Source organism: Quercus lobata, chromosome 6 (genome assembly GCF_001633185.2).
Source record: "Quercus lobata isolate SW786 chromosome 6, ValleyOak3.0 Primary Assembly, whole genome shotgun sequence".
NCBI lineage: Eukaryota > Viridiplantae > Streptophyta > Magnoliopsida > Fagales > Fagaceae > Quercus > Quercus lobata.
In genome coordinates this window covers 12,233,040-12,300,234 of record NC_044909.1, presented here as the reverse complement: position 1 = coordinate 12,300,234, position 67,195 = coordinate 12,233,040, and the positions used below count along the sequence as shown (strand labels likewise).

Below are 67,195 nucleotides of genomic sequence, written 5' to 3'. Positions count from 1 at the left end.
AAATATGAGTTCATATTTTTAAACATGAATTTTCTTATATTTCTAAAAGCGAATTTTCTATTCAAACTCATATTTCTAAACGTGAATATTTCAAAGAAAAAATATGAGTTCTATTTGAACTCAAATTACTTTTTGTTATTTTCTTTTTCAACAAAATATTTAGTTGAACACTAACTTAGAGTTAAAAAAAAAAAAAAAAAAAAAAACCTTATTCTTTTATGTAATTTAGAGTTTGAAAGAAAAAAAAAATCTTTTAACTCCCACGAAAATACTATGTATAAAATATGACCACACTTTTTTTTTTTAATCCTTTCTTTTATTTGGTTAGTTTGGTAATTGTTTAATATTTTCTCTAATTAATGACTCTTTTTTAAAGAGTGGGAATGCTATTTATTTTTGTCTTTTTTTTTTTTTGGGTGGTTATTGGGTTTGATTAATTATTTTATTGTATGTGTTTTAAGTGGTGCTTTGTCTTCCTCCTATTGTTTTTGTTTGTTGTTTTTCTTACATTTAAGCCTTACTCTCTATTTTTTTTTTTGTATTTTTTTAGGGTGATATATCAACAATTTTGTTAAATTGCATGGCAAGCACATTGGATGAATTCAAAGGAGCGAAGTGGTAGTCAATCTATCAAGTAGTTGTTAATGAACATTTTTTGTAAATATCCTATTATATGAAATTTAATATTGTCATTTTTTTAATGTGAAAAGTTTATGTCTTAGCATAATGATAAAAGAATAACTAGCCTCAGAGGCTTTTCAATTTTTTGGTAAAAGTTAATAATTTGCATTCATTATAATTTAGAGCATTTATTGTAATTTGGGATTACTTCATTTTTCAATCACAGAAAAAAAAACCTAGGGGTGTGATGAGTATTATGTGCGGTGAAATAATTTTTTCATCACACCCCTAGGTTTTTTTTTTTTTTTTTTTAATTGGAAAATGTAATAATCCCAAATTATAATTGTGGGGCCAGAGAATTTCTGATCCCGACCCACTTTACATTGAGGCCCAAGGCCCGCGCCGAGGAGAGACGTTGTTGAGGACATGCAATGAAAGTCCCAATGGCCTAGAGATGTAGACGAAGACGATCCTGTCCTCGGCATCCCAAAACTTAGAAGGAAAGAATGGCACGCCATCAAAGGCAGCCCCCAGCGCGCTCCCAAAAGAAAGGGCGAGTATAGTGTAGGAGTGGTTTAAGGAAAAGATGTCACCTCCGTATTGAATGCGCCAACAAACGTTCTGGCCGCATTAATGGGGAAAGGCCCCTGAACAGTGTGGCGACAAAGAACAAGGTAAAGGCTGCCATTACTACAATTAAGTACTCTGCGCCTGACAGAGCCATGCTCTTCAGCTTTTACAACCACCCCCAATCACTTTGGGTATGGGCTGATAAGACAAGTATCAGCCCTATAAAGCTGAACCTACACATAGACGTTCAAGAGGGGGGAAAAGGTAGTATAAAAGGAGAGAAGGGGAGGAGCATGGGAGAGAGGTCTCCAGGACCATTGAAACCTAGCGTAAAAGGAATGAGAAGAACATTAAGCTCCTCGAACGAGATTTAAGGACCGGAGCCACCTAGGCCGTGCCGAGGAGCAAGTCTTCTTAGATACACTCAGTTCATCTCTATGCGATCATCATGAACACCATGACTAATGACTGTCCGTTCACCAAGACCTAGCCTTTTGGCCCACTCTCTACAAATTTATTGTTTGGGTCTTAACGTTCGAACCCAATACCAATTTGGGATTGTTACAAATTGAGTCCTTACAATAATAAATGCTCTAAATTACATGTTCTAAATTATAATTTACCAACTATTTGTTCCAAAATTTTAGTTCCAACTCTCTAATATATATCACTTTTTATTCTTTTAACTCTATACCAGCTCATCAGTTATCATTCAAATTAAAACCTCCCACTAAATTCACATTCTTAACCGTTTACAATCTCCTCATCTCTTATATTAGAGAGTTCAGTTTTTTCAAGGAAAAAAAGTACATTTTTTAATCGCAAAACACAATGGATGGACCATACACCGTAGGTATGATCTACTACTTGGATTACGTATATATAACAAGCAAAAGAATTGAATCTTAGTTTTGGAAGTGTTGTGTTTAGGAACTGTCTTTGGATTCTTTATAAACGTATCAATTCCTTCTATTTCTTTGTCCAAGGTACATTGCCCTGGATCCATTTCTTCCTTCTTCTTCTTCTTCTTCTTCTTCTTATTATTATTATTATTATTATTATTATTATTTTGATAAACACACTGAAAACTATTATTATAACAACATTACAATCCAAATACATCCTGGATAAGAGATTGCTGAATACAGCAAGGAATCTCTTCAATCCAAATTACATCATTGACAAGGTTTTGAGCTTGTCTTGCTAGAATGTGGGCTGGCTTATTGCCAGTCCTACGCACATGAGAAAAATTAACAACACCAATTCCAGCTTCTAACTCATGAATGCCTTCCATAAAAGTAGCAACAAAAGTGGGTAGCTATGTAAGTCGCCTGAGAGCATTAGAAATTGTCAAGGAGTCACCTTCCAACACCCCATCTCGCAGCCCCAAATGTCTTGCTAGCAACATACCAGCTTCATAGGCCTTAGCTTCAACTTCAAGTGCCGTCAAAGGGGCTTTGATTTTTTTGCATAAAGTTGCCAGTAATCTGCCTTCACCATCTCTTATTACAACACCAATGCTTGCCTGCTTCCGTGATGTAAAAAGAGCCCCATCTACATTAATTTTACATAAACCCACTGAAGGAGGCAACCAAGCAGAGAACAAGGGCTGTTGTTGTGCGTTAGGTAAGTGCAGAACTGAATCTAATGCAGCTTCAACACATGAATCCATTGCAAACTAGTACTCTTGAAGATAACTTGCTGCCCAAAGAGCCAAAGCTGGACCTAATTTGCCTTCACCTCCATGATAAATTTCGTTCTTGTTATCCCAGAATGCCCAAGCAATCGTTACAAGTTGTGAACACTTCTCCTCTACAGCTGCATTAATCATCATGACCAACCATAATAGTTCCTGAAAAGAATCAAAATGAACTTCCAAAGGCAGTAGCTGTAATTTTGAAGCAGCCCAAGTTTCTTGTGCTTTCGGACATCCCCAAAAAATGTGACCATTCGCCTCAGCCTTTTCATGACAACAAACACACATGTCTTCAGTAATTACATTACGCCTCCTTAACTTGACTTTGGTCGGTAAAGCGTCACGACAAGCACGCCAACAAAAATGTTGTACCTTATTAGGAATGGGCAAAGACCAAATTTTCTTCCAAAACTTCCTCAATAAACTACCATCAGAAGTAGTTTCATAGGTTGTATATTTGAACAAACTAACCTGCAATTTATAAGCACTCCTAACCGTGAAGTTTCCATTGGTAGTTTCAGGCCAAACAATTTTATCTGCTGGTAGAGTAGAACTCAAAGGAATGCTCTTGATTAATTCGGCTTCATGAGGAATAAAGAGACTGTCAATCACCTTAGTTTTCCACTTGGCTGTTCCTGAGTCTATCAAATCAACAACACTCATATCAACACTCAAAAACATCCTTGGCGAAAGTACTCTATGAGATGAAACCCCTGGCAGTCACTTCTCTTGCCAAATTTTGATATTTGCTCCATTACAAACTCTCTAACGCATACCTTTAATGACTAAGCTTTGGGCGGAAATTAAACTCCTCCATGTATAAGAAGGGTTGCGTCCAATCGAAGTATGAACAAAATGACCCATTGGGAAATATTTAGCCTTAAGGACCCTATAAACAAGAGAATCACCTCCCATTTAAAGATGCCACCCCTACTTCACAAGCAAAGCCATATTAAACCATTTTAAATTCTTGAACCCCAATCCTCCATCACACTTAGGCTCACACATTTTTTGCCAACTAAGCCATGCAATTTTCCTTTCCTCCTTTTTTTGACCCCACCAAAATTCTGAATCATCCCCATCATTTCATCACAAAGCGAGTCTGGTAGTTTGAAAAAACTCATAGTGTAAGTCGGAATTGCTTGAGCCACAGCTTTTATTAGAACTTTTTTCCTCGCCTTGGACAGCAATTTTTCTTTCCAACCCGCCAACACTTTCCCCAATTTCTCCTTGATGGCATTGAAAGTAATTCTTTATTTTTTCCCTACCGAAGAAGGTAAGCCAAGATATTTCTCATGTTGCTTAATTATTTGGGCACCAAACCGATTTTTTATCTCCTCTTGAACATCTCTTGAGGTATTGCTACTGAAGAACAAAGATGTTTTTGCATGGTTTAATTGTTGACCGGAAGCTTTCTCATACACAGCTAGCAATCGTTGTAGTTCATCACACTCCTTTAACGTTGCCTTGCAAAAAATCAAACTATCATCTGCAAAAAACAAATGAGACAATCTCGGACCGCCCCTACAAATTTTCACACCCTCCATATGACCCCTATCCACTACTAACTGAATCAAAGCAGACAAGCCTTCTGCACACAAAAGGAAGAGGTAAGATGACAAAGGGTCTCCTTGACGGATCCCCCTAGATGGAATAATGTGCCCCCTCAGAGTCCCATTAATTTTAATTGAATAAGTAACTATAGAAACACATCTCATGATCAAATCCCTTATCCGGTCAACAAAGCCTAATTTCTCCATAACTTTTTCAAGCCAAACCCACTCTACCCTATCATAAGCTTTACTCATGTCTAATTTAAGAGTCATTTCCCCAATATTACCCCCTTTTTTTGGGCTAATATGATGCATAGTTTCAAAAGCCACCAACACATTATCAGTAATCAACCTTTCATGGACAAAAGCACTCTGTGTATCACTAATAATTAAAGGTAAGATCTGCTTCAACCTATTTGCAATAGCTTTTGAAGCAATTTTGTAAACAACATTGCATAAGCTAATAGGCCTATAATCCGTTATCTTCTTTGGCTCTTTAATTTTTGGGATAAGAGTTATGTGAGTTTCATTAAAATTGGGTGGAAAAATACTAGAGTTTAGAAAATCAAGTACCATTTTGGTGGCCATTGCCCCACTAGTGCTCCAAAAATGTTGAAAAAATAGATGAGGCATCACATCAGGAACTGGTGCCTTAAGAGGGTACATTTGTTTCAAAGCACTACTCACTTCACACTCCACGAAAGGCCTAACTAGCCACTCATTCATTGCTTAAGTCACCTTAGGTTGCACGGCCAAAAGCAAATCATAAAATTCTAGTGGGTTGCTAGTAGAGAAAAGATCCCCAAAATACCCAATTGCTATCTTCTCCATTTTATCCTCTTCAATTTGCCATACCCCATCATCATCTAGCAAACCCTCCATGAAATTCTTTTTATGTCTAGCTGAAGCCTTGGCATGAAAGAAACTTGTATTCCTATCACCATTTTGGAACCAATTAATCCTTGATTGTTGTCTCCACATGTCATCTTCTCTATCCAACCAACAATTCGATTCAATTCATGTATGTCTCAATGCTTCCACTACTTCCTTTGACGTGGGCTGCAACTCTAGCCACTCTAGTTTTGCTTGAAGCTTCTTTATATTTTTTCCCACATGACCAAATTCAATAGCATTCCAAGTAGACAACTCAGCCTTACACCTCTTTAAACAGTTTTGAAGAACCCAATCTGATTCAACGAGTTGACCACTCACCCATGCATCCTTGACAACCTTTTCACACCTCAAATCCTTCAACCACATTGATTCAAACCTAAAAGTTTTTTGAAGTCTTTTTTTCTTTTGTTGTTGAAACAAGTGAAGGGATAGTGGAGAGTGATCTAAAACCGAAGAAGACAAATGGTGAAGCTTAGCTGTTGGATAAAGAGACATCCATTCCAAAGTAGCCAAAGCTCTATCCAATCTTTCTCTTATTTGAACCCCACTAGTTATTTGATAAATCCAAGTGAACTTAGAGCCAATGAAACCCAAATCACACAAACCACAATGATCAATAGTAGACACAAAAGCTACCATTTGCTTTTTAGGATGTATACATCCACCCTCCTTCTCTGAGAGACCTATAATCTCATTAAAATCACCCATAACCAGCCATGGTAAAGAAGATGTGAGTTTCAAATGTTTCAATTTTGCCCAAGATTCATGCCTCTTAGCTGTATCCGGATGACCATAGAAACCCGTAAAATGCCACCAACCAATTTCCCCACCATTTACCCATGCATCAATATGATTTTGCGAAAATGTCTTAACATCTACCCTTAACTCTTCTTTCCACAACAACATAAGACCACCACTATTCCCAATACTAGGAACAACAAAACAATTTTTCATGTTACATTTCTCCTTAATCAAATCTATCCAATCTTTTTTCAGCTTTGTCTATATAAGGAAAACAATAATGGGCTCTTCTTTATGAACTACCTTTGCTAAGGCATTAACTGTTCAGAGGTTCCCAAGCCCCCGATAGTTCCAACTTAAAAGACTCATTGTGCTCGGAGGGGTTTTTGAGCAACCTCCGCCGTTAGAATAGTTGAACATACCTCCATTTTCTTCCTCTTCTCCCCTTCAAAAGAATGAACTTCCTTTCTACTTGTATTAGCAGCCTTTCTCTTTTCACTAGGGTCGGGACCTGCCACTTTCTCCTCTGTAGAAATATTTCTGGTATCAACATTTCGTTTCCATGTCTATTTGGGAGTACGAGTTTCCTGAGAAGAGCAACCAGAGAATGATGGACTTGTGTTTTCATTAGAAGATAAGACTCCCTTGAATGATTTCCTAGGCCTTCCACATACACCTTTCTTTTCCTTAGGAGTAGTATTTCGGCCCATATTAAATTGTTCAATCTGGATCACCTCCAAAGAGTCCACATTAAATTGCATTAACATATATTTTACACTCATTTGATAGGGCTTTTTTTATGGTATTTTTTTTAAAATTTTTTAATACCAATTTCAAGGTTCATAAATTCTTTAGCCAATTGAGGTACGTAGCAAAAACCTGGCTTTCATAATTCAAAGGGAATTTTCAACTGATGCTAAATTAATCTTCAGCACGGCTGCAATTTCTTGCATTGTCCGATCATAACCAGATGTCAGGTCTAGCTTTCTTTTATGGATTTAATAAATGGATAGATGAAGACATGAAATTTGAAATTTTTTGGTTTTTTTTTTTTTTTCCTTTCTTTTATCTATGCCACTTGAAAACATGAATATGATATGTTTTGAAATTTTATTTTCTATCTTTAATTTTTTAATATTTTTTCTACTTTGTAAATTAATTGGTAAATGGAACTAATATCTTGTTTACGAAGCAAGGACTATCCAGTGCAGGCATCCTCAAGAACTCTCAATTCTCTTTACTTTAAAAATTCATCAGTGTATTCAAAGCTGCAATCTCAAACTGGTAAGAAAAGGATCAAAAGGCTGAGAAAAACAACAAACCAGTGAAGTTAGGAGTGGAATTTTTTTTTTTTTTTTTGTAAAGGTAAGATGTGGTTTAGTTTTTCAAAAATGTAATTTTTTTTTTTTGGTTTTGGGGTTGTTGGCCTAATTTATTGATCAATTAATGAATGTAAATGTTAGTAGAATGGAAGTATGGTAAATGGTTTTGGAATAAGCAGGTTGTATTTTTTTTTTTTTTTTTTTTTTGAGAAAAAAAATGATGCATTTGTCAAGTTGTGGTACCACACTTGGTTTGACTTTTCTATTCTCTCATATGATCGTGAGCTATTTTGATTGATTAATCTATTTGGTCAAGTAATCTTATTCCATGTGTACCATTAGGCTTTGATTGGGCTAACATTGTCGGCACAACACATTTGTTAAATCGTCACTACTCTAATTGCTTAATTCTTGCCAAACATTATGTAAAACGATACGAGAACTCCTACCATCAAGCCACACCCCATGTTGGTGGACATTTGACTTCTTGATATTGACCAAAATGGTTAATACTACTGTTTTTGAAAATATTTTGCAATCTACCACTATTTCTGAAATATGTAGAAATCTACCACTAATTGAGAACTCGAGCTTTTTTCATGGTACTCGAGTTCATGGAACTCAAGTACCATGAAAAAATAGCACGGAAAATTTGAAGACTATTTTTATAAAGAACTCAAATTTCAAAAATGTGGTAGATTGCTAAATATTTCGCAAACAGTGGTAGATCCATACATATTTTCCCAAACAGTGTTATTTGACCATTTTGCCCTCTTGATATTAATGTTGTCAAATCTGGATATTATGGAGGGATAGTGTAGAGCGTTGACAGTGTTTATAATGGATGTTGATATAATGCATGGTGTTGAGACAGTGAGTGAGTCAGTGATAGTTTGTAGTATGTTACTCAAATTAATTCTTGGACCTGTCTTTTTCATTTGAAATTTCAAATATAAAACTTTTTTTTTTATAAAAGGTTAGAAATAAAATAAAATACATCTTAAACTTTATAAGAAACTGTAATGAATTTTTTACACACCTATAAAGACTCTTAAATAAAAACATTTTCCTATAATCTTATGAAATGCGTTTGTGGGTTTTTTTTTTTTTTTTTTTGGGTACTACATCTCATCACAAGCCTAGATATTTATAACTTCATTATACATTTTCACATAGGGGTGTTCGCGGTGCGGTGCGGTTTTGGGCTATTTTTAGCACAGCACTCTGCGGTGCGGTTTAGCTAAAACCATAACTACACCGCACCTTATTTTGCGATCACATGTGCGGTGCAGTGCAGTGCGGTGTGGTTTGGTTTAAAGTTTAGCCAAAATCATAACCGCACCGCACCTCATTTTTACAGTCACATATGTGGTGCGATGTATAAGATGCAGTTTGAATGATTTGAAGTTGGTATATTTTTCAAAGTTTGGGTTTTTTCTACCCAGCCCAAAACTTATTTTTCCCTATGTTTTGGTCCAAATTTTAAACTATTGAGCTAGTTTTTCTTTATTTTGGGCTGCCTTTCCTAATCAACACTTGCTAGAATTATGAACCTTTTTTTTTTTTTTTTTGAAAACTAGGGTTATTAAACTAATAATATATTTAATATTAAAAATAATTAAATATATTAATATATAGAGAGGGTGTGGTGCGGTGCAGTTTGTGTAGTTTTCTTATTATAAAACCGCAAACCGTACTGCACCATGCGGTGTGGTGTGGTGCGGTGCACTATTACTTGCAGTGTGGAACGGTTATGCCATTTTGCAGGCGGTTTTGGTGCGGTTTGTGCGGTTTGGTGAACACCCTTATTTTCACATATGTAAATTTATAAGATTTGCTTAGAGGATTTTTTATTTTTATTTTTTATCCCCTAAATGTTAATATTGAATTATAGCATTATCTTCCTATCATTGAAAACTGATTAGAACATTAATAGAATTGCCAAAAAACGGATGATAATTGCGGAATACTAGCCTCTAAGCATGCACTCACTCGTGTGCTCAAAGACTCCTTTTTTTTTTTTTTTTTGGTAAATGTTAATAATTTTCATCCATTATAATTTGGAATTACTACATTTTCAATCACCAAAAAAAAAAAAAAAACCTAGGGGTGTGATGAGTATTATGCATTTGCAAGTGAAATAATTTTTCATTATACCCCTAGGTTTTTTCTATGATTAGAAAATGTAGTAATCTCAAAATTATAATAGATGCAAATTAATGATTTTTACCTAAAAATTTAGAAGAGTCTCTGAGCATGCACATGAGCACGTGCTTTGAGTGATGCATGTGGTAGGAGGTTATTTTACTCAACCACACGTCCCACCTACATAATCTCCCATTTTTTTAAAATGGGTAATTGTGTGAGCGTTTGGATTGGGTTTAAAGTGGCTGAAAGTGGCGTTGTGTTTTCAAGTTTTTTTTTTTTTTTCCCTTGTGCATGAACAGTAAAATCACATGATTTTACTGTGCAGGGGACAAAAAACACTGTTCATGCATTGTTCACGCACTGTTCATACACTGTTCACGGGTCCCACGATACTATTCACACATTTAAAAATTATTTTGTTACAATATTTTCAGTTTTCAGTTTCAGCGACAATAAGTTCAATCCAAACAGACCCTGTATAAAGCTTGGCTGCCATGCCATAAATATAATTAGACAACCCCACCTCTTTTGCACGTGATGTGAGTGTGCGGTTTGTTTAATATTCCTTTTTTTTAATATCATATTTATATTTTTGTTTGCACTGTTTGTTTTATAATTAACTTTGTTAATTCTGGAGGGCATTCATTTTTTGGTCCTACTAACTTGTCCGATAAATCTTGCTTGGACATTTTTTTTTTAATGTAACAACTTTTTTTTATTTTTAATTTCACATTTTAACAAACCAATAAAACACAAACAAAGATATTTTCTCCAATAACAATTTAAAAAAAGTAGGAAAAAAGATGCGATAAAATTACTAGTATTGAATGTTTTAAAAAGTCCCATTTTCTTTAATCTGTCAACTGTGTGAGCATTGGTGCCACCCGCCAATTGAAGAAAACCTACCATTTGAAAATGGTAAAGAGCGCACCATACCAAAAGACAATACAAACTTAACACATTCTCTATGAACTAAGGGAATCCATATACAAACCAGGAGGCCTGTCTTTTATAGCAGCCAATCGAACAGCGAAGGCAATTGATTCTCTTGTGGCAACTCATCCAATAAGTCCACTATTGGGGGCCTGGGGCAGCCATCCAACTTCATTTGAACTACATAGATAGATGGATTGTCTGTTTGAAAGAAATACTAAATTTTGGATTGATGATTATATCATTTGAAACTTATTTAAACAATTTAAATGGGTTTAAGGTAAGAGAAGACAGACCAGCCATAGATTGCAGCAATGTAGATTAGGTTTCAAAAAAGAGTACATTGAGGTTATAGTTGAATCCCCAACATCAGGTAAGCTAACTTGGATCCAGAATGTATTAATTCACAATCCTCAAGACACTCAACAGGAAACTGCTTTACAGCTTAATTAGCGTCAAACATTCACACACATAAATTAAGACAACAGGGGACAGGTCCCATGCTTACTGCTATTAGTCTCAGATGTGCAATTGAAATCTCCCAAGCCATCCCAAAGTTCCTTAAAGAAAGCAGTCTGCCTACAGAAGGGTTTAGTTCATGCGTTGCGTCAATGGCTAGATTTGGATGAAACTCAATTAGATAGTCACATTTTGATATTTCCTAAGGATTTGAGGTGAAAGAAAAAGTTATTTGTCTCTTATAAGGTATGGCAGTGATGTATATTCATTTCTCATAGCATTTGAGACGAGACAACTGCAAGAACAAGAGAAAAGGGGAATGGGTTTGCTTCCATATAGCTATACCCATTCCTTCGCAACTTAGCCACTTACCCAAAAGGGTTTTTTTTTTTAATGAAGGAAAAGAGGGGCTGGAAATTTTGAGAGAGAGAGAGAGAGAGAGAGAGAGAGAGAGAGAGAGAATTTTTGTAGGAAATTTTGTGTCTTGTAGCGTGTATTTCCAAGAGGAGGGGGGATATTTATAGGGATAAGAGAGGGACAAACGGTTCTCATTCTGCTAAGCACTAGCTGTCACCTCTAGAAGATTCTCCATTATTATTTTCCAATTTTTGCATTTATTTACTTGTTCATCCCCCCCCCCCGCCCCCCCCCTTTTTTTTTTTATTGCAGTCGATAATGTCTCATATATATATTTATATTATTATGTTCTTCTCTCTCTCATCACCTAAAAATATTTTTTATCCATTTTTCCTAAATGGATTCTAAATGTTGTTTTAAGCACAATATGAGTATGTTGCCTAAGAGAATGGTGATGGCTTGTTTGAAGAAACCGAAGCTCGGAAAGGCCTCTAAACAGCAGCACGAAAATCGGATCAGAAATCGAGAAAAAGATGAAATAGCAATAGCCACAGCCATAACAGCTTTCAGTTATAACTTCGCCCTGCACAGTAATTTAAATTACAAATGGTAAATGTGATCCACCATGATGAACAATAGGGTGTGCAGTCAGAGTCAGAAACCTTATCAAGTTGAATCAGGTACACAAACCTTTAAAACTCTAGATGTATTGGTACCATCCGAAAGCTTCTAAATGTGAAGTCTCCTTCATTGAGTGATATTGCACTAGCAGGACAAACAATCTCACAATGCCTTGAACAGTCAAGTGGACAACCCTCTCGATCAAACTCTATAAAGTGGCCAGAATCAGTTTAAACAATTGCAGAAGACTTCATATAATACATATTTTTTTGCTACTTTTATGTGGTAAATGTAGCACCTAAGAGGCTAAGACCTGCCCAAATGTCCAACCTCATACATTAGGCTTTCCCCTTATTCAAACTGAGTTGCTTACACCAAAAGTATACTATGGTCCATCTAATCTGTACATGTTTGAACACACGACATCAACTGCTTCATTGACCCTAATGTTTGCTACTTTGCTTGTTTAACTAAATCAAGAAACAAATTTCTTTAATTATCAAACCAAGTTTTTGACTTTATAAAATAATTTGATAATGTGCATATATTGTAAAACCAACACGTGCAAATCTTTTTCATTTGATAGCACACTCTATATTACACAAGCTTCTGAATTCGATGATGCTGATAAAATAAAATACTACAAGTTAAACCAAAGCAAGGAGGCTTGTATACCAGCCTTTCGGAAGTGAAGATCTTCGTCATCATTGACACTGTTCAGTACCCAAGGCCTCATCAGCAGCACAGTCAATGCAATTAACTGTAAATCCATTTGTCCAAAACACATGGTTCACCTTCACTTACGTAACACCCACACACACACACACACACACACACACACAAAAACACTAGTTTTTAAGAGTTTTCACCTCCAGAAAAAGTGTAAACCAGTGAGCTTCCTGTTATCAACAACATCTAATGGAGAGAGGGAAGTTAGTGCTACTGCAGGTGATACTGTTAAGTACGTGTAGGCCTGACTTCCCCTTAATAAGTGAAATTCAACTAGTGGAATTTTTAATTGAGTAACGCTAGAGATACAACTTTTTTCCATAACCGATAATGTGATAAACTGTGATTGGTGCAACATCACTTTTGCATGAGTGATTACTAACACTACTTTTATTAACATCAATCAATCACACCATTTCACCTTAAAATTGCCAAAAGGGTTGTGAAAATTGTTTGTTCATAAGCTTATTTATTTATTTTTTAGAGTAAAGACAGTGTTCTAACTCAGAAATGCTTGCTACAAATTATCCCAAAAGCTTAAGGTAGGGAGCAAATTTAATCATTATTTTGACATATTAGTAGGTGGTTGTGGTATATGGGGTTTGAGCTTTTTGTAGATACCTCGAAGCTTGCACCGCATATGAGCTTAATGAAGGAATCCCAATTGTCTTGTCGAGGTTTTCAACATTGTCAAGGTTTTTACTGCTTTTAAGATTTACTCTCACTGAAATGCAAAACGTAGAAATTTTCATTAAGGGAATGATGAATGAATGCAGAAGAAGAAGCGACCTACCTTGATGTTGAGGGAAGCTTGTAGAATTGCATGAAAAGTTCAAAGCCATCCCAGAGTGCAACTCAGAAAAACTCAGAAACACAGAGAGAGATATTTACCCGTTTTAACGGATAATTTTTAAACAGAATTCCGCAGTTTGGGAACTGGGCTTACTGCATGACCCAGGGAAAGTGGGCCTTTTTTCCCTATGGGCTGAAAGCCTACAGGTGCTTGATACTTATATTAGATTGTGACCTTATGTTCCTTCAAATTAAAATAAAAAAAGATTGTGACCTTGTGAGGTGACTGGATATTTGTGAGTTTTTTGTTTTGTTTTTTTTTAAGATAGTTACAATATTCTGCTAATCTCACGTCTTGAACTCTTTCTCCCCACTAAAACCCCTATGCTTTGTGTATTGAGATGTACCAATTAAGTTATTAGATTCTTGACATATTTGTAAGTACTTAAAAGCTCTTGGATTGAAAATTTTTATATTATAAACGGATATCGGAAGATAAAAATATAATTAGTTCATCAAAATTTATCATTTCCAAAAGATATATGAGTAAATTACATCAATTTTGCTTTTAGGTTCTTACAAATGCAATGGCTAAGTTTTTTATTACCATAATATTCCATTTCTAAAATAAATTCCTATAATTGTTATATACCTTAAGGACCACAAAACTTAACCGAGAAGAGTGTCATTTCATCCATAACTTGGATTATAATTTTTTTATAAAATAGAATATTTTTTTTGTGAAATCATAGTTTGAAAGGGTATGGATTTAACTATCACATTTATACGAGCCTAAATAAGAAATGTCATTTTATAAAACGCTTGGAATAAATGTTTTTTTTTTTTTTTAATTGGATGTCATTTTGAAAAATATCATAAAGTTAGTGTAATTTATAAAAAATAATATAAGGACCTGATTTAGATTTCTAGTCCAATAGGTATATGGACTTAAGCCCAAAATAGTCCGGAATAATAAATATGTAGAGAATGGGTTGGAAAACTGGGTTCTAGTGAATAACAGAAGTTTATTAAGGAATAATGTTCTCGGATTGGTCCGAGAACGTTGATTCTTAAATATTTACTTTTAAAGCTTTGTTACGGATCTATTTTATAGTTTTCTCTGATTCACTAGAACCCAATTTTCCAACCCATTCTCTACAAATTTATTATTCCGAGCTGTTTTGGGCTTAAGTCCATATACCCGTTGGGCTAGAAGCCTAATCAGGTCCTTACAAATAAGATTATAACTCGTATATGCTTAAGAGCTCAAAGTATAGGGAGAAATTGTTGGAGATGATACAGCAGCAAAAGCTTTGGTTTCAAAACTTTTAGTATTTGTTATGAATTTTCAATAAACTAATACAAATGTTAATTTTTGGAGTTGATATTCTAGATAAATATATAGGATATGTGTTTTTATTTTAGCAATTTGGTCATCGATGGTCGTTACGATTACGTGATAAATTATGATTGAAATAATATCACTTTCTCTTGAAATGTAATAGAGTTATGATAAAATTTGGCTACAAATTTTGTTGTAGCCTGATACTATAACCCCTACTAAAAAAAGTTAACATAAATACATATTTTTAAAAATCTAACCGCTAGATTGCATATTTTTTGATATTCTTAATACACATGTCGTATTTCGTGTCAATCATATGTTATTTGATATCCAACCCATAAACTTATTTTTTAAACATAATTTTAAACTACAAAAACTAGATTTTTTTTTTTAACATATTATTGATGATATAGTTATTAATATTTGATTTTTGGAAAATTTTGCAAGCAAATAGGATATAAGAAGAAAAAGTAAGGATAAAATTTAGTTACAAAATTTGTTGTATTTTATTCAATATCTTTTTGTTGAAAGTGAATTTTGACAAATAAACCATTGGATTACATTTTCTTCCTATATCCTTCATACTTGCAAAATTTCTAGAAAATTAAATATCAATAGCTATGTCATCAAAGAATTGTTTAAATTGCAAGTTTTTGTAATTTAAAATTATGCGTAAAATATAATCTTATAGATCATACGGTAAATAATATTCGATTGACACAAAATTTGACATATGTATTAAGAACGTAAAGAATATGCAATCTAATGGTTAGCTTTTCGAAATATGTAGTAATGTTAATGATATTGAAATATGTAGTAATGTTAATGATATGAAGTAAGGTTGTAGTCTTATGTTCTGTTTGTTTCAGCATTAAAGTTTTTCTGAAATGGTTCATGTGGGGCCCGATAATTTGTGGTCCTGGCCCATTTTTACATTGGGGTCCAAGGCCCGAGTCGAGGAAGGGTATGGCCGAGGATGTGTAATTAAAGTCCAAATAATTTTGAGACATAGCCGAGGATGATTCTGTCCTCGGCATATCTGAGGTCCTCCTGGAAGAAAGGGCAAAAATGGTATAGGAACAGTTTGAGAAAAAAATCTAAAATATTTATGACAATAGAGAAGGAGACGCTGGATAGTATAACGACCAAGGACAAAGGGAAAGCTGCTATTACTGCCATTCAATACTCTGCACCTGGTAGAGCCATGCTCTTCAGCTTTTACAACCACCCCCAACCACTTTGGGTATGGGCTGATGGGATAAGTATCAGCCTTGGAAAGTCAATCCTACACATGGACGAAGGATAAGGAATACAGGTTAATATAAAAAGAGGAACAAGCGATTCGGAAAAGAGGGCTGGGAAAAATGGCCAAAAACCAGAGCCTCCTAGTCCGCCTCTAGGAGAAAGACTCCTCGAGCGAACACGATTTAATTCTATATGAACACCACGACAAACCACTGTTTAGTGACCAAGACCTAACTTTTCAAACCCATGCTCTACAAATGATATTGTTTGGGCCTTTCATATGTGCGAACCCAACATCATTTTGGGTCGTTATAAATTGTGTCCTTACAATTGGCGCTGTCTGTGGAAAAGGCTTGTGTCTTGGTACAGGTGGTGGGTTGAGACAATTCCTCACATCATTTCCAACAGCCGGATGTAGTGTTCTAGCGTAAAGTTCCACTAGGGGCTACGTTTCTTCACTAGGGGTTGCGCTTCGTAGCGTCAACAGCACGGATGGTTCTAGGAGCTTGGCCGAGGAGCTAATCCCTCTAAACCAAGGTCCCACGCCATAGCTGAGGGGTTAATTCCCCCAACTACTTTAAAATCAAGTTTTGGACAGAACCAAGGTATTGCATGGTCCTCGAACTCAAACCTATGGGGAAACCAACTACTTAAAAATCAAGTTTTGGACAGAACCAAGGTATTGCATGGTCCTTGGACTCAAACCTATGGGGAAACCAACTACTTAAAAAATCAAGTTTTGGACAAAACCAATGTATTGCATGGTCCTCGGAGTCAAACCTATGGGGAAACCAACTACTTAAAAATCAAGTTTTGGACAAAACCAAGGTATTGCATGGTCCTCTGATTCAAACCTATGGGGAAACCAACTACCTAAAAATCAAGTTTTAGACAGAACTAAGGTATTGCATAGTCCTCGGACTCAAACCTATGGGGAAACCAACTACTTAAAAAACTGAGTTTTGGACAGAACTAAGGTATTGCATGGTCCTCGGACTCAAACCTCTGGGGAAACCAACTACTTAAAAAACTGAGTTTTGGACAGAATCAAGGTATTGCATGGTCCTCGAACTCAAACCTATGGGGAAACCAACTACTTAAAAATAACCAACTACTTAAAAATCAAGTTTTGGACAGAACCAAGGTATTGCATGGTCCTCGGACTCAAACCTATGGGGAAACCAACTACTTAAAAAACTGAGTTTTGGACAGAACCAAGGTATTGCATGGTCTTCGGACTCAAACCTATGGGGAAACTAACTACTTAAAAATCAAGTTTTTGACAGAACCAAGGTATTGCATGGTCCTCGGACTCAAACTTACGGGGAAACCAACTACTTAAAAATCAAGTTTTAGACAGAACCAAGGTATTGCATGGTCCTCGGACTTAAACCTATGGGGAAACCAACTATTTAAAAATCAAGTTTTGGACAGAACTAAGGTATTGCATGGTCCTCGGACTCAAACCTATGGGGAAACCAACTACTTAAAAAATCAAGTTTTGGACAAAACCAAGGTATTGCATGGTTTTCGGACTCAAACCTGTGTTATAGAGGGCAAGAGAAACATGGAGAAAAGAGAGAAGAGAGACAGATAGAGAGAGAGATCTATGGGAAGAGGAGAGACCAGAATTAGTGACAGTGGGGGTGTGAGGAAAAAAAAAAAGTAAAGGGAAGAGAAAAAGTGAGAGAGCTTATCATGAGAGAGAGAGAGAGAGAGATTGTTTTCCAATTTTTTTTTTTTGGAAAACAACTTATAAAAAATAAGTCTTATTTTTATTAAGGTTTTTCGTTAACTAAAGATAGTTTTCCGTTGACCAATTTTTTTGTGTGCTACCAAATACTAAAAAATGTGGAAACCTATTTTTACAAAAAGTTTTCCAACGAAACAAACAAAGCATTAGATTATAACCAATTTTGTGACAAAACTTTGTTCAAAATGTAATCCAATGGTGGATTTGTCAAAAATTTATGTCAAATAAATAAATATGTAGTTGAGTTATAGTTTTAGGGTACAACCGAGTATGTTGTCAAATTTTATCCTTATAAAGACACTAAACTCTTACTAGTATTGCAAAAGAGAATCGAGAGGTCATTATTTGGTTTGAAAAAAGGCTTCATTTCTCTCTTTCACGGTACAATTTGGTATTAAATTTGATATTATTAATATATTAGTTTAATGAGAAATGTTAATAGATGTCTTAAGGATATTGGTTTAGGATATATATATATATATATATATATATATTAAATTTTATGGGAAAAGAAAAGAAAAGTTAAAAATTTTGGCGACTTTTTATATTTCTTATAAAAATAGTGTTAAAACTTTTCTTAAATAGTTTGTTAGCCATTTTATTTATTTATTTTTATAATTCAATAGTTTCAGTGAAGGAGACAGAATTTAAATACCAAAAGCATCAGGGACGGAGCCATGACTTGAAGTTAGGGAGGGTAGCTTTGCTGTTAGTTATGCGCGGTGGCTCTAGCTTCCAGCTCAGTTGTTTAGCAGCTAATGGTTTTTTTTTTTTTTCTTTTTTATGTGTGCATCCAGATAAGGACAAAATTATTTTGTTTAAATTTATTTAAAGAGTCAGGTTGTTTGTTTTGGGTAAAATTGATTGATTGAGTTTAACTGTTTTTAGCTTTACTATTGGTAATTTTTATTGTTGAATAATTTTTTTGGCTTGTTTATTTTGCTTTAAATTTTAGACCTGGCCTTTAAAAAGAGGGAAATTCTAAAATTACAAACTTTTTTATAAATTATTAATGTTGTGAATGGTTATTAGTAAGTAAAAATGTGAGATAAGTGATAGCCTAAATATAAACCAATAAAATTTTACTATCTCAACAGTTTATAAAAATGTTATAGAAAAGTTTTTGGCGAGGGTAGTATTTAAAAAAAAATCAATGATAATGTTACAGGTAAAGTGTAATTTTATAGTATAAAATTACTAAAATTGATACTATGTATATATTAATAAAATTAAAAAAAAATAAAATAAAAATAGGGGGTCCATTTCCCCGAGTCCAAGTCTCCCTCCTTCCCTGGAAAGCATCCACTGCAGTTGCAAAGAAATTGCCAATTCAACTTCTCTACCGTCCTCCCTCGTTTTCAATTGGTTTAACAGCATCACTAGGCTTAGCCCATAAGGCTTTAGCACTATATAAATGGAGTATAAATAAAATGTTCTTTTATAACAAGTTCGTTACTTAGTTATATCTCATTGCTTCTTAGAGAAACTGACACGCATATTTCGTGACTTTCACGCGCCTCTCTCTTTGATAGCCATTTCTGCTATTCTCTCGCCCTCTCTCTCTCTGTCTGTCTCTCTCTCTCTCTCTCTCTCTTTGTGCGCATCACACTCACAGGTTCTCTCTCTCTCTCTCTCTGCAATTACTTTGCCCTTCCTGTTTGGTTACTGAGAAAACCGTATTGAATGAAAGAGAAAACTTAGGGCTAAGTTTTCACTTACTATTTCTCTATTATTTTATCGGCAACCAAACAGAGTTTTGGACTCAGTTTAATCTCTGTTTCTAACGATTCGTTCGATTTAAATCTCTGTTTTGTAGGTCCTCGCAAATATCTTCGCCATCGAATCGAGTTCGCTCCTTCTTCAGATTCACCGAACTGGTACTATTACATCCAGATCTTCTATGAATACGTAGTTTCCAAATCCAAGCCCTAATTCGATTATTTCTTTCTCTCATTTCAATTCGAATATTACTCTTTTGTGGTGCAGTGAACCCTAGGCTTACCTGAATCATCGAAAAAATGGTTTCCTTTGAGATGAATGACCGAAAGAGTGAGTGCAATTTTTTTTTGATATATTAGTTATGTTTTTGGAGAAAGAGATTAAAAACTTTGAAGTTACAGTGTTTATTTTGTGTGCTTTGATTGAATATGGAAATGATATGTATTGCTGAGAATAGAGTTGGAATAAGCTTATTATAAGTACATTTGAGAAAGATTAGCTTACAAATTTTGGTTATGTAGATAAAACTGACCTAACCTAAGTTCATCGAGGTTGTATATGTGCTTTGCTTAAGAAGATTTATAATTATAATCTTGCAATTATCTTCCTTTAAGTTTTGCTTTCAGCATTGAGTTAGTGCTTGTATGAAATACTCTGATGCTTTGGGTCTTTAATTTATAGTTATGACACTGAATATTTAGTTTTGGTAACCGGCTTTATGATGTTTCTATGGTTGAGAAGTATATACATGTTTCTTTGGTAATTCGATAGTTGCGGGCGGGGGAATTGAACCTTGAACGTCCCTGTTGGAAACACTAGGAAGTGTCAATTGAGAAATATATACATGTTTATGTATCAGTTAAAAAGGTGACATAATGTGTTAAATGAATAGGGTTTTTTTCCCCCATGATAGGTAGATTGTGGGGTAGGTGGGTGTTTGAATCACAGACATGGGACATCACAAAGGATGCCATTATCGTTTGGCTATCACCCCCCAGTGGGTCTTGAATTCACGACCTTACCCTCCTTCCCATAATAATTGGAGAAGGAAATACTAGTTAACTATAGCTCAATGAATTTTTTTTTAATGGATAAGTTACACACATAGTCACATACCCATGGGATTTGAACCAGCAACTTTCCCTCCACCCACACTTGTGAGAGGAGGAGTGCCATTTGCACAAGGGCTGATTGTCTTAAAATATTGCATGCTTTCTTGAGTTTTGAGCAGTAGCTACTACAGCTTTGCCAAACCTCCTTTGTGGTGATTCTCTTCAGGTCTTTCTTGAAGGTGGCAGACCTTGCATTTCAGTCATAGAAGAAAGTTGAGTGATTACTATGGGGAGTTTAGGCCCTTGTATGCAGATTTGTGTATAAGCATTTTAGTACCCTGAGATGGTTTTAAATCTGAGTCAATCTTAAGTTTTATATAGTTCAGCTCCCCACACCAAAACTAGAATGATGATTCTGTGTACTGTAGTAGGAATAGGATTCAAGTGACTTGACTTTGGATTAGGTGATAAAGTCATATTCCTTTCTAGTACTGCTGGACCTATTGCTTGGGGGCTTAAAAAATTTCTTAGGTTTATGTTCTTCTATCTGAGACATTCAATACACATGAACATAGCCTTGATTCTTGAATCATGTCGAGTTTGTCTATCTCTGCTTCATGTTGGGGCCAATTAGATGTAAATGTGGTACTTTCATGTGAATTAGCTTGTCTTGTATCTGTGTTCTTTAAAACATTGTAGTAGTGCCTGGTGCTTTCATATTTAGTCTATTTGAATTCGTTTGCCCCTAATACTTGCAATTGTGAAATGAAACAGAGATTGGATTAGGACTGACAGGATTTGGCGTATTTTTCTCATTCCTGGGGATTATCTTCTTCTTTGACAAGGGATTGCTTGCCATGGGAAACGTAAGTGCCTCAGTCTTAGCATTTGCTTGCTTGGGTTCCTTTTCTTTTTTAATAAATATATATCTTTTGCTTCTTGTTGACATGAAACTTATTTAACAGTCTTACTTTTGTGTGTACTTAATCAGATACTCTTCTTCTCAGGGGTGACTCTGACCATTGGACCGAAGTCTACCATGCAGTTCTTCATGAAGCGTCAAAATTTTAAGGTTTAATCACTTTACTCTCTCTCTCTCTCTCTCTCTCACACACACACACACACACACACACACACACACACACAACACTTTCATACACATGCATGCATGGCTTCGTGTCTTTTTCACTATTTATTTTTCCCCCCTTCTGCTTGTACAGGGAACAATTTCATTTGGTGTTGGCTTCTTCTTTGTTGTCATTGGATGGCCAATTGTGGGCATGATTTTGGAGTCATACGGGTTCATTGTACTCTTCAGGTCTGTATAATTCTTACTTCCATGTATTTCACATTAATCTGTCATTATGCAATTTTAAAGTTGATTATGGAATATACTTTGCAGTGGCTTCTGGCCAACACTGGCAGTTTTCTTGCAAAGGATACCTATTCTCGGTTGGTTGATCCAACAGCCATATATCAGATCGGTATGTTTATTTTGGAACTCAAATGTTTTGTTATAGTATTTTTGTTTCAAATTCAAACTGTAATATCTTATCTTATTTTTTTAACTGAATGTTTGCTAGACTTTAGTATTCATAAAAGACCATATAGGCAAAGACTGAAGCAATTAGTCTCGTGGAAGTTCATTTAGACAAAAGAAAGAAAAATTATTCTTCTTTGTGGTGCTGTGCTTTATTTATCCAATTAAAAAATTAAAAAAAATCTTTGTGGTGCAGTGCTTTATAGATTAACATTTGGACTTTGCTTGTGGTGCAGTGCTTTATAGATTAATATGAAAATATATTGATCCTCCTAAATTGTCATTTACTTCATATAAGAGGTTCTGCGACTTTTAATAAGAATTTTTTGTTTGCTCAAAAAAGGTGAGGGCAACATAGGAAATTGGTAACTATTTTCCACTTTAGTGGACATGTATTTTGGGATGTCTTAAAAAGGAAAAAAATACATTTAATTTAGGATGAAGGGAGTATTTGATAGGGCCAGGAGCACTTATAAAAAAAAAAGAAAGGTATTTGATAGGGCCAGGAGCAGTTTTCATATAAATTATTTTTTAACCCTTGTTGGGTCTGGGTGAGCTTGGCTTTAGTTACCCAAGGCTAGTTACAATGCCACCAATTATAAAGTAGCAAGTGATTATCTATATGGCAAAGTATGGAAATACAAGAGAAAGGAATTAATTTTTTGAAAAATCAAGAGAAAGGAACTAATTGGACATTTGTCAATGTATTCTAAGTAGTGAGAGTGTTTGCTCAGAATTGAGCAAAAGGAGAGAAAAAAAACCAGAAGAGGGGTGGGGGGGTGGGGAGTTCTGCTAATTGTATTTGACTTCGATTCCAGGTTTAGATGCAATTAAGCTGTTAAATATCATTGTGGATCAGATGCATCAACAAATCTCATTAATTCTTGATGTGATTGGTAATTTATTGTAGTAATTAAATAAAAGAAAAGTATAGGTAACCTCTAACTGATGATCTATGATAATACATCTTGTGGGCATAATTCTTTACAAGCATGTGCATTGCAATCGCATTTACGGCAGAAGTTCTAAATTTCACAGCTCTGTGTATCATTGATATGCCATAATCATATAATGAGGTTCTTGTCACCTACAAGCTACATTGTTCATTGTTCTTTTTATTTTTTGGGTGGTGGGTTGGGGGGGTGGGGGGGAGTGGTTTTCACATTGGTGCAACACTGACTTCAGAATATTCAATCTTCCCTCCACCCCCAACCCATAGTACCTTCCAAAATGATGGAAAATTATTGGAGAATTGCTACATTTAACATCCATATAGAAAATAGTGCCAGTTCAATGAAGGGGATGTATTGCTGTGTAAATATTTGCACTCACTTTAGTTGGTGTAAAAGCATTACTTTTAGTTCTATGTGGTTCTAATCTCTCCGTAGTCCATACTCTTCACTCATGCAGCAAAGTGTGATTTTTATAAGTAAGCTTGCTTGCTTTTTCCATGTGCAGTTCTTTGACCGGTATCGGGGTAAGCGGGTGCCTGTATAAGCCAGGAAAAGATTCCAGAAAAGTTGCAGAGAGGCCCAGTCGTAAGTTCTTGTAATATACAGTCAAATCGAGACCCATAATTTTTTCATTTGGTTGACGTGGTGGCTGTAGAAAAGAATACTCATTTGATGATGAGATTTATCTTTTATCAAAAGAAAGTTAATCTGGGCTATAATATGTACTATTCCAGGGTTTATGTTACTGGATCAGAAGTTGTTTCAGACTTAACCTCTCTGGTGCATGTTCCAATATTCAAGTTACCATTGATTGTGTGTAGTTCTGACTTGTGATTCTTCTTACCTTTATGAATAAATGGAGTGCATTGGGGAATTTCACTTCATTTATTTGTATTTTTGCCAGATCCCACTGGAAATGACTACCCAAACCCAAAAAAAGAAAAAAGAAAATGAAGAAGATAGACTAGCTGATCTAATATTGTTGCTATCATTGACTTATTGTTGCTCATGATTATGAAGACGAAGATCTTGATCTTTTTATGCAATCCCAATCTCAGTCAATGGTAGGAAATGCCTGGTTCTTTCAAAGGTATTATGATAATGGTTTCTTTTTGGTATTGCTTTCAGTTGGTACCATTTATTCGAGCTGTGCCCCCAATGTTTCTCTGATCGTGTAACAGATAATCCAATAGGTAGGTGGTGATTAGAGTCATTAGACCAAAATAAATGAGTGATTTTAGGCAGTTTGATTAAAGATCTTCTGTTGGATTGTAACTATTTTGGACAATATACTGCTGATTGTTTGTTTGGTCAACTTGAATGTAATAGACATCAAATGATCTATATACTTAAAATTAATTTTAAAAGGGGAAATCTTTTTTTCCCCTGAAATATTTAAAGTGACAGTTAAAACAAAAAAAATAAAATTTCACGGTAGTAAGCGAGCACTCTGCTGCAGGCTTAAACTACCCTGATGTTAAAAAAATAGCTATATATTATCTAAAGATTCGCAATGAACAGTACCACGTTACTTGTGGTGGGGTACTGTTCATCACTGATGTTAAAATATATATATATATATATATTTTTTTTAAGAAATGATATGTCTACAACATTTTTACAACAAATCTTAAGTGGTCAGTTGTTACTGATTGTTATTGTTGGAGCAAAAAAGTAATCTTAGTGATAGGTTCAAATTTGAACCAATAATAACTAACCATCTGTGATTTGTTGTAAAAATGTTATAGACATAGTATATCTCTTTTTTATTTTTATTTTATTTTTTATTCCTCTCTCTCTCTCTCATCGATCCACCACCAAGGTAGTAACCCACATCAGATCTACAACCCACCATCTGATCCGCTCCACCCACTTTGAATCAGACAACCAACAAACCAAAAAAACCGTTAACCTCAAATATTGCAACACTAAACCCTTCGCCCAAAATCAACCTCAAGCTTTCAGAAACACAACAAATAGCCATCAAAAGCCCCAACTCAAAGACCCAGTGAACCCAACCCCATGAGCCGTCCATCATGGCCATCAATACCACCATGCACCCCTGCCAATCCACCCACAGCAAGATCGACGATGGGCTCACTGGCCATGGAGGAAGAGAGGAAGTGAGAGGAAGAGAGAGAGGCTTGGTGGTCATTGAGGAAGAGATAAAGCTTCGGTGATCATGGAGGAAGAGTGAGAAATAAAGAAAGAGACACAATAGGATTTGGTGAGGAAGACTGGAAGAGAGTGTGAGAAATAGAGAGAGAAAGAAATAATGAATAATGAATAATGAATAAAATAAGTATTTAATATAAAATTGGAGGTAGAGTATTGAGTTTGATGTAGGAGTATCTACAAATTAGTAAATTAAAATAGCTTTATAGACCAAATTTGACTAAAAATACTTCTAGGCTGATGCGAATGTTCTTATTGGATGAAATCCCTAGCTTCTCTCACTTTTTTGCTATCTAATATCTATCAAATACAGGCCAAATTGTTGTCTTGATTTCATTCAAATTTAAACTTGGATCCCCTAATCCACCTTTGGATGCCACGCCATAAGTATTCTGAAAGCCAAACCCACCATCACACCATTTTGTTATTCAACCTTGCAATTATGTCCCTAATGGTGTCCAAAAGAAAAGAATGAAGGTCCAAATTTGGGGGACAAGATAATGCTATTGGAGATATAAAGAGCATCTCCAATAGATTAGCTAAATTTATTTTTTTGGAGAACATACCCCAAAAATCAGTTCCAATAGATTCTCCAAATGCAAAACTTTTCCAATTTTTTTTTGAAGCTGCTACAGTGCTTTTCTAGATATAGAAAACACTATAGCAACTCCAAATGAATTTTTCTACTTAAAAAAAATCATACAACTCAGTAAACAACAATTTTTTCTCTCTCCTCTCACAACGGCTACAAACACAACAATCCTTTCTCTTAAACATTTCTAAACTCAAGCATAATCAAAATAGAAACTCAAAAACACAATCTTAAAATTTGATCAAATCATAGCAATAAAAGAAAAAAAAAAAGACAGAAGCCATCTAACCCATCTGGGTTGCGTTGGGGAGGAAGACGAGCAACGGTAGAGCGGAAGGCGTGGCTTGACACAGTGAACATTGATTCTGCGCCTGCCTGTGTCCTTCGATCAATGGTGGAGAAAGCAAGATATCTCTCACTTGTTCTTTCTCTGTTTCTTATCACATAGAGAGCTAGAGAATGTTCTAGAATCAAGTACAAAAAGGAAAAGGAGAGAGAGAGAGAGAGAGAGAGTGATCTGGAATCAAGTAGAAAAAGAAAAAGAAGGGAGGATAGAGATAGGAGTGGGATACGTGTGTGGTGGGGAAAAAACAAGAGAATAAAAAAAGAAAAAAAAGAAAAGAAATGTATAGATGAAATTAAGAAAGGACAGATAATATAAAGAATAAGAAATGTTACCACAATATTTTCACAATAAATCTTAAGTAATAGATTATTATTAGCTAATATTGGTGAGTAAAAAAATAATTTTAGTGGTGGGTTCAAATTAGAACTAATAATAATTTTCTACATAAGATTTTGTTGTGATTCTTGTGAAAGTATTGCAAAAAATATTATGGATATAATACTTCTCATTGAAAAATTTAGTTGTTGGGAATGAACGTAGGAATAATAAATGATGATTAAAAAAAAATAAAAAACAAATGAAGAAATAATATTTAAATGAGATAGAGAAAATGATAGAGAATTTTTTGAAAAGTGTATTTGAAAAAGTAAATAGATAAAAGATAAATGTTACTGTTCACTGTCCAAACAATACAAAAATTTAGATAAACTGATAGAAATGCTCTAAAAGCTTTTATATTCAGATTTCTATAATTCAGTTAGATTTTACCTCTTCAAAAACTTCTTTTCTACTTTAATGATTCATTTTTATAATACACCCTCCGTATCACTCTTTATTATTTTATAATACATCTTATTAAAACCAAGTACTATAACATTTTGCAAATTTTTTAACCAAAAAAAAAAAAAAAAAAAGCTTTTTGCAAAATTTTAAATAATGATGTACAACCTACATAAGTTCTGTAAATAAAGAGTTAAACATAAGTTGTACTTTGATTTGAGGATCTAATCTAGGGATATGGGGAACAATTACAGATACAAATTTAAATAACTAAAATTGAGCTTCACACTCATTGTTTCATAAATAAGTTAGCATACATACACTTAATTTTTTTTTTTTTTTAAATCGTTATACAATACTCTGATAATACAATAATGTTGTATTCTCTCATCTCATATAATAGTAAATTACAGAGCAGTCTATGAAACTCAGTCATGGATAGAGTATGCTAGTTCCCTGAGGCTGCCACAAACGGGATACATACAATTGGGCTCATAGAGATTTTCCTATCTCCACAGATGCAAGGCTTGTTATTCTTGTTTTGGTACTTGGTATTTGGAAGGCTTATTAAAGGCTTGAGAGATCAAGAAGTGCCCAACTGTTGGAGGAGTTCAACAACATTGCTAGGAGCAGAAGAATAACAAACAGTTTCGAATTAAGTCCCACATCCAACAGGCACAATAAAATAGAAGCATCGGACTTAATATAAAACAGCCAGCTTAACAAGTTCAAAATCATACCTTTCTCGGCCTTTTGGCTAAGATCAAGTGTAGTATCTGTTCTTATCAGTTTAATATCTGATACGTGGGTTATAAGCTCACATGATATTAAATTAATTTTTCATGGGGAAGGACTCACCACAGTAGCTTGCTGCTAGAGTTCTTGAGTGTAGCCTTTGCGTTGCACTAAAGCTTGGGCTTGGCACACCCCACTAAATCTAGTGTTAAAGTGATTCAAGGATCTATGGCCTAAATGGATCTGTTTCAAGGATCATAGGGAAATTTTTTTTTTGTGATAGTGTACTGCATAAGCACAATTCTAAGTGATATAAAAAACCTGTTCATGGCTCCCACTGAAAGGTCCATGAACCAACAAGCCCATAAATCAAAAATTAATAAAAGGTATTCAGACTGAATGAATATTACGTTACCTAAAAAATTGGATATAACATATACATTCTTTTGGTGAAAGCTTGGTTTGTTTGATAGTTGACTAGGGGTATACAATGAAAAAGAAAGGGAAAAAAAAAGGATTATTATTTAATACTACTACTGACATGTTTAAAATGGATCATAGGATTTGACTGTTCCAACTAAAGCAAGGGCTTCTCTAAGTGCCTCCAAGAGATGTTCTGGATAATCCTCAATGCGAGCAACACCATACTGTGATTGCATAGAACTCAAGACCCTTCCAACAATCTGAATATGGAATTGCATAAGTTAAAGCATATATATAATTGAGGAAAACTTATAAAATGGAATCACCGTGAATATAACTCTGGCCAACCTTCCTTGCATAGCCACCATAAGCTATGCCACCAATTAAAGCATGCAATGAGTTAGGCAAACTGGCTGTAAGTATTTCATCCTTTGGGTTCTCTGGTAACAAATAACAGAAGGGAAACATCAAAAGAATACAATAGAAATCAGAAAGACAGATAAATAGGGGGGGAAAAGGGTGATAAAATTACTAGTAATGGATGTTGTTTGAAAAAGTCCCATTTTCTTTAATCCATCAACCGTGTGAGCATTGGTGCCACCCGCCAATTGAAGAAAACCTACCATTTGAAAGGAGTAAAGAACTGACACCTTACCAAAAGCAAAATCGAAACTTAACACATTTTCTATGAACTTAGGGAATCCAAATACAAACCAGGGGGCCTGTCTTTCACAGCAGCCAATCGAACAGCGAAGGCAATTGATTCCCTTGTGGCACCTCGTCCAATATCTCCACTCATGGGGCGGCCATCCAACTTCATTTCATGAATTATATTAGATAGATGGATTGTTTGAAAGGAAAAGTAAAATTTGGATTGATGATATCATTTGAAACTTATTTAAACAGTTCAAATGGATTTCAGTTAAGATAGGACAGACCTGCCATAAATTGAAGCAAGGTAGATTAGGTTCCATAATAGAGTACATCGTGTTCATTGAGGATATGGTTGAATCCCCAACATTAGGTAAGCTAACCTGGAGCCAGAAAGTATTAATTCATAATGTTCAAGATCCTCACCGGGAAACTGCTTTACAGCTTAGTGTCAAACATACACACACACACACACACACATTAAGACAACAGAGGACATATCCCATGCTTACTGCTATTAGTCGCAGATGTGAAATTGAATCTCCCAAGCCATCCCAAAGTTTTTCAAAGAAAGCACTCTGCCTACAGAAGGGATCAGTTCATGCAGTGCATCAGTGCCTAGATTTGGATGAAACTCAATAAGATATAGTCACATTTGGTTATTTCCTAAGAATTTGAGGGCAAAGAAAAAGTTATTTGTCCTTCATAAGGTATTGCAGTGAAGCATATTAATTTCTCTAGCATTTGAGATGAGACAACTACAATCATATGCATAGTTTTAGATTTGGCACAGGCTCCTTTTGAGGAGATATTTTTCAGTCTTTTTACCTGTGTCATTAAAGAGGATAAAGTTCAGTTGCAAATGTAATCAAAACAAAATAATAGATCCCATGGCCCTTCTCCCCTCACCTATATAAATTATATACCATCTATTTTGTATTATAAAATGTTTAATATAATCGAAGTAGTACCTTCCACTTGTATGTATCTCCACAGCATCAATACCATTTCTTTTTATAAGATCAGCCGTAGCAGTAGTATCTCTTATATATGTAACTGCCCCTAAACAAGTTTGTGAGATTAAATGTGAAAATAATGAAAGAGATCTAAATTAAAACACCAAAAGAGGGAGAATACACAAGTTTATAATTTCAAATGTGATTAAGATTGGAGTCTTAACCAAGGCTTCAAAAAGAAATAAAAAAGAGGCTATATAGCCTACATTAAGGAAAAGCAGCAGCACGACAAAGGAAAGTAACACCCACTTATATTATCATAGGGGCAAATTGGAAAGCAACGGCCACAGCCATAACAGCGTTCAGTTATAACTCCACCCTGCACATTATATTAAGTACAAATAGCAAATGTGTCCCATTATGAACAATAGGGTGTGCAGTTAGAAATCATATCAAAATGAATCAAGAACACAAACCTTTAAAACTCTAGATGCATCGGTACCATCTGAAACTTCTAATGTAGAGTTTCCTTCATTGAGTGATATTGCACTAGCAGGACAAACAATCTCACAAGGCCTTGAGCAGTCAAGTGGGCAATCCTCTGGATCAAACTCTATTAAAGTGGCCAGAAGTCAGATTAAACAAATTGCAAAAGAATTCATATATGAGCCTGTTTTTAAGTGGCCAGTGTAGCACCCAAGACCTACCTAAATTTCCAACCTGATACATTAGGCTTTCCCTTATTCATACTGCATTGGATAAACCAAAAATATACTATGACCTATCTAATTTGTACAATTTTTAAATCCATGACATTAAATGCTTCATTGACCCTAATGCTTTGCTTGTCTAACAATACCAAGAAAATATTTGTCTTCATGATTGAGCTGAATTAAATATTGACTTACTCCTGACAAACCTGCTAATTCATTAGTGATAAGTGTGTATCAAGCCAAAGTCTGATTTACATAAATAACATGATAATTTGTATCTATGGTATAAAAAGTAAAAACACTTGCAAATCTTATTCAATTCAATTGATAACGCACATTATATTACATGCGCTTCTGCACTAGCTGGTGCTGATAAAATAAGATACTACTAATTAAACCAATGCAAGGAGGCATGTATACCAGCCTTTCGGAAGTGAAGATCTTCGTCATCATTGACGCTGATCATTACCCAAGGCCTTCTAAGGCCCACTATGTCTCTAGCCGATTCAATTCCATCATTTACTGCGCTCACAACCGCCAAATCAGCAGCACAGTCAATGCAATCAACTGCACAACCATTCATCAAAAACACATAATTCACATTCACCTACATCACACACACACAAAAATACAAACACTAGTTTTCAAGAGTTTTCACCTCCAGCAAGAGTGTAAACAAGTGAGAGATTCCTGATATCAACAACATCCTATAAAAAGAGGCAGGTTAGTGTTACTGCAAGCGATGCGACAATAATAACTACACAATTGGGCCAAAAATACCCTTAATAAGTAAAGTCCAACCAATGGTTTTTAATTGAGAACGCTAGAGAAACAAATTTTTCCCAGACTGGTTGACATGACAAGTTATGACTGGAGCAACATCCATTTCACATGAGCCATTACTGACACTTTTATTAACACCAATCACACTGTTTTAGCTAGCAGGTGTGAAAAATTTTGTCTCTACGCTTGTTATTTTTAATGTTGTATACTTGTATATATGAGTATACATATGTAGGTTGTAACTTGTAATATGTAAGTGATCCTACTTTAGTGGTAGAACAATGACTAAAAGAAATAAAATTGTGTTTTAGAATCTTGCTTGAGCAAGATACAAGCAAGGGACAGGCAAGACTTTATGTATGAACCTTGCTTAAGCAAGATACAAGACAAGTGAAATTTCTAACCTGATGTTGCTCAAGCAAGGTACAGGCTAAGTACAAGCAAAGTTTATGAGAAGAGATTTCAGAGGATTTAGCACTAACGAGAAAGTCCTGCTTGGATGAGATGGCCATCTAGCTTAATCAAGATGATTCTTGCTCAGGTGAGACAATAGCAGAATGTGTATTTTCTGCAGGATTTTGCAGAAAAATGAGGGGACAATTCAATGTTTGTGTCTCTAACAGCTAGTAACAACCATGACAACATTTTAGAGTGCTTGTTCCATCTTCCAACATAAGTGAGCTTTCAAAGGTGCTTTTTTGTTGGCAACACTTCATTGATTATAAATAGTAACCCTAATTAGTTATGTACACAGTTTTCACCTCCAGCAAGAGCGTAAACCAGTGAGAAATTCCTGATATCGAAGGTTAGTGTTACTGCAGGCGATATGGCGTAACTGCTAGACGTGTAGGGCAGACTTCCGCTCTTAGGTGAAGTCCAACCAGTGGAATTTCTAATTGAGTAACACAAGACACACAATTTTTCACAAAATTTTCCAGGATTCGTGACAGGACAAGTTATGATAGGAGCAACATCGCTTTGACATAGGCCACTAACACCACTTTTATTAACAAACAATCAAACCATTTTACCTTAGGTATTGTGAAAAAGGTAGTGAATTTTTTTTTATGTCCCTAGACTTTTTTCTTTTTATTAGAGTGAAGACATTATTAGAATATCCCAAAAGCTTAAGCTAACAAGAAAGAGCAAAAATTTACTCATTTAAACTAGTATTCTAACATATAGAAGTGGTTGTGGTGTTGTGGTTAATGGGGTTTAAGGGTTTTGTACTAGATACCTCGAAGCTTGCACCACATATGAGCTTGACCCAGTTTCCCTTTCGGAGAGATTCAAGCGGAGAAGAAGTTAATGAAGGAACCCCAACTGTTTTGACGAGGTTTCTAACCTTGTCAAGGTTTTTGCTGCTTTTAAGATTTCCTCTCACTGAAATTCAAACATAGAACTTTCAGACATAGAATCAATGAAAGAAGAAGAAGAAGAAGAAGGACCTTGATGTTGATGAGGGAAGCTTGTAGAATTGCAAAAAAATCTCAGAGACATCCCCAGAGTGCAACTCAGAAACACTGAAAAGGTGAGTAAGAGATGGATATTTATCCGTTTTTAACAGAATTCGGCGGTAAGAGAATTCGGCTTTCTTCTTGGCCCAATTGAGAAAGTGGGCTTTTATTTTTTTGCTATGTGGGCCTGCAATGGTAAGACAGGTGCTTTATACCGATTTCCCTCATTTAATTATGCTACAGCCTACAGGCAAGCGTTGCGAAAATTGCTTACAGAGTCGATAATTTGAGTCTTGAGATGTTTGACTTTGGAAGTCTTAAAATAATTGGATTCCTTGTGAAAAAATAGGGATGAGAATTAATTTCATCCCTTCAAGATGTCGAAATTGTGGTTTCCAAAAGCATATAAATAAAAAATACTAGGATATATAAGAATTGGTTAAAATAATTGTTAGTGATTCTATTTATCATTTCTTATTAATTTAAACTTTTTTGAGAAGCAGTACTTTGATTACCATTGCATCAAGATAGGTGGTTTTGAGTTAAAAAAGAAAAAAGAAAAAAGAAAAAAAAAAGATAAGATAATTTTGAGTGCAAATCTATATTTGCCTTTACCTTTTACTTAATAGTAAAAATTTGCTATCTATCAATCAAAGAAAAAGTTAAAAAGTCATATATTAAATATTTCTTTAGGAGAAATTTGAAGTTGAACCCACACATAAGGGAGAATGTTTGACTGAATTAATTTATGAGTACAACTTATTTCTCTCTCCATTGTAATTTGTAAAATGACAAAAACTCTTCAAAAAAGAAAAAGTGAAAAAAAAAAAATGGGGCTTGAAAATGATAGGCAAGAAACCAATGCCCCTATGCTCTGGCCCTAACACATGTGATATGACTACCTTTAAAGCATATGAAGCGCAGCAAAATAAGTAACAAAAATGATCAATTTAGTTGCCAAAACAAAAGGTAAAAAGGTAACAAATTATGTAAATGCAAAAGATATCGAATTGGTAACTTTATATTATGATTAATAGTGCTTGACTGTTACATTGTGCTTAAGAATAGCTCTAAGATTAGCTATGTCCATGAACTCAGTCTCCATAACACCATACCCCTTCACAAAACGAAAATAACCAGTCCCTGATACAATACCATACTCCCTCTCCTTCATAGTAAAAATATCAGCTCCTTGAATTTCCAAAGTACTCCCTTTGAAATCTCCATCAGTGAAAATCACAGAGAAAACCAAGTGCAAGCCTTTGCCATCCAACTGAGAGTTTATGTAAAAGCCTTGGGCTCTACCTATCTCCTTTGATTCTATGCTGGGGCCCTCAGTTACCGGATCATCAACGGCCAAGATTGTGCCAAAGTGTAAGATGCTAGAGGAGGTCCCACTTTTTCCAGCCACAGTGATTGCTGACATGTCATGACCAGTTAAGTAGTCATGCACGTAGAAGACTAGGTTGGTTTGCTTGGGTTGTTGGAGTTGGAGCCTTGGGATTGTGTAGGTCACATAGAGAATGGTTATGGTGAAGATGAGGAAGAAGAAATTGGTGGTGGTGAGGTTCAGAGGATTAGACATGGCTTTTGGGTTTTGGGGTCTGTTTACTTTGGGACAAGAAGGTTTGGTTTGGTGTTTAATTTAACAATGTTGTAATGTGGATGATGTTGGTAAAGATGCTTTGCCTCTTTGTTGGGATTTTTTTTTAGTGGAAAATGACAAGGTTGTTGGGAAAAACTCGGCATTACCTTTTGTTGTTTAACTAGGCTTTCATTATTCAATTTTATATGATTATTTTATGTATTGTAGCAATATGTTGACAATAATATACATATTCAAATGACATTGTCTTTTGTGGATCGGATTGCAATTTCAATTTTGGTGTATGAGTGTGGTTTTGGAATTTGGAACCTCTTATCTTATGGGCTGAGTAGTTCAACCATTCCAGACCAGGTGGGCTATAGGCTATAGTTAATGCTCATGCATTTTGTGATGTTCATAGACCATAGTTCATTCATACTGGCTTTTGACAAGGTATGGGCTCAAGTCCCTTATCCCAAACCCCACTCTCTTCTTTCAGACGGATTTGGATCCAGTGCAGGCTATTGCACCGTACCATTTTGATGTTAGAGAGAAATCATTATTCTACCATTAAAGTTCACGCACAACTTTTATTACAACTTAATAATATGTGTGATTGTGATGGTAAACTATTGTTAATACCCATTTTTGCGACACATTTTTACAAGCCCAATTCATGTATTATGTTTTATTTTATTCTTTTAAGTATGACCCAAGCCCATGCGACTTTTTGGAGAAATTGAGGAAGTGTGGTTTGGAGGGTATAGGTCGGTTCCTTTCGGACTTTTTGCATGAGCCCAGCCCATGCGTACTACCAAGTGGGTAAGGGACACTTGTAGCACCTCAGGCTCATGGAAGAGGACTTGTATCCAAAATTTCCATCCCAAAATAGCTTTTATGCTCTGTGTGACTGTGGCCCAAAGTTTCTGTCCGAACCTTTTTTTTCCTTTAAAAATGGTTGGCTCTCATTGGCCAACTTCAGCTGCTAGCTCTCATCTAGTTGAGCCTCCCAATGGTTTGAAACAACTGAAAATGAGGAGCCAATGAGGGTTTAATCAAACATTTCCCTTAATGATGATAAAAGTAATCCTTCCTTTTATCCAAACAAAAGCAAACCTGAAAATTACTACTTGCTTAACACCTTGGGGTCCAAAGCCTTTTCTATTGACCAAAAACCAGTCACTTAGAGCACCCCAAACTCAATATAAATTCCACAATCAGATTCAAAACAAAGAAGGAGGTTTTACTCTGAGAGCAACAGCCCAAGCTCAATACAAGAGTCTTTCTTCAACTAAAAAAAACAACAAGCCACATTCTACCTAAAGAGCTGAAACTTCAGAGCAAAAACCTATTTAGCTAGCCAACAATCTCACAATTCCGAAACCTGAGGGTGGAAATATGGGTATAAGGGAACCTTCCCTCTCTTCCTCACGACCTCCCTCAATTTCTTCTTTTGTGTGACTGTGGGTCAAAGTTTTAGACCTGTTAAATCACGTTTTCCTTATAGACCTGAAACTTCAGAACAAAAACCCACTAAGCCAAGAGATATTCTCACAATTCTGAACCTTAAGGGTGGAAATATGGGTACAGGGGAACCTTCCCTCTCTTCCTCACAACCTTCCCAATTTCTTCTTCTGCGTGACTGTGGGTCGAAATTTCAGACCTGTTATGTTTTTATACTTTTTTTTCTGCACTTTCATTATTAGCATTTTGATTTTCTCTTGTTAAAGCACCATTAGCCTTTTGTTCATTATACATTTGGAATTTTGGGCTTGATTCTCCACAAATAAACACTTCTAAAGAACCCAAGGGAAGATTTGGGTCATTCTTACATTTTCGGCCCTTGTCGCAAAAACGTCCTCGACAACTATCACTTTTATGTATAGACCCATAATTTTTTTTTTTTTTTTTCTCTATCAACCATAGTCGCACATTTGAGAGGGAAAAGTTAACAAGGAAAAAAAAAGTTTCAAAAAAAAATCCAAGAACTAAAATTAATAGTAAACTTTTTAACTTTCAATCTCAACACTTGAAAGTCTATTGCAAAGTGCAATAGTTGCACCGAATCTCAATCCCCTTCAAACTAGGATTTCACTTACGAGACAGACAAATGTATGATTTGTGTGTGGCAGAGACAATTAAGAGAATGAAATATATAGGAAGTTAAAAATTCTATTTTAAAATTCAAAATTTCAATTATTAAATTAGTTCTTAAAATTTTATTTTTGCTAATTTAGTCCCTCATTTTCTCAAAATGAATCAATTTGATTGTTTTGTTCATTTTTTAAGTACTCATTAAACTACAAGATCTATTAAATGGAGCATCTCATAAATGTTTTCAGTTAAATTTTTAATAAAAAAAAAAAAAAGTTTAAACGACATCATTTGCTAATAGATTTGGACAGAAAAATCAAATTTACTCATTTTTACAAAGTGAATGACTAAATTAACAAAAATTAAACCTTAAGGGCCAATTTAACAATTGAAGTAAAAATTCATAAACTAAATTGAATTTTAGCCTAAATTCTACAAAAACACATTTGGCTAGGATTTTATATAATTGTTAAGTTTGCATGTTGTGATTAGTGTTGATAACCTATTACGTAAAATAAAAGTGATAATTGAGAAAAAAAAAAATTGTATTCCTAACATTCCTCTTAAAATAATTCTTACACCACCTAATTTAACTCTTGCCATGTTATTTCTACACTTAACAAAATCCTAATTTATTTACATTAATTTCACAGTAAAACAATAGTAAATCTCAAGTAAAAAAAAAAAAAAACATTAAGAACCAATATATAAAGGAAGGTGCTTTGCCTTTGGAGGAACATTCGAGTTAAGGTTCTTCTATAAACCCATCTTTGGTCCCAGAAGGGCCAGAACTCTTCATCCTCTTATACTAATGAGAATGTTGCTCTTCAATAATCAATCCCGCATATCATGTTTTTCTTATATAGTAAATTACTCCAATGATTCCCATAGTATAATATTTTTGTGTGATCCATCCTTGATTGTTCTTCAGAAATTTTTTTCCTATCTCTGTCTTTCGTTATTTTTGAGATTTACGAACCTAATTTTTTTTTCCTTTAACAATAGGAATAGATTGGATTGTGTGTGATATTTGATTATTTATTAATTTACTCCTTAATATATCCTTTAATTTCTAAAAATTTGAGGTGGCAATAGCTTCAGTTTCCACTACAGAAACTGGTTGGCCTATTCATAGGCCTTTATTAAAGGGCAATAAATGTAACTAGCATTTGGTGCTCTCTCTAGCCGTTACTCTCTCACTATCTCCTATCCTAACGGCTAACGGTCCCTTTAGACCCTGAAAACAACATAGAGAAAATCAAAATAGTGCAATAATGCAGGGAATGGCTCTTCTTCCTCTGCTTCCCACGCCTCTCTCCCAGCAAATCTCAACTAATTCAACAACTTTGTACATTGTTGCCACCAAAACATAGTTCAGGTTAAAACATCATTGTATTTAATCTGAAAAAATTCCATTTTCTCACTCCTCTAAGTGCACAGGTAAACAGTTTTCACTTTTTTTTTTTGGGTCCCCTGTTATTTTGTGCATCATATTTTCCCTTTATTATTATTTGAATCTTATTTCTCAATTTCCTGAAAATGGTTTCAACCTTAAGATATGAAATCCAATAGCCTTTTCTTATTATCTTTATTCTCACTCTTCTAAGTGTGCAGGTAAACATTTTCTCTCATTTTTTTGGGTCCCCTGTTTTCATGTACTCTGTTTTCTTGTGCATCATATTTTCCTTCTTTATCTTATCATTCAATTCTGTTCCTAACTCTTAATTTCCTAAAAAGGTTTCGCCCTCAAGCCATGAAATCCAATTCCCACATCCTATTCTCTTTATTTTTCTTCTCTTTAACCTTGAGCACCACCCATGTTCTTAGTAAAGTTTCTAATACTTCAGATTCAGATTCTTATATCCTTTCCTGTGGCTCTTCGAGTGGTGGCACAGACTCTGATGGCCGAAAATGGATATCAGATTCCAAATTCGCTGCCTCTTCCAAAAACACAGCAATAGCTACTGCCCAATACCAAGACCCTTCTCTGCCTTCCCAAGTCCCATATATGTCTGCAAGAATTTTCAAGTCTGAATACACATATAAGTTCTCTATTTCACCAAAGAAGCGCCTCTGGATCAGACTCCATTTTTATCCATCAACTTATAGCAATCTCAATTCCTCTGATTCATATTTCTCTGCTGTCGCAAATGGTTTCACTCTCCTTAACAATTTTAGTGCGTCTATTACAGCTAAAGCTCTCACACAGGCATATATTGTTAAAGAGTTCTCTCTCATTCCTGTCCAATCTGGCAGCCTCAGTATCACTTTCACACCCTCTTCAAAATATGCAGGATCATTTGCTTTTGTCAATGGCATTGAGATAATTCCCATGCCAGATATATTTCAGCCTGCAAGTTTGGTCGGGTTCTCTGACCAATCTGTTGATGTTCAAAACTCTTCATTGCAAACAATGTTTAGGCTCAATGTTGGTGGACAAAATATTCCGGCAACTAATGACTCCGGACTTACACGGATATGGTATGATGATTCACCATATATATATGGTGCAGCCATTGGAATCACTTCACAGGCTGATAGTAATGTTAGCATTCAATATTCATCTGATGTGCCAGAGTACGTTGCACCTATCAATGTGTACAGCACAGCGAGATCAATGGGACCAAATTCAGAAGTCAATCAGAATTATAATCTCACATGGGTGTTTCAGGTCGACGCAAATTTTACTTATGTTGTTAGGTTCCATTTCTGCGAGTTCCAAGAAACCAAGATCAATCAGAGAGTGTTTGATATATTTGTGAACAACCAAACAGCACAGCCATCTGCTGATGTCATTGCGTGGGCCGGATCATCAGGAGTGCCTGTGTATAAGGATTATGCAACTTATGTTAGTGAAAGTGGTGGTGATGAACAAATTTGGGTGGCATTGCACCCTTCTGTATCATTGAAGCCGGAATTCTATGACGCCATTCTTAATGGATTGGAGATCTTTAAGGTCAATGACTCAAGTGGGAACTTGGCAGGGCAAAATCCTGAGCCATCAGCAATGCTGCTTCAGGCTGAAGCTGAGGCAGTAAAGAGTTTTAGTTCATCAGGATCCAATGGTCATGTTTTGGTGATTGGTGGGGTTGTTGCTGGAGGGGCTGCTGGATTTGCTCTTGTTGCAGCTATTGGCTTCATTGTCTACCGCAAGATTAATGCTAAAGAAACGGATTCTAGGACAGGTAATTGGTTGCCACTCTATGGCGGTTCCCAGACATCAACAAGCAAATCAACAATCTCTGGCAAGAGTGTAGGCAGTAGCCACCTCAATACTCTGGCAGCAGGACTATGTAGGCATTTCTCATTATCAGAGATTAAACAAGGGACAAAGAACTTTGATGAATCACAGGTTATTGGGGTTGGAGGATTTGGCAAGGTTTACAAAGGTATTATTGATGGAGCGACCAAAGTGGCTATTAAAAGATCAAACCCATCTTCAGAACAAGGAGTTAATGAATTTCAGACTGAAATTGAAATGCTTTCAAAGCTGAGACACCGGCATTTAGTCTCTTTGATTGGGTTTTGTGAGGAGAATGGAGAGATGATTTTGGTTTATGATTACATGGCCAATGGGACTCTAAGGGAGCACCTTTATAAGAGCAACAAAACTCCTATATCATGGAAGCAAAGGTTAGAAATATGTATTGGAGCTGCCAGGGGACTTCACTATCTTCATACTGGATCCAGGTATGTCATCATTCACAGGGATGTGAAAACTACAAACATTTTATTGGATGATACTTGGGTAGCAAAAGTTTCAGACTTTGGGCTATCAAAAACAGGTCCTGATATTCATCAGACACATGTTAGCACAATGGTGAAAGGTAGCTTTGGGTACTTGGATCCGGAATACTTCCGCAGGCAACAATTGACAGAAAAGTCTGATGTCTATTCTTTTGGGGTTGTCCTTTTTGAAGTGTTATGTGCTAGGCCACCACTTAATGCTACCTTGCCTAAGGAACAAGTTAGTCTTGCAGATTGGGCTTTGCACTGCCAGAGAAAAGGAATTCTTGAGGATATTATTGATCCTCATCTTAAGGGAAAGATAAATTCTGAGTGCTTGAAGAAGTTTGCTGAGACAGCTGAGAAGTGTTTGTCTGATCATGGGCTTTATCGGCCTTCAATGGGAGATGTGCTATGGAACCTTGAGTTTGCACTCCAATTACAAGAAAATCCAGATGGAGCAGGAAGGATTGCAGAAGAGAAGGCAAATGGTGCATATGCTAAACATAATGATATGTTGAAGATTGAGGAGGAAACTGCAGCAAGTGAGGACACGGATGACTTGAATACAAATGCAGCTTTCTCACAGCTAGTAAATCCTAGTGGAAGATGAGGCCAATTTTGTAACTTTTTAGTTTATAGTTTTGTTTTGTTCCTTCTCTTTTTTTGGGATAGGAATATTTGTTAGATTGTTGGTGTATTTTGCTTCTTTTAGTTATTCTTAATTCCTTTTCAAACTTCTAGTAAGGCAAATTCCCAGCTCTCTCTGCCTGGTATATACTTTAATTTTCTTTTACTAATGTGGTTCTTTTGTCATTTCTTCTAGTTTCCCCTTCCTATCACTCTCCTTAGCTTTCCAATCTTTCTTTTCCGTTTTGAGGTTATTTGCATTCAAATTTGGTTGAGAAAATCTGAAACATTTTGTTGCTTTTTGATTGGTTTCTGCTTCAAGCTTCTGTGTCCATTAATTCTGCAATTTTGTTTCAACAAAAATAGGCAGAAATCTAGCATTTTGACTAGCTTTTTATAATCTTAAAAATTTTCACGACATAGATGGGTACGAACTCATGTGCTTAAGCTTTTGGATGAAGCGATGCCTTCTACTGGTGGCTAAAGGTGAACCTGGATTTGTACTTTAAGAAGTTGTGCATTCTATTTATGGATGAAAATAAGCTGAACCAAATAGATACATTGCTGATTCACTTCCTACATTGTTTGAGCTTTTACAATTGATAGCCCTCCAAGTTGGAATCAAAGCTTGATTTGACTGAGAGGTCCACACATGCATAGCGTGCCAAACATGTTAGAAAATACAGGGAACAGGGATAAATATTTGCTTCCTAGGTCCCCAATAAACTGTATAGTACTGGGCATCATCATAAAGTATAGGCATTGTAATACAATTTATTGAACATGTGTGCCCCCGTTCGAATATGTGCACAGTAAGTAATAATATGTGATGGGACTGAAGCACATTGGCCCTTGTTATGAATTTGGATACAGAATACATAAATTATGACACGTTTATGAAGAAAGGATATAGGTGAATAGGTACATACATATCATTCAGCAAAAAAAAGAAAAAAAGGTACAGACATATCGTGATGCATTTGTCCTGGGACTGTCGCAGGTATCCCAACATCTAAATTATATTGCTGACCATCTTGGTATATTCATGGAGAGGCTCATACAATCCAATCAGGTAGGCCAGTGCTCACTTTCTCGTCAAAAAAAGGTAGGCCAGTACTGCTCAAGCATTGATAAAAGGAAAATACTGGTTGCATACGCATTTACTGTTGGAGTGGGCCGTGTGTGGCTTGAATTGCCACAAGCCCACATCCTCATTGCCTAAGTCGGTCACTATTTGACCAACTCCTATTTGGAATAGTAACCCACAACTTTAGCCGACTTTGACATATATATATATATATATATATTATATTTGTAGTGTAGCCGTGAGAGATTCAAGACAAATTCCAATTAACCTAGTGAGCAAGCCGCATGAGAGAAAATAGAGAAAAGAGAGGCAGTCAGCTTCTATTCTTATTTTTTATGTGAGAGAGTGCTAGGGTGTAATTGGGATTTGGGTTTCTTGAGAGTGTTCTTGTGCACTATTGTATTTTCCCTGATAATAGTGAAATCCCTGCAACTCCGTGGACGTAGGCAAATTGCCGAACCACGTAAATATTGTCTTGTGCGTGTGATTATTTTCTTTGACGTGTGTTTTCTCTATTTGTTTTGTTTCTCACAGGTTAGGAATTTTTGGTTAAATTCCTTACAACTGGTATCAGAGCCTAGGGTTAGGTTTGAGTGGGAGCAATGGCAGAGGAAGCAGGAAAGGCGTCTGGAATAGAAAAGTTTGATGGCACAGACTTCGCGTATTGGAGGATGCAGATTGAAGATTATCTCTATGGGAGGAAATTGCATCTGCCTCTTTTGGGGACAAAACCTGAGGCTATGAAGGCTGATGAATGGGCTCTTCTTGACAGACAGGTACTAGGAGTTATCAGGTTAACTCTGTCTAGGTCTGTTGCACACAATGTTGTAAAGGAGAAAACCACAGCAGATCTGATGAAGGCTTTGTCTGGTATGTATGAAAAGCCGTCAGCAAACAATAAAGTGCACTTGATGAAGAAACTGTTCAATCTGAAGATGGCAGAGAATGCATCAGTAGCACAACATCTGAATGAATTTAATACTATCACAAATCAATTGTCGTCCGTAGAAATTGATTTTGATGATGAGATTCGTGCTCTAATCGTCTTGGCTTCTTTGCCAAACAGTTGGGAGGCAATGAGGATGGCAGTAAGCAATTCTACAGGAAAGGAAAAACTCAAGTACAATGATATACGAGATTTAATTCTGGCTGAGGAGATTCGCAGAAGAGATGCAGGTGAATCCTCAGGATCTGGTTCTGCCCTAAACCTTGAGACAAGAGGCAGAGGTAATAACAGAAATTCAAATCGGGGCAGATCAAAATCCAGAAATTCTAATCGGAACAGAAGTAAATCTAGATCAGGCCAACAAGTACAATGCTGGAATTGTGGGAAAACAGGTCACTTTAGGAATCAATGCAAAAGTCCTAAGAAGAAGAATGAAGATGATTCTGCTAATGCTGTAACAGAAGAGGTACAGGATGCATTACTTCTTGCAGTAGACAGTCCACTTGATGATTGGGTTTTGGATTCAGGAGCTTCGTTTCATACCACTCCACACCGAGAAATCATACAGAATTATGTTGCAGGTGATTTTGGTAAGGTGTATTTGGCTGATGGTTCAGCCTTGGATGTTGTGGGTATGGGAGATGTTCGAATATTGTTGCCCAATGGGTCTGTTTGGTTACTGGAGAAGATTCGACATATTCCTGACCTGAGGAGGAATCTGATTTCTGTTGGACAACTTGATGATGAAGGACATGCAATACTATTTGTTGGTGGTACTTGGAAGGTTACAAAGGGAGCTAGGGTATTGGCTCGTGGAAAGAAGACTGGTACTCTGTACATGACCTCAAGTCCAAGAGACACAATTGCAGTTGCTGATGCAAGTACTGATACAAGTCTATGGCACCGAAGACTTGGTCACATGAGTGAGAAAGGGATGAAGATGCTGCTGTCAAAAGGAAAATTACCAGAATTGAAGTCCATTGATTTTGACATGTGTGAAAGTTGCATCTTAGGAAAGCAGAAAAAGGTGAGTTTCTTGAAAACTGGCAGGACACCGAAGACTGAAAAATTGGAGTTAGTACACACTGATTTGTGGGGGCCTTCTCCGGTTGCATCCCTTGGAGGTTCAAGGTACTACATCACTTTTATTGATGACTCAAGCAGAAAGGTATGGGTTTATTTTCTGAAAAATAAATCTGATGTATTTGAAACCTTTAAGAAGTGGAAAGCCATGGTTGAGACAGAAACAGGTTTAAAAGTAAAATGTTTGAGGTCAGATAATGGAGGAGAGTACATAGATGGAGGGTTTAGTGAGTATTGTGCTGCACAGGGAATTAGGATGGAGAAGACCATTCCTGGGACACCACAGCAGAATGGTGTGGCTGAGCGCATGAATAGAACTCTCAATGAGCGTGCTAGGAGTATGAGGTTGCATGCTGGACTACCAAAAACTTTTTGGGCTGATGCTGTTAGCACTGCAGCTTACTTGATAAACCGAGGACCTTCAGTTCCCATGGAGTTCAGACTTCCTGAGGAGGTTTGGAGCGGTAAAGAGGTAAAGTTTTCACACTTAAAAGTTTTTGGTTGTGTTTCCTATGTTCATATTGATTCTGATGTTCGTAGTAAACTTGATGCAAAGTCTAAAATATGTTTTTTCATTGGCTATGGTGATGAGAAATTTGGCTATAGGTTTTGGGATGAACAAAACAGGAAAATCATCAGAAGTAGAAATGTGATATTTAATGAACAGGTTATGTACAAGGACATGTCAACTGTAGTGTCAGATGTTACAGAGATAGATCAAAAGAAATCTGAGTTTGTCAACTTAGATGAATTGACTGAAGGTACTGTCCAGAAAAGGGGTGAAGAAGATAAGGAGAATGTAAATTCACAGGTAGATCTGAGTACACCTGTAGCTGAAGCCCGCAGATCTTCCAGGAACATTAGACCTCCACAGCGTTATTCACCCACTTTAAATTATCTCCTGTTGACTGATGGTGGTGAGCCAGAGTGTTATGATGAAGCCTTGCAAGATGAGAATTCAAGCAAGTGGGAGTTAGCCATGAAGGATGAGATGGATTCCTTGTTGGGGAATCAAACATGGGAACTAACTGAATTGCCAGTAGGAAAGAAGGCTTTGCACAACAAGTGGGTATACAGAATAAAAATTGAGCATGATGGTAGCAAACGTTACAAGGCCAGATTAGTTGTTAAAGGGTTCCAGCAGAAGGAAGGCATTGACTACACAGAAATATTTTCTCCAGTTGTGAAGATGTCAACAATCAGACTAGTACTGGGAATGGTGGCTGCAGAAAACCTACATCTTGAGCAGTTAGATGTAAAGACAGCATTCCTTCATGGTGACTTGGAGGAAGACCTTTACATGATTCAGCCAGAAGGGTTCATTGCTCAAGGACAAGAGAATTTAGTCTGCAAACTGAAAAAGAGCTTGTATGGCCTAAAACAAGCTCCAAGACAGTGGTACAAGAAATTTGACAGTTTTATGCATAGAATTGGGTTCAAGAGATGTGAAGCTGATCACTGTTGCTATGTTAAGTTTTTTGACAATTCTTACATCATATTACTGTTGTATGTGGATGATATGCTTATTGCAGGGTCTAGCATTGAGGAGATTAATAATCTGAAGAAGCAATTGTCCAAACAGTTTGCAATGAAGGATTTGGGAGCTGCAAAGCAAATCCTTGGTATGAGAATCATTAAAGACAAGGCTAATGGTACATTGAAGCTTTCACAGTCAGAGTATGTGAAGAAAGTTCTCAGCAGGTTCAACATGAATGAAGCTAAACCAGTGAGCACACCCTTGGGTAGTCATTTCAAACTAAGCAAAGAACAGTCACCGAAGACAGAAGTAGAAAGGGATCATATGAGCAAGGTGCCCTATGCCTCAGCTATTGGCAGCTTGATGTATGCTATGGTATGTACAAGGCCAGACATTGCACATGCAGTGGGAGTTGTGAGCAGATTCATGAGTAGGCCTGGAAAGCAGCATTGGGAGGCAGTCAAGTGGATTCTGAGATATCTGAAGGGTTCATCAGATACATGTCTTTGCTTCACAGGTGCAAGTTTGAAACTGCAGGGTTATGTAGATGCTGATTTTGCTGGTGATATTGATAGTAGAAAGAGTACTACTGGGTTTGTTTTTACTCTGGGTGGTACAGCTATATCATGGGCTTCAAATCTACAGAAAATTGTTACTTTGTCTAGTACAGAAGCTGAGTATGTTGCAGCAACTGAAGCTGGAAAGGAGATGATTTGGCTACATGGTTTCTTAGATGAATTGGGTAAGAAGCAGGAGATGGGCATTCTACACAGTGACAGTCAGAGTGCAATCTTTCTTGCCAAGAATTCGGCTTTTCATTCAAAGTCGAAGCACATACAGACAAAATACCACTTTATCCGTTACCTTGTTGAAGATAAGCTGGTAATGCTTGAGAAGATTTGTGGATCTAAGAATCCGGCAGACATGTTGACTAAGGGTGTCACTATTGAGAAGTTGAAGCTGTGCGCAGCTTCAATTGGTCTTCTAGCTTGAGGACAGGAGGATGAGTTGCAGGGATGAAGGACTGTGTTATGGAGGATTGTGGCTAATGTTTGCAGCTTGTGAGCCCTTAAGGGCTAAGGTGGAGCTGATGGAGGAGTTTGCTCGTGTAGCTTGATCAATTCAAGCCAAGGTGGAGATTTGTTGGAGTGGGCCGTGTGTGGCTTGAATTGCCACAAGCCCACATCCTCATTGCCTAAGTCGGTCACTATTTGACCAACTCCTATTTGGAATAGTAACCCACAACTTTAGCCGACTTTGACATATATATATATATATATATTATATTTGTAGTGTAGCCGTGAGAGATTCAAGACAAATTCCAATTAACCTAGTGAGCAAGCCGCATGAGAGAAAATAGAGAAAAGAGAGGCAGTCAGCTTCTATTCTTATTTTTTATGTGAGAGAGTGCTAGGGTGTAATTGGGATTTGGGTTTCTTGAGAGTGTTCTTGTGCACTATTGTATTTTCCCTGATAATAGTGAAATCCCTGCAACTCCGTGGACGTAGGCAAATTGCCGAACCACGTAAATATTGTCTTGTGCGTGTGATTATTTTCTTTGACGTGTGTTTTCTCTATTTGTTTTGTTTCTCACAGGTTAGGAATTTTTGGTTAAATTCCTTACATTTACATACTAAAGTTGCACTGAAAACGTGACCTAAAGTCATGATTCAAGTCTTGATAAAAAGAGTAATTGCAAGATACAAAAATTTTCACAAAATGTTGATATGGTAAATCATGATAGAAATCACATCCATTTTATTAGATTCAATCACATTATATTAAGTAGACGACGGTGAAAATTTTGAGTAGAGACAATATTTTTTACAATTGTTGACATGGTTTGTTATCACTTTCATATGAATTTACTATTGATACCATTTTTATTATAGAATGACACATTTCAATTATGATAAAAAAGTCGGAAAAATGTTTCCTAAAATTCTGCACTGTTTGTCAACAGTGGAAGTTCTCAGATTCAATGGTTTAGACTTTAGATTGAAAAACAAGGATAAATCATGAAGCTCATTTGGGAACCCAATATGCAGAGGCTTTCTATTCCTAGATCATATGCATTCTAGTCCTGATTCCAACCATGTGCTGCTCTTCAATGCCAATACCATTATGCAGAAAATGACAGCACACCCCTTTGGAGGTATGAATATTTATAGATAACCAAGGCATCAGACAGCCAAAAAGATACAGACCTAGATTAAAAAAGAGTTAACTCACTATCTTTTTTTGTATTTTCTTATGGACAAGAGGGTTACTCTCTAGTCTCAACTCGCATACATATGAAAGAACAAAAATGAATCTTCAAGATCACAACCAGGGTATTCCTCTGGTGCTTGGTTTCTTCAATTTCTGTTCTTGAGCTGTGAGCCTTGATGCTAACATCCAACCTCTTCTGCCGACTGCACAGAGAGAGAGAGAGAGAGAAAGTAAAGTTCAATGCCGCAGCTTTAATTCAATATTTTGTGAATTCTTCCACACAAATCAGGCACTGCTGACACACACTCTCTATTGCTCCAATCATCCTATCTAGCAAAGAGGCCCCCCATTTTCAGCTCTAGAAGAAAAATAAAGTAGAAAAGACAAACTTCTATCTCTCTCTCTGTGACAAAAGGAAACAAAAGTGAGAGAGAAAGAGAGAGAGACAGCACTGATAGCACACGGACCACAAATGAAGCACCAAGTTTCAGACCTTCTGTTTGCCATGCAGGTACATAAACAGTAGCTTTTGACTAGGGAAGACTAAATTCCAAGTAATGGAACTTTCAAGGTATATTATGGGGATGCTAGCTAGAACACTTTCGACAGCAACGATTATCAAAATAAGATATTATTGAAAAGGAACCCAACAAGGATTTGTAGAGTTCTAAAAAGGGTTAACGCTAGGTTGTGAAAAGGCTGTTACAATGGTAGGGTTCATGAATTTTTTTTGGATTTTTTTTTTCAATCATGCATGGTGCAATTGGTTCTATTATTTCATGCCTCATTTGGACTTGTTTTGGGGTTCAGCAGAACTTGGCAGACTTGAATGCAAGTGGGTACATGAAGGAGTTTGAGTAAGTAAATCTGATGACTTGGCTAGTCTTCAAAGTTTTTCCACCATTAACCAAGCAATCATCATAGGAGAGCCTCTTGAAGGTTCTTGGGTTTATTATTCTTGCAGAGGCAAACCAACCACAGTGGAGATGAATATCTGAAGGAGCACATCCAGAAACACAGGTGTTGACAATCTGGACTATGTACTGTGGGATTCCAGATGTGGAATCTCTGCTTTGTGAGATGCTTATATCTCTGTTTGTGCAAGTGCCTCATGAAAATAAGAAAACAAAAGTAATTAATATACAGGGTTACGGAAGTATATATATCATACATGAGTCAATTCAAAAGTTCAACCCCAAATTTTTTTTTTTGCATGGATGAATATAAGTTATAAACGACAAACTATAGTCCAAAATGGTGTCATAGACATGGAATCTTTACCATGTAGCAAAAGTGTTCTGCAGCTTGAATGGTTTTTATCCCCATGAGATGAATGTATGAACTCATTAATAGAAGCTTCTGCAAAAGATTATAAAGGCATGTAAACTCTTCCTCAAATTTTGAGGGGGGAAAAAAGACTGCCTAAAAACAAAGCTCAAAAGGGAACTAGAAACAAAGCAGAGAAATTTCTTATCACCTGAATGTATCCCAAGACTGCAAAATACAATGATGAGCATGATCAAGTGGAGGAAGAACACATGACAAGAGACCATGATGGTTTTTGAGTTAGAGAGTGTAATAATTCTCAGAGTTTGGCAGTTTGACTGCTCATTTTCCACTCCTGCCACTGTCATTTTGCTTGGTGAAAATCAATCAATAACAACAAAGAAAAAGTGAGAGGGTTGGTGGGTATGAAGGAGTTCTTTATGTTGTTGGTGACCCCTAGTGGTATACGTACAAGAATTGTGTGGTGGTTCCTTTTAAACAAAGTTCTGCAAGAAAGGCTAGGGAGAGTGAGGGCCACCACCAGTTTCATCCTAACAGTCTCGTTCATCCAATTTCTCTCTGCTTTAATTGTTTCCAAGACAAAAGAAAGCAGCCATTAAATGCACAAAAGCAAAAGCTATTTCACATCATCCAACTATTAAATATTACCTTCCTACTCTCCCTGAAAATTAGAATTATCAAGTAAGAAATTCGGCAACCTAATAAAGTAGAAAGTATTACCAACTTTTTAATTTTAGGCTAATCTAACAATTGATTCAAATTATACAAGTGGTTAACCAATTAATAGAAGCATGGATTATGGCATATAAAAACACAATTGTACACCCAAACACACAGTAAACACAGTCATAACACATGGATGTGTAATTGAAAAGAAAAACCCAAGTGTCAGGCATAAAAACCTCTATGTGGCTTCATTGCCAAAAATGAACAACTAGAATAGATAATGTGGTACATATTACATATAAAACCCTTCAAAGTCCAAACTCTGGCTCGCAACTAACTCTGCATGTCCTTTCTCTACTCTAGCTCTCAGATCTGCAATTGAGCTTCAATTGCAATCTCCAACTCTTCTTGGCTATCTGTGGTGGCTCTAATCAACACTCACATTTCAACCTAGTGCAGTGATAAGTGTGATGGTCCTAATCTCATCTCATGGAATATGGCTATTTTGAGAAGGAAAATGTAAAGAGAATTAATTTGCTAGGTTTTCTCTAACGCTGATCATATGGGAATTAGAGTTTAATTTTGTGGGAAATGTTAGGACATATGTAGATATTGTTAGAGACATATGTTATGTAAATTGGCTAATTTTTTGACAAAACACACTTTACTTGTAATTGTGTAGATCTAGGGTGGGTTTAGTACTTTAAGGAACAAGAGTTCGAATTTATCATTGAAGCCATGCAAATTTTTCCAAGAAACAAGTGAAGATGTGTTGCTCATTAAAGCTCGACAGGTAGCTCGACAAATTCATATCTATCGAGGTTTGATGTTGATGCTCGACAGCAGCTCAACAGAAGCTATATTTGTTGAGAATTACGAAATTCAGATTTCCAGAACTGATTTCACGCATATCCATGTATATTTGTGTAGGATTTCTTTTCTCACGACCCTAAACATATAAAAAGGATTATTTTAAGGGCCGTCAAAGGTGATGCGCCGATCGCGACGCTTAAGCGTCGTGATCGGTGTGGGTTGGAGTTGTCGGTGTTGCCGTTGAGCTTAATCAGCGACAGTTTGAGCCTCATTAACGACGGTGGCTTGTGTTTTCTTGGTTGGAGTTATCAGCTGAGCTTCATCCTTGTTTTTTTTTTTTTTTTTTTTTTTTCCGAAATGGCTATTGAAATGTTTTGTGGCTCTTGGTTTCTTTTTGGTGTGCTGGGTATTGAAATTAGGCTTATAAGTCTTTAGTGACGAATTCCAGTTTCGTCACAAAAGACCGGGCTTTGTTAAGATTTTTAGAGACGAAATTCATATTTCGTCACTAAATCATACTTTTAGTGACGAATTGTGATTTTGTCACTAAAAACATATAAGTGCAAAAATATTATTATTATTTTTAGTGACGAATATTTTTCGTCGCTAATTCTTCCTTATAGTGACAAAAGGCTTTTCGTCACTAATACTATCCATAGTAATATACCTACAGTAGAGAAATATTTCGTCACTAAAAATTTCAACTTTTAGTGATGAAATATTTCGTCACTATAAATTAATTAAACTCGTGCCAAAGTTTCCCTCCACTGGAGCCCATTTTTCAGATCACAATAGCGACGAAATTTATTTTTCGTCACTAAATGTTATAATTTTTTTCATTATTAGTGACGAAAAATATTTCCTCACTAAAAATACATTTTGTTGTAGTGTGCAAAGTGATGCAGCTCAATGCAAATTGATTGTGCATGCAAATTGTGACTGGAAACAAAATTTGTCCTAGTTCATCATATTCCTTGTAGAAGCTTATGTGCCTTTACGCTAAGAGTTTTGTAACCAAGGAGCTTTTTGATCTTCATCGTTGGATGAACTGAAGAATTTTGCAGCCAACATCTTCCTCAAGTTAGAGTTTAATTTTGTGGGAAATGTTAGGACGTATGTAGATATTGTTAGAGACATATATTATGTAAATTGGTTAATCCTTTGACAAAACACATTTTACTTGTAATTGGGTAGATCTAGGGTGAGTTTAGTACTTCAAGGAATAAGAGTTTGAGTTTATCATTGAAATCATGCAAATCTGTCCAAGAAACAAGTGAAGAAGTGTTATTCATTAAAGTTCGACAGATAGCTAGTGTAAGAACCAAGTACGAGGCCTATGGGCCTTGGATTATTATGGGCTCACAATCTATTTGTAGTGGGCTTGAAGATTTCCTACTATGGGTCGTTCTCGGCAGAGACTCAAAGCAACGCCCAGTTTGATGTTCACTCTTTCCCTCTTTTCTCTCCCAAAAAATCCCCTTTCTTCTCCCATCTTTCTTCTATTTATAGCCAAGGTTAGTGGGAAGATCATGATTACAGCCATCGTTTGTGCCATTGAAGGTCCAATATCATTTGATTTAAGTGGATGTTTAGGTGAGAGGGCGGTGCTGCATTTATGATCTTGGAACTTGATTCCATCTGGACCGATAATGCTCGGCAGCACCGTCTCCCGTGCATACCACATTTTCCCGGGAATGACTCATGTACATGACCGGGAACGTTTGACCGAGCCCACCTTGGAACTTAATACCCTACACCTGTTTGTTATTTATGAATCCCCGGGAATGGCGTAGGACGACTGGACCTTTCGGCTGGGCCTGTGGCCAAAGCCAGTACGAGACAAGGCCCAGGGCCTGTATGGGCCTGGGATCACCGCACTGTACAATTGGGGCAGGGCCCGGGGTCTGTTTGGGCCTAAGGTCTCGGTGCCGTACAATAGCCCCCCCTTGATTCATACTCGGTCATCGAGAAGAATCAAGGAGCAGCATGGGACCTTTTGACCTCGGGAGTCTTTTAGCCTGGGACTTCTGACCGTCATTTCTCATTTAATATTCATCTCAAAAGACGCGCCGTTTCGCGGCGCCAGGCGCAGTCGTCATTATTGCTTGACGGTTCGAGGACCGAAGCGACGTGCGGATTGGTTATGCTTGGCGTTCGTTGGACTGCTCGTAGACCGCGCCCATTTAATGCTTGATTCAGACGCTTCTTCTTCCTCCATTCACTTTTCTTTCCTCTATAAATAACCTCCCTCTGAACAGCATCCCATTTTTCCTCTGCCAATCTTTAGAGCTCTTTTTCTCTGCCGACCACATTTCTGTGCGCTTGCTTACCCAGTGTTCTTTTCCTCCTTAGAACCCAAAGTAAGTTTTTCTTCCCCTTCCTTTTCCTTTCAACTTTCATTTCTTTGAGTTTACTTTCGTATTTTTAGGCGTTATAGATGGGTTACTCTTACCTCCTAGAGTCCCCGGCTGCTTTGGCCACCTTTAGGAGTAATTTTAACATTCCCAATGACGTGGATGTGGCCTACTGCCATGAGAGCGATATTGAACTCCACCGAGGGCATGGTATAGCCTTCTTTCCTTTGATGTCCATTCTAGAAGGTGGGGTCAGGTTCCCCGTGGATCCCCTCTTAATAAACACACTCACTTACTACGGGCTGTGCCCGGACCAACTTCCCCCCAACTTTTACCGGGTAGTTAGTTGCGTCAGTAAGTTGAACCACACCTTTAACTTACAGTTAGACCACCATGACATTAACCAAATGTATAGGCTCTGTGGGAGCAAAGCCACCGGTTATTACCTAAAGACAAGGGATGCACGGGTACGGCTGATATCATGCCTACCTGATTCGAACAGGAACTCCGCCAATGAGTTCGTTAGGGTGAGCGGCAATTGGTTTGCCGGGGAGTTTCCTTGCCCCCTTACGCCGCGTGAAGTGGGTTCGTTCCATCCCCTTCATATAACTGCTTTCTTTCGCCTCTCTTTTTCTTCCTCTCGGTAAAAAGAATTTTTATGATTAGAGACTAATGCGTCATTTGATCTTTTGCAGACGGCAAAGTGTTTGTGCAGGACCTCAGAGTCGTCCACGCCAAAGACTTAAACTTCGTCCTCCGCTCTGAGATATACGTGCATTGGGACGGGCAACTCCGGGCTTCGCATTTGATCCTCGGTGTGGAGCCGGTTTATTCTACTTGGCAGCCGTTCAAGCAGGCCCTGATAGTTGACAGCCCCCTGCTGTCGTATATAGACGTTCGGTACGTGAACTTTTTACCGCCGAGTCTTACAACCGGGGAAGCGAGGGAATTTGGCCGGCGGGTTACTCGCGCAGACGAGCTAGCCCCTTTGAGAGACGAATCCGCGGAAAAAGCATCCCGGCGCATCAGGGAGTTAGCCCACGAAGCCGTGCAGCAAGGCCAAGCGCAAGAGCAGCCAATCCCCGAGAATCCGGCCGCCGTGAACCAACAACAAGTGATAGAAGCGGCCGCCCTTTTAGCTAGAGCTGCCCGGCCTAAGGGAAAGATGGTATCTAGAAAAGTGCTGTCGGTAGAACGGTTTGTGCCCGGTGCCCGACAATCCAATCAGCCCCCTCCTCCAGAGGGCCGGGGTCAAGTGCCGCAGCCTTCACCCCCACCGCAGGCCGGACGTGCCCGGAAGAAGCAAAAGGTCACCGATCAACCTTCCACTTGCCCGGGCGAGGTCGCTGCCCAGACTCCTCCCCGTCCAACAGGTGGTATTGTTATCCGTGAGCCGCCGACTGAAGCCGGCACGGGGGGCGCGTCCTCCTCCCAAGTGGCTCCTGCGTGGGAGCCGAAGATCCTTCTGGACGGCAAACCATTGCCGTCAACCGCCTGCATTCGGATGTGGGATAAAGGCGAGGGCGGCCGTATTGCCCAATCTTTGGCCGAAGCTCTCCAACTTCCCGAGGATGTGCATGCTTTCGAGGATGGATCCGAGGAGTCCGTAGGGCGCCGGTTAGAGTGGCACGCCATTGCGGTAATTTTTTTGTCTATCTAGTTCTTCATACAGGTTTCCTTTTGCCTTTTTTCTAACTTTTGTCCTTGCTAGGCTGCTCAAATGGCCCACATTGTGGCTGCTCGGGCACGGGAGCTTGCTGAAGAGAGCGAGCGCGAGAAGGAGGCGCGCGAGGCGGCGGTGAAAACGGCTAAGGAAAAACTGAAGGCCGCCGAGTCTGCTGAGAAAAAGGCTGCAGTTGCCGAGAAGAACCGATCCCTTGCCGAGAAAAGGTGTGCGGAGCTCCTAACCCAGCAGAATGAGACGGAGCTTAAGCTAGCCCAAGCTATCAGCCTTAACACCTCCAATGCCGAGGAGATAGCTGACCTGAGGGCAGGCTTGGCAGCCGCGGAGCAGAAATGGTATGATGTAGGCTTTGCTGATGCCGAAAACTCTGTAGAGCCGGTGGTTGCTCGGGCTAGGAATATGGGCTTTGAGGCCGGGTGGTTTGCCGCCCTTCAGGCAATGGGTGTTCCTGAGGATTCGCATCTGAGAGACCCCGGCCAAATCCCATTCCCGAGCCCCGCCCCTGCTGCTCAGGGTACCCCGGTGGCGATTGACGAGGAAGAGACAGCCAGTATGAGGGAGCTGGTTGAGCAAATCGATGCTCACGCCGAGCCTGAGGAAATGGAAGTCACCAGTATCCCGACTGTGCAGGAGCTTCTCGGTGAGGCCCCGCCTTTTTCTTTGGCCGGCCAGCAGGAAGTGATACCGCCGAACCAACCTCCCCGCTAATTTTGCTTTTATCTTGCTTGCTCATTTTTATTTTATTAGTTTTACTTGCTCACGTCACCGGGATGCGGTGACCGAACATTTGTTTTATTTTGTTGGTTTTATTTGCCTATGTCACCGGGATGTGGTGACCGAACAATTGCTCTACTTTAATTAGAAGTCCGTTTTCTTTTTCCGTTTGAATTTGTCGAATGAAATTATCTCTGTTCGTGTTTTGCTTGAACCACGCCAGTGCTATGGCTGCTTAATGTAATAGTACCCCCGAGAACCATTTACGCGGCGCTTAGTGTATTTTGAGAGCGCTTTTTGACTTAGTATTTGAAAAAGGGTCGGGTTAGGCTTTGGCTGAACCGGGAATCGAGCCGAGGGTCAGGTTTTCGTACTTAGAGAATTATTTGTAGGTTTCCACCTGCTCGGCGATAGTGATCGAGCCGAGGATCAGGTTTCTATCCTTAGATTATTATTTGTAGGTTTCCGCCTGCTCGGCGATAGTGATCGAACCGAGGGTCAGGCTTCTGTCCTTAGAGACTTATCTGTAGGTTTCCACCTGCTCGGCGATAGTGATCGAGCCGAGGATCAGGTTTCTGTCCTTAGATTATTATTTGTAGGTTTCCGCCTGCTCGGCGATAGTGATCGAACCGAGGGTCAGGCTTCTGTCCTTAGAGACTTATCTGTAGGTTTCCACCTGCTCGGCGATAGTGATCGAGCCGAGGATCAGGTTTCTGTCCTTAGATTTGTATGCTTAGATTATTATTTGTAGGTTTCCTGCTCGGCGATAGTGATCGAGCCGAGGATCAGGTTTCTGTCCTTAGATTATTATTTGTAGGTTTCCGCCTGCTCGGCGATAGTGATCGAACCGAGAGTCAGGCTTCTGTCCTTTGAGATTTGATGGTGATTCTTCCGGCGTACGGCTAAGGAATGAAAAATAGCTTATACAAAAGGATTCATCATGCTCTTAATTTCAATGGGATACAAGTAATGGCTTACACCGATGATTATGCGTAGAACTTCTTCAAGTTGTTGGCGTTCCATGGTCGGGGGAGTGGCCTCTCGTCAAGGTCTTCCAAGTAGTAGGCCCCTGCACCCGCAATAGCTGTGACTCTGTATGGTCCTTCCCAACTCTGAGCGAGCTTCCCTGCAGTCAAGTCCCGCATGTTTCCCACTACCCTTCTTAATACTAGTTCCCCGGCAATGAACTCCCTGCTCTTTACATTTCGGTTGTACCTTTGGGCCAGCTTCTGTTGATACTCGGCAAGACGTATGGTCGCAGCCTCCCTGCATTCTTCTAGCCAATCCAAACGCTCCATCATCAGGTCGGCGTTCTGTACGGGGTCAAACCCGGCGACCCGTGCACTGCATAAGCTCACCTCGGTTGGTATGACTGCTTCCGAGCCGTATGTCAGGGAGAACGGGGTTTCACCCGTGGATCTCCTAGGGGTCGTGCGGTACGCCCATAATACACTGGGTAGCTCTTCCGCCCATCTTCCCTTTGCTCCGTCCAACCTTCTTTTGAGCCCGTTCAAGATAGTCTTGTTTACCGCTTCAGCTTGGCCGTTGCTTTGTGGGTATGCCGGGGTTGAATACTTGTTTTTGATGCCAAGCTTACTACAAAAGCTCCGGAAAGCATTGCTGTCGAACTGCAGCCCATTGTCTGATACCAGCGAATTCGGCACCCCAAACCGTGTAACTATGTTTTTCCATACAAATTTTTTCACGTCGGAATCCCGGATATTAGCCAAGGCCTCTGCTTCAGCCCACTTTGTGAAGTAATCTACAGCCACCAATACAAAACGGCGGTTCCCCGTTGCCCGGGGGAAAGGCCCAAGGATGTCAAGCCCCCATTGTGCAAATGGCCACGGGCTGCTGACAGGATTTAGCTGTCCTGCAGGTTGATGGATCATTGGGGCGTGCTTTTGACATTGTTCGCAACTTCGTACGTATTCGGCGGCATCCTTCTGCATCTGTGGCCACCAAAACCCCTGTGTCATTGCTCGGTGTGCCAAAGATCGTCCCCCGGCATGCCCGCCGCACACTCCCTCATGCAGCTCGGTCAGGAGCTCTTTGACCCTGTCTGGATGTAGGCATAAGAGGTAAGGGCCTGCAAAGGATCTTCGGTACAATTTTCGGTCTGAAGACAGCCAGTATCTGGGAGCCATTCGCTGAATCTTGTTGGCCTCGGCCTCATTCTCCGGAACTTTATCCTCGGCAAGGAAGTCTATGATCGGGCTCATCCAACTTGGACCAGCTACTGCCACCTGCGCAATCTCTACTCCGGCTTGGTCGGGAACATTCTTCACCTGGATGCTTGGCTCCTTTACAAGTTCTACCGTGATGAGCCTTGGCGTATCCTCGGTAGCCGATGAGGCTAACGTGGCAAGAGAGTCAGCGTGCTTGTTTTGTGACCGGGCTACCTGGGATATCTTTACCGTTCCAAACTGACTGATAATCTGCTTTGCCGCGCCGAGATAAGCTTTCATTCTGGGGTCCCGAGCTTCGAAGTCCCCAGTGATCTGATAAACCACCAGTCGAGAATCAGAGTAGATCTCTATGTCCTTTGCGCCCAGATGTAATACTGCCCTCAATCCGGCCAACATGGCTTCGTATTCGGCTTCGTTGTTCGAGGCTTTGAACCCCAGTCTGAGGGAGTGTTCCAGTCGTATACCCTCCGGGGTGACAATGACAATACCAGCCCCGGCCCCCATAGCATTCGATGCACCGTCCACAAATAACCTCCATGGGCGAATCTCCGTACTACAGATTATTTTGCCTTCATCCTTGGGTGTAAACTCTGCGATGAAGTCAGCCAGAACCTGTCCCTTCACCGAGCTTCTAGGCCGGTATCTTATGTCAAACGATCCCAACCGAGTCCCCCACTTGGCAATCCGCCCTGTGAAGTCTGATCTCTTCAATAGTGACTGCAATGGATACTCGGTGAGGACGAACACTGTGTGTGCCTGGAAGTAATGTGGCAACTTTCTCGTGGCGTGCACCAGAGCCAAAACTAACTTCTCGAGAGGCAGGTACCTTGTCTCGGCATCGACCAAGGTTTTGCTCACGTAATACACCGGCATCTGCACTCCCCGGTCCCTTAGCAACACAGCACTTACCGCATGGTCGGTGACAGCGAGATACATAAACAGATCCTCTCCGGGATCCGGGGCCGTCAACCTCGGCGCCTTTGCCAAATATTCCTTTAGCTCTCGAAAGGCTTCATCGCAGCTCTCGTCCCATAGAAACCCCTTCCACTTTTTCAGAAGCTGATAAAAAGGCCGGCAACGGTCGGCAGACTTGGAGATGAATCTGTTCAGGGCCGCTAGCATTCCAGTGAGCACTTGCACCTCTTTGGGATTGCTTGGTGGTTTGAGGCGGTTCACGGCTTCTATCTGGTCGGGGTTGGCTTCTATACCCCGAGTAGAGATCAGATACCCCAGGAACTTACCAGCCCCCACTCCGAAAGTGCACTTTTCGGCATTCAAGCGCAATTTATACCGACGTAGTATCTCAAACACTCCCCGGAGATCTTCGGTGTGCTGCGACTCAATTCTGCTTTTCACCACCATATCATCGATATAAACTTCAACCGTGCATCCAATTTTTTCTCGGAACATTCTCGTCATCATTCTCTGATACGTAGCCCCGGCGTTCTTTAGTCCGAACGGCATGACCTCGTAGTGATAATTTGCATTCGGGGAGATAAATGCAGTCTTTTCTCGGTCTTCGGGCGCCAAGGCAATTTGGTGGTAGCCCTGGAAGGCATCCAGGAAGCTCATCCTCGGATGCCCGTACGTTGCATCTACTAGCTGGTCAATCTTGGGCATCGGGAATGGGTCCTTGGGACATGCCTTGTTCAAGTCTGTGAAATCCACACAAACTCTCCATTTCCCGTTCTTCTTCTTTACCACGACAGTGTTTGCCAACCACTTCGGGAAGAATATCTCCTTTATGGCTCCGGCATCCTTCAGCCGCTGTACCTCCAGGTTTACTGCCTCGACGTGTTCCCTCGACGCTCTTCTCGGTTTCTGCTTCTTTGGGGGGAATAACGGATCCACGTTGAGTCTGTGGACAATGAACTCGGGATCTACGCCGGGCACTTCATACGGGCTCCACGCAAAAACGTCCACGTTTTGCAATAAGAACAGCAACATATCTACCCTTTCCCGGTCGTTCATGCTTGTACCTATCTGGAAATACTTGTCAGCATCTGGGAGAATCCTTACCTTCAGCACCTCCTCGGCAACGTCCGCCCCAGCTTCCCCCTGGGGTTTCTGTAATTGCTATGAATTTTCTTTCTCGTTCTCCTCAGTTCGACCGAGCTGTTCGTTCTCCCACCGGACCGCGGCGACGAGGCACTGCCTCGCCACCTGCTGATTCCCCCTTACCACGGCAACTCCATTCTCGGTAGGAAATTTCACTTTTACGTGAAGGGTGGACGGGACAGCCCCCATTGCGTGAATCCACGGCCTTCCCAGGATTGCGGTGTATGGTGCGAATGATCGGACCACTATAAATGTAACTATAACTGTCTTGCCTTCCATGTTCACTGGGAGAGAGATCTGCCCCTCGGGAATTACAACCCTCCCATCAAACGAGACCAACGGCGTGTCATACTTCGCCAAATCCTGGGTCTTTAACCCTAGCCCTTCAAAGAGATCCGGGTACATGACGTCGGCTCCGCTTCCTTGATCAATCATCACCCTCTTTACCAGGAATCCGCCTATCCGGGCTGTCACCACCAAAGCATCGTCGTGGGGTTGGACCGTCCCCTCGAAATCATCTTCTCCGAACGAGATGGTCGGCCGTCCACCTTTTTTCTTCTTTTTGGATGATTCTCCTTCCGCGCAGGCTACTGTCAGTATCCTTTTAGCCGCTGCTGCCCTTCTTGGTGCGGCATGGATGACTTCGATTACCCCCAGGGGTGGTGGAAGGGGATTCCTTTTCTGTTGGGATCCCTGCCCGGTTTCTCGGTTAACGGAATCTGTTACAAACTCTTTTAAGTACCCGGCCCTTGCTAGCTGTCCGAGATGATCTTTTAATACCCGGCACTGTTCAGTCGTGTGCCCCTTGTCTCTGTGATAGGTGCAGTATAAGTTTTGGTTCCTCCGAGATGGGTCGCCCCCCATTTTGTTCGGCCACCTGAAGAACGGCTCGTCTTTGATCCGTTCCAGGATCTTGTGAACTGGCTCTTTAAACACCACATTGACCCCGTCGATCTGCCCCTCTGGTCCCTGCATATTGAAGTCTCGTTTCGGTTTTGCCGGCAAAACGTTTTGCCGAGATCTCCCCACTAACGGAGCTTTCCCCCTGCTTTGCAACCGGTCATCTTCCAGGCGTTTGTACTCCTCTATGCGTCTCATCAGTTGCCTAATGTCCTCGGGGGGTCTTCTCGTCAGTGACTCCCGTAATTCAGAATCCTCAGGGAGCCCCATTCTGAAGGTGCTTGCCGCAATTTTCTCGTTTCCTCCACCAATCTCGTTATAGAGTTCCCAGTATCGGCTGGCATAACTCCGAAGGGTTTCCCCAACCCTCATCTTCATGGAAAGTAGTGCGTCAACCGGCTGTTGCACCCGGCTACATGTCACGAACCTGCTGCCGAATTCCTGAATCAGCTCGGCAAAGCTGTGTATGGAGCCCTTCCGCAAACCATTGAACCATCTTAGTGCCGTGGAACCGAGACTAGAGGGAAAAACCTTACACATTAATGCATCGTTGTGCGCATGCAAAGACATCATGTGGATGTAATGGCTAACATGCTCCACGGGGTCTGTCCTTCCCTCATACGAATTGAATGGTGGTCGTGTGAATCTGCTCGGCATAGGGGCCCGTTCAATTTCATCGGAAAACGGTGACCGGGCAGCCATCCGTAGAGCCCGGCTCATTGCGTCCATGGAGGCATTGTGGTGTAGTCGTTCTTCCGGTGATTCTGATCCTTGGTGATCATAACCGTGCGACCGTGAGCGGTTCCGTCGATTGCGTGGTTCCCGTGATTGCCGGTGCGACTCTTGGGAGCGCGACCGGTCTCGGGACCGATGCGTATTAGACCGGCTGGAGGCCTCACCCTGGTTTCTCCTTTGCTGGGAGTTGCGATTCCTTTCATCTCGCCGAACCCTTGCTTCCAGCTCTAGGTCCATTACCAGTCTGCGTAACCGTTCCAGCTCTCGGTCCCTTTCGTCATGCCGCCGATGCGCCGAGACGTCCGAAACCGTCCAGTGTGTCTGAGCCGATCCTTCTCCTTGTCCGGACCCTTCCTCCCTTCTTGAGTGCTCCCTATCTTCCCGCCTTTTTTGCCTTCTCTCCCTCCATGTTGACCCCCGAGAAGATCCCATGGAGCCGCTTGGTGCACGCTCCTCAGACATCCTCGTCGTTTGAGTCCCAGTCGAACTACAGCTTTGTAGGAGTGCCCCACGGTGGGCGCCAATTGTAAGAACCAAGTACGAGGCCTATGGGCCTTGGATTATTATGGGCTCACAATCTATTTGTAGTGGGCTTGAAGATTTCCTACTATGGGTCGTTCTCGGCAGAGACTCAAAGCAACGCCCAGTTTGATGTTCACTCTTTCCCTCTTTTCTCTCCCAAAAAATCCCCTTTCTTCTCCCATCTTTCTTCTATTTATAGCCAAGGTTAGTGGGAAGATCATGATTACAGCCACCGTTTGTGCCATTGAAGGTCCAATATCATTTGATTTAAGTAGATGTTTAGGTGAGAGGGCGGTGCTGCATTTATGATCTTGGAACTTGATTCCATCTGGACCGATAATGCTCGGCAGCACCGTCTCCCGTGCATACCACATTTTCCCGGGAATGACTCATGTACATGACCGGGAACGTTTGACCGAGCCCACCTTGGAACTTAATACCCTACACCTGTTTGTTATTTATGAATCCCCGGGAATGGCGTAGGACGACTGGACCTTTCGGCTGGGCCTGTGGCCAAAGCCAGTACGGGACAAGGCCCAGGGCCTGTATGGGCCTGGGATCACCGCACTGTACAATTGGGGCAGGGCCCGGGGTCTGTTTGGGCCTAAGGTCTCGGTGCCGTACAGCTAGACAAATCCATATCTATCGAGGTTTAATGCTGATGCTCAACAGAAGCTGTATCTGTCGAGAATTACGAAATTTAGATTTTCAGATCTTATTTCACGCATATCCATGTATATTTGTGTAAAGTTTCTTTTCTCACAATCTTAGACATATAAAAAGATTATTTTAAGGGTCATCAAAGGTGATGCAAAGTGATGCAACTCAATGCAAATTGATTGTGCATGCAAATTGTGACCAAAGACAGAATTTGTCCTAACTCATCATATTCCTTATAGAAGCGGTTGCGCCTTTGTGCCAAGAGTTTTGTAATCAAGGAGTTTCTTGATCTTCATCGTTGGATCAACTGAAAAACTTTGCAGCCAACACTTCCTCAAGTTGGTGTGTTAGTTACGTACTTGGATCCGTGCATCAATTGGTTAGTCACGTACTAGGAGCCGTGCATTAAAATGAGAGATTGTCACTACATTACAATTCCAACTGGGTATTGGGGTAAGGGTTCAACTGTAGGTTGGTATTAGGTACTGAGATTCCTTTTATTTGTAATTGCTTGTTTTGATAATAGTGTATTCTCGGAAGTGGTGACCTTAAATTTATCCAGTGGGGTTTTGCCTCGATAGTTTTTCCCATTCGTAAACAAATTACCTATGTCAAATTTATTTTCCGCTGCATTTAACTTAGTTGGTAATTTGTTTGTGCTACCACGCTTATTGCATGCAATTAAATCTAATTAATTTCACTTGGTTAAATTAATTGATTAAATTACCAAAGGGGTCAATACATTCTTGGCCTATCAAAAAATACCTATCAGAGAATACGGTATATATAGGATGGGCAAAGGCTAGAATAAAAAGAGAATTTGTAATTGAATTCCATCCAGTTTTAACCATTTTGCACGATCAAGTGTCTACGACATTGCTATCACAACTACTATTTAAAAACCAATCACATGCTATTTCACGGAGCTCATTTTCAATTTCACTTGACTGAAATTCCATTTTGTTCAACTCCAATTCAGTTTCAGCTCTTGAAGCCTCTACGCAATTAAAAATTGACTAGTAAATACCTTTTTTTTTTGGGAAACCCACAAATACAATTTACAAAGAAATTAAGAGCTTGTTTGGATGAAGAGAGTTTTGAGTGATATCACTCAGTTTTCTGTTTTCATCATCCAAATTGTGTGGGTCCCACTGCTCAGCACTTGTTTGGATTAGTTTTGAATCACGGTTTTCATCACTCAATGACTCAGTAAAATGGATGTGAGTGACCAAAACTAAAAATAGGTTTCACCTATTTTCAAAACTCAAAAACTAAGTTTTAGTGGCAAGTTAGTAAATTAGATGAAGTTGTGGGCCCCTTCATCAATGCTTTGTCACATCCGGAACAGGCTTGCGCTTATTACCGTTGGAGCTCTATTCCATTTCAGTTCTCCCCAATTTTTTTGCTGAAAATTTTCCCTCTTCTCACTTCCCTCTTCTTATTTTCATTTCCCTCTTCATTCTAGTGAGCTAGCTCCACCACCGAACCCAACAACCCCAAACACAGCAACCACAAATCAGCGAAACACAGACCCAGCAACCCTAAAACCCAGCCAACTCCATCAGCATAACCAACCTAATCATAACCACCCACCACCCACTGCTGCAACCACAACTAGCCCACCATGACTTAAAATAAAATAAAATAAAATAGAATAATTATCACCACCACAAACACACCTCAACAACGGTCATCCACAACACCCATCACAGGCCACAACCAACACATCACAAGCCACAAGCCACAAATCACACACCGATCTGACCCATGAAACCCAGCAAACCGATCTGACCCGTAAAACCCAGCAAACCGATCTATACCCACAACCGACACACCAACACGCCAATCTGACCCATGAAACCCAGTAAACCAATCTGACCCATAAAGCCCAGCAAACCGATCTATACCCACAACCCACACACCAACATGCTGATCTAAAAAATTTAAAAAAAAAAAAAAAAAATTAAAGGGAGAAGAGTACAGGGGAGATCGACGGCAAGTGGAGGAAGAGATGGCCAGAGTTGGATCGTCTTGATGAGGCGAGGGAGCTTCTGAAATTTTTATGGGTTCATGTTTGGGTTTTGGGAGATCGACGAAGAGGCACTCTGTTGAAGGAGTGAAGGGGAAATGAGAAGTGAAGGAAATGGGAAATGGGTTCCGCGAGTAGGCTAACAGAAGGGTTTGACTTGGTGATCAGGTATGGGTCCCACAAAAAAGTTGAAATATTTGAGTTATGTGAAGTGAAAATAGTGTCCAAATGGTGGGTAGTGAAAATTGGGATATTTTGAGTGATGAGTGATGAGTGACGAAAACTGAGTGATGAAAATTGACTAACCAAACAAGCCCTAAATGTTCAAATACATGAAAGTTTTGGCACACAATATGCCAACACACAAAGATCCTAACTTCAAAGCAAACTAATTCTACTCAGACTCACAGTCAAAGAGTATTGTGTACCTTAACTAGTTTTTATTTTTTATTTTTGCTGAATAGTGTCCCTTAATGTACATGTCCGTCTTTGCAGCTCATAACCAAGAAAGTGAAGCCAATTTCTTGGCCAAAAAACAAAAATAGTAAGTATGGTGTATCTGGACACAACAATTTTCATATTTTGTTGACATATCTTGTTAATTCTTTTTTTTTTTTATCATACATATCTTGTTAATTGATGTATAATAAAAGTGATGATCCAATATATCAGTTGCTACAATCAAAACAAATATATCAAAAGTTGAGAAAAAAAACACACGCTCAAGTGCTCAACTCTTAATCCTAATTTCTTATTCCACATTCCAGTTACCCCCCCCCCCTCTCTCTCTCTCTCTCTCTCTCTGTGCCACTGAGTGACCTGCTTCCTTGTCTTCTCATCTCAAGGCCTTAGAACCAGCATCTTGAGAAACGACAAAGGTCCATGACTGCTGAGCTGCAATAGAAAGGTGTGTTGGTAGCATATCAAACTGCCCAACTGTAGAAACTTGTAGGAATAGCCTCCTGCACTATCGAAAGAAGGAAAATTTTCCTTATTTGACTAAGCCTACGTCCATAGACTTATTTCCGATATTTACGAAAGGTAAAATCACTCATTGCCGGTTTGGTAAAGGTAAGGATTATTTTTATTGCTTTATAATAAGAAATGTGGTTGTACTGGTGCATTCAGATAAATCAAGTTATATTTATATGCAATTTACATTAATTATCTTTTTTTCACCCATCAACATAAAATATCTAAATACATTAACGTTTCATGACATCCCACATTGTAAAGGAAAGGGTAGGATGTTGGTTTTACAAGTGTCTAAACTAGTTTGGGGTTAAAGAACTTCTTCTGGGATAAGCTTGGGGCTTGCCTAATGAGCTAGTTTGGGGTTAAAGAACTTCTTAACTTTCATTCATTCTTCTCATTCTTCCCTAACGAGCTTTTTCCACTTTTCTAAAGAAGGAGTTGTACAGTTTATTTTTTAAAATAAAATAAAACAAGCTTCTTCTTTTTTTGCTATATAAAAAAATGGATAAAAGGCAACCTAAGTTGGCATATTCTATTTGAGTGTAACTATAATAACACCTTATCCATTGGCCTGAGTCAATAAAACAAACTTATAATGGTGCGGTTTGGATCCGGATTATTTTGCTAGTGTTTGCGTCTACGTTTGTTTCATTTTTTTTTTCTTCAGCCGTTGTTTTTGACTTTTCAACTCGTGACTGTTCACAGCAAAATAAGCATATCAGTGGGTCCCGTGCACTGTTCACGAGATCTACAAACCTCATTTTTTAGCAACTTTTTCATTAAAAATGGGTTCCACGGCATTATTTACACATTTAAATATTATTTTGCTACAGCGTTTTTAATTTTCAGTTTTAGCAAAAATAAGTTGTATCTAAACGTACTCAATATCAGTATCAGTAGTGGGTTAAGTTTTTATGTATATGTGTTTGTGTTGACAAAAGGTTGCACAAAGTGAGAAGGATCCGGGTTCATGCGTCCCAAGGGAAGACTTAAAAAAATAGCCAAGGCAAGAAAGAAGACTAGCTCTTTTTTTTTTCTTTTTTTTTGTGACAAAAGTGATAGAGCTAGCTCTTTCTTAAGAATCAAAAACCTTTAAGGTTTTCTCATTATTAAAAGCAAACAGTTCCTACTTCCTAGTCATGTTGCATTGCCATAAGGGCAAAGCCGCGATTTATGGCAGAGTTGTGGGCTCTCCGTGATTTTCATACAATTGGAACAATAGAACATGTTGCTTTGCCTGAAAGCTCTCTTTTTAATGCAAAGTTTCAGGCTCTCTTTACCTTTTATAAAGGGAATCTAGTTGATGTGTGGTAGTTGGTTCATATTATTTTTGTATCGGTTGCTCAACTTCAACTTCTTTTCATTTTATTTTATGGTGAAGCTCATCCCCAACTTTCAGCCTCGAATTGATGCACATACTGTGCAAACATATAGTCGTATTCCTATATTTAGCAACCTATATTTTCAAGAAAAAAGAGACTTATCTCATGTGAGTTGGATTTATGAATTGCAGGCATGCATTTCAAATCTAAGCCACCGAACAAGAAAGGTGATTCTAGGCCAACCTCACTTCTTCCAAAAAAATTTTTTAGAGAGAGATACCCAATCTCACATTTAAAATAAATAAAAATAAAAAATAAAAAACAGCTTCTTGTATTGCTATCATCATTGGTTTTTTCCCTATAGGCAGGAGCTTGACAAAAACAAAATTGGTTCCATCAGGATCAAACCATATTTATTAATCTTGAACTATATATATTTCGAACTCGTTTAATATTACATTATATAGTGTATCCATATTGGATTTATTGTATGACTAAAATTTTTCTGTAGTATCCTATCAAAAAAAAAAAAATCTATAGTAAAGATAAATATTGAGAGTTTGAAATAAAACCAAATACACATGTTATCAAAGCTTAAGTACATCCGTTGTATGCATTAGGTGTCACATAATATTTCTGCTATCAAAGCTTAAGTATTTAAACTAATCTGATCATTAGTCTAATCATACGATATATGATTACTTAAACATACCCAAATTTCTCACTTAAAAATAACTAAAAACATGCATAGGAGAGAAATCTATTAAAAAAAAAAAAAAAAAAAAATTATTCTA

At 38.4% G+C, this 67,195-nt stretch overlaps 6 protein-coding genes and 1 non-coding gene across 12 annotated transcripts; 3 read left to right on the top strand and 4 right to left on the bottom strand.

The window, feature by feature from the left end:
- Positions 1–2,296: 2,296 nt before the first annotated feature.
- Positions 2,297–2,863, bottom strand: LOC115949833. The gene is made up of 2 exons (XM_031067107.1): positions 2,602–2,863; positions 2,297–2,478 (listed from the first exon to the last, which is right to left on the bottom strand). The coding sequence occupies exons 1-2, from the start codon at positions 2,861–2,863 to the stop codon at positions 2,297–2,299; spliced, it is 444 nt and encodes a 147-aa protein (XP_030922967.1).
- A 16,208-nt stretch (positions 2,864–19,071) lies between these two features.
- LOC115993975 (vesicle transport protein GOT1-like) lies at positions 19,072–24,358 on the top strand. Of its 5 annotated transcripts, XR_004093105.1 has the most exons (10): positions 19,072–19,394; positions 19,596–19,656; positions 19,766–19,828; positions 21,325–21,416; positions 21,542–21,622; positions 21,771–21,868; positions 21,953–22,034; positions 23,549–23,628; positions 23,778–23,856; positions 23,948–24,358. XR_004093105.1 is itself a non-coding variant. In XM_031117976.1 (9 exons), exons 3-8 carry the CDS (start codon positions 19,798–19,800, stop codon positions 23,585–23,587), a joined length of 423 nt encoding a protein of 140 aa, XP_030973836.1. In that variant the 5' UTR covers positions 19,072–19,394; positions 19,596–19,656; positions 19,766–19,797; the 3' UTR covers positions 23,588–23,628; positions 23,948–24,358. The 5 variants fall into 5 exon arrangements, 3 of the variants coding, with proteins under 3 accessions (XP_030973836.1, XP_030973835.1, XP_030973834.1); XM_031117976.1 differs by lacking the exon at positions 23,778–23,856; XM_031117975.1 differs by having other exon boundaries at positions 23,778–24,358.
- Positions 24,359–27,672: 3,314 nt separating this feature from the next.
- LOC115951087 lies at positions 27,673–27,868 on the top strand. The gene has a single exon (XR_004083223.1). It is a non-coding gene; the product is annotated as a U2 spliceosomal RNA (small nuclear RNA).
- Positions 27,869–27,979: 111 nt separating this feature from the next.
- Positions 27,980–32,731, bottom strand: LOC115993974. Its single transcript, XM_031117973.1, has 13 exons — positions 32,646–32,731; positions 32,435–32,580; positions 31,073–31,121; positions 30,835–30,981; positions 30,178–30,314; positions 30,011–30,080; positions 29,717–29,807; positions 29,258–29,327; positions 29,033–29,128; positions 28,809–28,908; positions 28,627–28,713; positions 28,443–28,534; positions 27,980–28,354 (listed from the first exon to the last, which is right to left on the bottom strand). The coding sequence occupies exons 1-13, from the start codon at positions 32,695–32,697 to the stop codon at positions 28,217–28,219; spliced, it is 1,275 nt and encodes a 424-aa protein (XP_030973833.1). The 5' UTR covers positions 32,698–32,731; the 3' UTR covers positions 27,980–28,216.
- A 953-nt stretch (positions 32,732–33,684) lies between these two features.
- On the bottom strand, positions 33,685–34,280 carry LOC115993972 (dirigent protein 11-like). The gene has a single exon (XM_031117972.1). The coding sequence runs from the start codon at positions 34,237–34,239 to the stop codon at positions 33,685–33,687; it is 555 nt and encodes a 184-aa protein (XP_030973832.1). The 5' UTR covers positions 34,240–34,280.
- Positions 34,281–37,625: 3,345 nt separating this feature from the next.
- LOC115993971 (receptor-like protein kinase ANXUR1) lies at positions 37,626–40,802 on the top strand. The gene has a single exon (XM_031117971.1). It carries the CDS (start codon positions 38,087–38,089, stop codon positions 40,670–40,672), a length of 2,586 nt encoding a protein of 861 aa, XP_030973831.1. The 5' UTR covers positions 37,626–38,086; the 3' UTR covers positions 40,673–40,802.
- Positions 40,803–47,423: 6,621 nt separating this feature from the next.
- On the bottom strand, positions 47,424–49,202 carry LOC115950815 (TPD1 protein homolog 1-like). 2 transcript variants are annotated; one of them, XM_031068069.1, is made up of 3 exons: positions 48,971–49,202; positions 48,775–48,852; positions 47,424–48,601 (listed from the first exon to the last, which is right to left on the bottom strand). In XM_031068069.1, the coding sequence occupies exons 1-3, from the start codon at positions 49,125–49,127 to the stop codon at positions 48,300–48,302; spliced, it is 537 nt and encodes a 178-aa protein (XP_030923929.1). In that variant the 5' UTR covers positions 49,128–49,202; the 3' UTR covers positions 47,424–48,299. The 2 variants fall into 2 exon arrangements, with proteins under 2 accessions (XP_030923929.1, XP_030923931.1); XM_031068071.1 differs by having other exon boundaries at positions 48,775–48,849.
- Between the last annotated feature and the right edge of the window lie 17,993 nt (positions 49,203–67,195).

Coding starts and splice junctions, on each gene's coding strand:
- LOC115949833 (XM_031067107.1), bottom strand. CDS start 2,863: ATGGATTCATGTGTTGAAGCTGCATTAGATTCAGTTCTGCACTTACCT. Junction 2,479..2,601: donor AGCTAAGGCCTATGAAGCTG/GTATGTTGCTAG, acceptor CTTTTATGGAAG/GCATTCATGAGTTAGAAGCT.
- LOC115993975 (XM_031117976.1), top strand. CDS start 19,798: ATGGTTTCCTTTGAGATGAATGACCGAAAGA. Junction 21,869..21,952: donor GGGTTCATTGTACTCTTCAG/GTCTGTATAATT, acceptor TATACTTTGCAG/TGGCTTCTGGCCAACACTGG. Junction 22,035..23,548: donor AACAGCCATATATCAGATCG/GTATGTTTATTT, acceptor TTCCATGTGCAG/TTCTTTGACCGGTATCGGGG.
- LOC115993974 (XM_031117973.1), bottom strand. CDS start 32,697: ATGTCTCTGAGATTTTTTTGCAATTCTACAAGCTTCCCTCATCAACAT. Junction 29,328..29,716: donor GAGATACATACAAGTGGAAG/GTACTACTTCGA, acceptor TCCCTTCTGTAG/GCAGAGTGCTTTCTTTGAAA. Junction 28,535..28,626: donor TCAAACAACATCCATTACTA/GTAATTTTATCA, acceptor ATTTGTTACCAG/AGAACCCAAAGGATGAAATA.
- LOC115993972 (XM_031117972.1), bottom strand. CDS start 34,239: ATGTCTAATCCTCTGAACCTCACCACCACCAATTTCTTCTTCCTCATC.
- LOC115993971 (XM_031117971.1), top strand. CDS start 38,087: ATGAAATCCAATTCCCACATCCTATTCTCTTTATTTTTCTTCTCTTTA.
- LOC115950815 (XM_031068069.1), bottom strand. CDS start 49,127: ATGACAGTGGCAGGAGTGGAAAATGAGCAGTCAAACTGCCAAACTCTG. Junction 48,853..48,970: donor CAGTCTTGGGATACATTCAG/GTGATAAGAAAT, acceptor AATCTTTTGCAG/AAGCTTCTATTAATGAGTTC. Junction 48,602..48,774: donor CAGAACACTTTTGCTACATG/GTAAAGATTCCA, acceptor TATTTTCATGAG/GCACTTGCACAAACAGAGAT.